The following is a 72,089-nucleotide window of genomic DNA, read 5'->3' on the forward strand; positions in this document are numbered from 1 at the left end:
CTACATATTTTGGTAAAAAAAAAATCCCAACAAGATTTCGACAGGGAATATTGATTGGTTTGCATGAACGTCATAGCATCTACAAACTATGGATACTGGAATTTTTTTACATTTATTTTTGATACTAGTAATAGCGGTGATCAGTGACTTCTAGCGAGACTGTGATAGTATGGAAGTTATGCCCCATACACACGTGCAGATTATCTGCAGACTTACCTTTTCTATGTAGTGCAAGGGCCTGCCGGATTGCATACAAATTGAAAGTGTTTAGGTTTGACCTCATATTATATGGTTTTGGTAAGTCTGCAGACAAAAGTCTGCAGATAATCTGCACGTGTGTATGGGGCATAAGTCTGACACATTGTAGGAAGGACAGTAATAAAGCAAATCTCCTGCGCTCGAGTTGAGTATAACGGAGGAAAAAGGGATACTTCAGACACAAATAGGAAGAAGCCTGTGGTCTTGCTGCCCCCTCAGGATCAAGGGTATCCAGAAAAAACTGGGAAAAAAGACAAAAGAAAAAGGGGCGCACCGACCTAGTGCATCACCACTGGAAGCATTTATTAAAATATTAAAAAGTATACAGTATACTCACAAGACAGGTGTGATAATACACACATCAATATTGCACATAAAATGTCGCCAAGGTAGCCAAAGTCCCACGCAAAGCTGAATGGCATGCAGTGTGTCACATGGGGCTGCTATGGCTGGGCTGACGCGTTTCAGGGGCGAACCTCAGAGCCAGAAAAATTGCTGCTGGGTCACACTCCAGAAAGGCCAGGGATTAAATGGGAGCTGGCCCCTCCCCCTTCATGTTCCGTCCACACCCAAAGGGGGGCGTGGGGGGAAAAAACAGGGGGTGGAAAAAAATGTTTTATTTAAAATTATAATAAATAAATAAATAAATAAAAAAAATAATAAATAAAAATAGAATCAAAAATAATAACTCCACCTGGGCCAGACCCCCATCTTCCTAGGCTGAGCCGGACTGTGTCGGCAGCAATATAAAAATGCAGCTAATAAAACACTTAATTTTGAACACAGAGGAAAAAAATACATAAATAAGAATAAAAAGTCAAAATGACAGTTGCTGATTATACATTGTAAATCGCATTCAATAACATTGATACCTGTAGCTTTAAATAAAAAAGAGAGAAATTGTAAAAGTCCATTCCACTACCTTCCAGACAGCATCAAAATCCACTGATCCCAGATGCCAACACATATGCACACTACCCACACAGCACAAGATGGTCAATGGAGTTTTGCAAATCTGTCAAGGTGGTCCACGCAGATGCATCCACATGCATACAGAGGCATTGGCTAAATCCATCATCTAAGTCTGTGGATGTGACTCTGCACATTCTGGAGGGCATAGGAGGCCTGATGGGCTTGCCGATGTTCACCCCCCGCTGCATGGCAGTGCCGTTCCTTTGGAACGCACGCCAACCCGCACCCGGAAGCCAGAAACCGGAAGTGCGGGTGGGTGCGTTCCAACGCATCCCGCGTCACTTCCGCTCCTCCACTACGGGTCCCTGCATGATCCCACAAGCGTCAGAACCTTGACGCCCTGAGCCAATGGGGAGGACGATACTCTCCGAACACACCCACCTCCCCATACAGGGCTGCAAGAATGCACCCATGTCTATACGGCCAGAACTATGCCCAAGGGACAAGATGGACATGTCGTGCATGGTCCATGAAAGGGCACCAGAACAAAAACAATGAAAAATGTATAAATGCATATATAAAAAAAACACATGTATAAATATATATACACATATGTACATAATAGAACAATTAAAAAAGAAGAATTAAAAAAAGAAGGGGAGAGGTGGGAAACCATGGAGAATATGCATATACATGGATACACATATCCACCTATATATTAATGATTATTCAGCTAAAATAACAATGCCAAGATGGCAAAAAATGGGGAGGGGGGGGGGGAGAGAAGGGGAGAGATGAAGATGAAGCCTATATGACCAACCTATGTGCCCCTGCACATTAGTGCAAAGCTCATGGTGGCTGTGGGAAGTATGTCTCTATAAAATATATGATGAATAGTGATATGGTATGATAAATTAATAGAGGACAATAACGGTCTCCTTCTCTAGAAGGAGAGGGGGGGGGGGGAACTTGGAAGAACCATGTTCGTATGTCCACATGGCAAAAGGTCATGTTGAAAAATGGCAGGTTCGGTATGCACATAATAATTAATATGTACAACCGGTCCACAGTTAAACTGGGGACCTGAAAGGAGCCCCAGCCCCAACGTCGGCATTGGTATCAGGATGGACTAACCTAATGATGCTAGACACGTGACTTTAGATGACCCAAAAAGGCCGACGAACACAGGAAATGGGATCCAGAAAGACACTCCGAGGGGTGATGGAGTCAGCCCCTAAGCATAAACTATGACGCCACAAACAGATGAGGGGAGAGAGAAAGAGCTCACATCACTGTGTGAAGCTCGATCTCCTCGTTCAAACCCTTGGGGACCAAAGACCCCAGGGTGAAGATCCAATAGACCTCCCTGGTGCAGAGCCTTTGGTATTTCAAACCGCCATCCAGATCTTTATTGATGGCCTCAATACCAAAGACTCTCAGACCTTCAGTGCTGCTATTGTGGGCATCCAGAAAATGCCGGGGGACCGAGTATTTATCTTTCTGGAGGGTGATACCGCTCTTATGTTCACCAATCCTTACCCTCAACGGTCTAGTGGTCCGGCCAACATACAACAAGCCACATGGGCACAACATCCCATAGACCACATGGGAGGTGCCGCAATTGATGAACTGGTTTATCTTGTATATTTTGCCGTCAATCGCTGCAACCTCTTTTTTCCTGTGACACATGTAGGCACATGTGCCACAATTAGTAACCCCACACCTATAGCAACCCTTCTGATCAAAAACATGGCCCCAGACACGGTTAAGCCCTTTTTTCTTCTTATCCCTTCTGACCCTACTAGGGGCCACCAAACTTCTAAGGTCCCTAGGTTTCCTAAAGATAAGGTTCGGGTATGAGGGTAAGTGATCTTTCAAAACTGGGTCCTGTTGAAGAATTTTCCAATTCCTCTTCAGGACTTTCTGTATTGCAGGGGCTTTGTTGTTGAACCTAGTGCAGAATCTAACCTGCACTTCCCTTTCGGCAACTGTACCCTTCCCTCCCTTTGCTACGCCCATGTCAGATGGAGAAGTATCATATAGGGACCAGTACTTGTCATAGGCCCCTTTTATATGATCAACCTCGTATCCCTTCTCCTTGAACTTCTTCCTTAATATTGCGCCCTGCTCCTCGTAATCTATCCTCCGCGTACATGTCCGCTTTAGCCTACAGAACTGGCCGAAAGGAACATTCCTAATCCACTTGGGGTGATGATGGCTGCGTGCATGTAGGAAGGAATTCCCGGCGCTGGGCTTAAAGTGTGTTTTCGAATAGATCTGGCCCCCATCATCAACCCGAAGTTCAAGGTCAAGAAATACCAAACTATTTTCGTCCAATACATGAGTAAAGGCGATGCCATAAGGGTTTTCCGAACAGTAGGTCAAGAATTGACCTAACTGTTCGTCAGATCCATCCCAGATCACCAGGATGTCATCTATATAGCGTGCAAAAAGGACCAGGTTCGCCCCAAAGGGATTATTGGCCCAGATAAACTGGCTTTCCCAATATCCCATAAATAGGTTGGCATAACTTGGGGCGAACCTGGCCCCCATGGCTGTGCCCTTAGTTTGTCTATAATGGCTTCCCAAAAAGGAAAAATAGTTGTGCGTGAGCATAAATTCAATGCCATTATACAGAAACTGAATCTGGGCGTGGTGGAAGGATTGATCCTTGGTTAAAAAATGCTGTACAGCCTGCAGGCCGTAGTCATGTCGTATTGACGTGTACAACGATGTTACATCCAAAGATAGCCACCTATAGCCATCTTGTCATTTATATGATGACAGGATATCCAGCATGTGACCAGAATCTTTGACATACGAGGGTAATGTTGCGACTAGGTCCTGTAGGAAATAATCCACATAACACCCCAGGTTGCTAGCTAAGCTGTCAATGCCAGCGATGATGGGTCTACCTGGGGGGTTAAGAGGGTCTTTGTGGATTTTGGGAATGTGATAAAAATGGGGGACCACTGGGTGTTTACGAAACAGAAAAAATGGATTTTTGTAAGATCTTACCGTAAAATCCTTTTCTCTTAAGCTCATTGACAGACGTAGTCTTCTTGATTCTCAAGAGCTGGGTTATGTTGTCTCCGCAGGAGTAGGACTAGGCAGAAAGACAAAACGTTCTGGCTCCACCTTAGGGGCAGTCCCTGAGGGTATATCCTCCCTCTCTCTGCTACAGGGAATCAGTTCTGTTTTAAAGCAGTACAGAGAATTTAACCCAACCCAACTCAATGATAGAGGGGCGGGTACTACGTCTGTCAATGAGCTTAAGAGAAAAGGATTTTACGGTAAGATCTTACAAAAATCCATTTTTCTCTATCGCTCATTGACAGACGTAGTCTTCTTGATTCTCAAGAGCTGGGACATCCAGAAGCAGTGCCACAAATGAGGGGTGGGATTGACAAAATCAAATCCAATCTAGAAAGCCCAACCGGTGCCAAACTAGAAGTTTTAAAGGCTCATTATAAACAAAGAATGAGACTAAAGAAAAATTTTCCAACGGAAAAAACCCTCGAGGTAGACCACTGGTCTCCTCAAATTGCGGCCTGCAAAACCTTGCGGCCAAACGAGGCATCAGACGATGCCATTACATCAACTTTATAATGTTTAGTAATGGTATGCACCGACGACCAGGTAGCCGCCTTGCACACCTGGACCACTGACGCCTGATGGCGAAAGGCCCATGACGCACTAAGTGCCCGAGTGGAGTGCGCCTTAACAGGGAACGGGGGCTCCCGACCCTTAATAGAATAAGCCTGTACTACCGTCTGTCTGATCCATCTGGAAATGGTCGCGGCAGATGCAGGCAACCACTTTTTGGGTCCATCTGGGATCACAAAAAGTGAATCCGTCTTGCGAAACGAGTCTGTCGTTTTCAAGTATACCCTGATCGCCCGGACCACATCCAAGGAGTGTAAAGCAAACTCTCGCGGATGACTGGGCTTAGGACACAGGGAAGGTAACACAATTTCTTCATTCAGATGAAATTCTGAAACCACTTTAGGTAGGAAGGATGGATTCGGACGAAGAACCACCTTATCTCTATGAACCACCAGATATGGGGAACGACAAGATAATGCGGCCAGTTCTGACACCCTGCGTGCAGAAGTAATAGCCACCAAGAAGGCCACCTTCTGGGACAACGTAGGTAGAGGAATCTCCCTAATATCTTCAAAGGGAGGTTTCTGAAGAACCGACAACACTAAATTAAGATCCCAGGGGGGTAACTGCGCGTGCACTGGCGGAGCCAGATGTCGCACCCCCTGGATGAAATTCCGCACCAAGGAATGAGTAGCCAAAGGCTTCTGAAAGAAGATGGCTAATGCTGAGACCTGACCCTTGATAGTACTCAAGGCCAGTTTCTGCTCAACCCCTTGTTGCAGAAAAGCCAATATTCGACTAATCGAATAAGACCGAGGACGGAACCCCAAAGGTTCACACCATGCAATGTAGGACTTCCATGTGCGATGATAAATCTTTCTGGAAGTCGCTTTCCTTGCTTCAACTAGAGTAGGAATAACTGAAGCTGACAAACCTTTGTCCTTCAGCACCTGGGTCTCAATAGCCAGGCCGTTAAAGCCAGCGATCGTAAAGCAGGATGGAAGATCGGTCCCTGAGACAGTAGATCCTCCTTGAGAGGAAGTCTCCACGGGACGTCCGCCACCAGTCTGACCATGTCGGCGTACCAAGCTCGACGAGGCCAGTCCGGAGCTACCAGGATTACTGGAATTCCTTCCTCCTATATCCTGCGAAGAAGTCTTGGCAGTAACGCGAGAGGAGGGAAGGCATATATTAGCTGGTATTGCCCCCACGGGGCGATCAGTGCGTCTGCGGTTTCTGCTAGAGGATCGCGGGAGCGAGCCACGAATCTCTGAACTTTCCTGTTGAATCGTGATGCCAACAGATCCACATCCGGGGTGCCCCACCGTAGGCACAACTGGTGGAAAACGTCTGGATGGAGGGACCATTCCCCCTGATCCAGGGTCTGACGGCTGAGATAATCTGCCTGCCAATTCTCCACCCCCGGAATGAACACCGCAGAGATTGCTGGAACAAATCGTTCCGCCCAGCGAAGAATGCAAGCCACTTCTTTGGCCGCTCGGACACTCTTGGTGCCCCCCTGGTGATTGACATAAGCCACGGCCGTGGCATTGTCCGACTGGATCCGAACCGGGCTGCCCTGGAGCTGCTCGGTCCAGTGAATCAGACAAAGTCTGATCGCTCTCAGTTCCAATACATTTATCGGTAACCTGGATTCTTCCGGGGACCAAAGTCCCTGGACAGATAACTGACCGAGAATTCCTCCCCATCCGGATAGACTGGCATCCGTGGTCACTATCGTCCAATATATTGGCAGAAATGACTTTCCCTGGCTGAGCATCGGAGACCGAAGCCACCAGACCAGAGACTCTCTGGTCTGTTTGCTCAATCGGATCTGATTGTCCAGGGATTCCGGATTCCGATTCCATCTGAGAAGAATCTCTTGCTGAAGAATTCGGGTATGGGACTGGGCAAATGGGACTGCTTCGAACGAAGCCACCATCAACCCCAGAACCCTCATGCAAGTCCGAAGGGAAGACCAGCTGTTGGACAGTAACAACTGGACTGCTGATTGAATCTTTCGGAGTTTCCCTACCGGAAGAAAAACTCTTGTCCTGACTGTGTCTAGAATTAGACCCAGATATTCGAGCCTCTTGGTGGGAACCAGAAATGACTTTTGCTGGTTCACCAGCCACCCGAATTCCTGTAAAGAAATCATAGTAATTTCTATGTTTTGTAGCAAGGTCTGAGGAGACTCTGCATGAAGCAGATGATCGTCTAGGTAACCAAGGATCGATATGCCTCTTTGGCGCAGAAGTGCCAACATTGGGGCCAACACCTTTGTGAAGACCCGCGGAGCCGCGGCGAGACCGAAAGGTAACGCCACAAACTGATAGTGGTTCTCTTCTACGGAAAAGCGTAGAAACCGCTGATGTCCTGCGAAAATGGGAATGTGAAGATAGGCGTCCTTGATGTCTATGGACGCTAGGACATCCCCTGGATGCAGGAAGGCTGCTACTGTGCGAATGGACTCCATTCTGAATCTTCTTATGTTGACAAAAGAATTGAGTGCTCTTAAGTCCAGAATTGGACGCACTTTGCCCTCTTTCCTGGGTATTGTAAATAGGTTTGAATAAAATCCTTGAAACCGTACTGTCCAAGGAACGTGGACTACCACTCCTTGTTGTAGTAAATCTGTGACTGCTCTCCGCAGATCTTCTAAACGATCTGAGGATAGTCGGATATTGGAAGGGAAGAATCGCGCCGGTGGGAGAGATCGAAACTCGATCTTGTACCCTGACCTTATGACTTCGCAAACCCATTTGTCCGGGATTCTGGAAAGCCATGGATCCGGGAACCGGCGAAGACGTCCCCCCCACCCAGTTATGGGTGGGGGCGCACCTTCAGGCTTTGGATGGTTTATCTTCAGGTCTGGAGGGGGCGGGCTTTTGCTTGCCCGACCAACGACCCCTGACGCCTCCTGCAGGAGCTTTGGAGGACTTAGTTTTTTCACCCGCGGGACGAAAAAACCTCTTGTGAGCAGAAAAAGAAGGCCCTCGTCTTTGACGAGTTCCTCTACCTTTAAAATTTTGCGGTAAAAAGGTGCTCTTTCCACCCGTGAGATCTTTAATGATCTCATCTAAGTTGGCTCCAAATAGACGCTCTCCTGAAAAGGGGATATTAGCCAATGCTTTTTTGGAACCTTGGTCGGCTAACCAACCTTTTAGCCACAGTGTACGCCTGAGAACCACTGCTGAGACTGATGCTCGCGCCAATAATGGAGTGGCGTCTAACGCCGCATCACACACAAACTGTAACCCCTGTATCATTTGTTCCAACAAATCTGATACCGCCTGAGGGACCTCTTCTAAGTCCCGGCGTAACCACTTGGTCCATTCAGTTACAGCCTGCGAAACCAGACCAATAGCTATTATAGGTCTGAAAGCTGATCCAATCAAGGATAACATGGTGCGAGACATAGCTTCTATCTTGCGATCCACTGGATCTTTAAAAGACGGAGCGTCTTCTAAAGGAATAACCGTGGCTTTATTCAATCTAGCAATTGGTGAATCCACCACAGGTGGTTCTGTCCATTTCTTAATAAGGGTTTCCTCAAACGGATAACGCCTGTCAATGCGTTTAGAAATAGTAAAAGTGCGTTTTGGCAGACGCCATTCTTCTTCGATTGGATTGCCAAAACATTTGGGCAATGGAAAAACCTTCGCCACTTTGATGAGTTTTTTAGTCCCAAAAGGGATTTCAGTTTCAGCTATTTCCGATGGAATACCCTGTAACCTTAAGGTCTCTTGAACAGATACAATGAGTGCGTTTACCAACGCTTCCTCTCGGGCTATGGCGGATGCCGAAACATCCTCCTCACTGTCTGAAGAGACAGGACCCGAGACACCAATCCCAGATGAAGTACCTGCAACTGCAGAAATGGGCTCAGAGTCTGAATCCGAGGTTTCAGATAATAAGGGGTTAGGCGGGGGTCGCTTTCTTGCGCCCTGTCCCTGACAAGCCACTTCCACCCGGGACACAAAAGTTTCCATAATAGCTGACAATGATTCAATTGTCAATGGGGTGCTGGAGGATCCCGCAGACCCCTCGAGGGGATCCGGAGGAGATACATGAGTGGCGGGGTCCATGTTAATTCAGGACACCTTTGCCAGCAAAACAAAAAAATTTTCTTTTTTTTTTTTTTTTTGTGTGTCTCCCCCTAGCGCAATAGCGCCCCTCAGAGTACCTGCTTCTCGATCCCACAGAGAGAGAGAGGGACCCCCAAGGCTCACCAACCGATGCAGTGCAGTTTCAAACCAACTGCAGTCAGCGTCTGTCTTACACAGACTGGAAGGAGCTGTTTGCTTTTTCCCGGGTAGAAGGACGTGGCTCCGCCCCCTGTGTACGCCTTCCGGCGTTCCCAGCTCTCCACGAGGTAGCTGGGCTCACAAAACATGGCCGCCCCCATAGAAGAGACATAAGACTCCAAAAACATGGCGGCCGGCGTGACCTGAGGACATACATGCATTTGGTCTATGGCAAAATGGCGGCGGACCGCCGAAATCGTTTTCCCAGCACATCCACCTGCATCTCTGCTAAGAGGCGATATATGGATCTACAGGAGATATACTACACATAAGGTAGGATTATACCTCCTATGTCTGCTGTAATGTTACAGTCTGCTGGGTAGAGTGTTAGCTCTTAAACCAAGTCCACTTCCCACAAACACATGCTGTATTACAAGGGGGACTTGTAAGTATCAGATATATACTGACCATATATGGAGGGGCCCATAATACATACTGCCTCATAACGAGGAAAAAAGGGAACGTTTACTCACCATACCGAACCGACAGGCACCCTCTCTTCACAATACCCTCTCCACCGGGGTGGGGGTTTGTGGACCACTCCGGACGCCTCGACTCTCTGGTTCCTGGCGTCCAAGCGAGACTTTTAACTCGCAAGGTCAGTCCCTCCACTGGGACTCCGTCGCGGCCGACCCAGCGCGGAGCTCTGGTCTGCAGGCGCTCGTAGGCAGAAACCGGGGTGACCACTGGATCTCAACATCCAGCCCGTCGCCCGGCCCCGCATACTTACTTGAATGTGTCGCGGCCGACCAAGCGCAATGCCATGGTCTGCGCGCGCTCGTAGGCCGGCTGGGGTGACCACAAGTGTCGCCCAGTCCGGCATTTTTGCTTGAAGATCTCACAGGAAAAAAACACTGGAGAAAACTACCTAAAAAATGTCTTTTTCTTAAAGAAAAAAGTCTTGCCAGGACCAAAAGATCCCAGCAAGGAACTTAGGTCCTTACTCCTGACTAGACAGAAAAAAACTGATTCCCTGTAGCAGAGAGAGGGAGGATATACCCTCAGGGACTGCCCCTAAGGTGGAGCCAGAACGTTTTGTCTTTCTGCCTAGTCCTACTCCTGCGGAGACAACATAACCCAGCTCTTGAGAATCAAGAAGACTACGTCTGTCAATGAGCGATAGAGAAGAGATATTCATCTTTGGTGATCACTCCATTCTTCAAAGCTCTTTCTAGGAGGGCTTGGAGTTCCTGCTTGTATCTCACAGTAGGATCACAAGGGAGCCTTTCATAGGTGGTGGTATCGCTCAGGAGCCTCTCTGCTTCCCTTATATACACATCCCTATCTTGGATGACTAGGCTACCCCCCTTGTCTGCCTGTCTGATGATCACTTCCGTTCTGTCTTTGAGTGCTGTTAAGGGGCCTTTTAGATCATAATTCAATTGTATACCATACTTGGATCTATTTTTGTTGTTGTTCCCACACAGGGACTTAAATTCGCTAAGGACCATCTCATAAAAGGTAGAAATGAAGTTCCCCTTTGTCCAATGTGGATAAAACTTGGACTGGGGTCTAAAGGTGGTCTGTATAATTCCTGCGTTGTCCATAGGGTACGGTAAATCTAAATCATCTAATTCTCCCACAGCACCCTCATCATACAGTGCTTCCAGAACAGTCAGTGCTGTGTGATCACCGGGGACGGGGGAGGGGCGGTGGAGGAGGGCAAAGGGGGAGAAGGTATAGTAGCCTCCTTTCCATCCTTGCCTTTGAGTGCGAAGAAACGTTTGATCGTTATGTTCCTCACAAATCTATTCAAATCGATAAACAATTCGAACAAGTTCGGAGGATTTTCTGGGGCAAAATTAAGACCTTTCCTAAGTAGGTCCAATTCTGTATCTAGAAACACGGATTGTGAAAGATTGAATATTTTAATCGTGGAATGTGTATTCAGTGTTTTTTCCTTCCTTTTGTGTTTCTTCCCACTCCTTCTCCCCCGCCTCGTGTACCCTCCCCTCTTCTTGTTGTACTCCTTGTTGGTATGGTTCTCATCGCTGCGGGTGCACGGCCCCCGCAGCTCCCCTCCCTAAGAAAGGATCAGGAATGGCTGCAGCAGATGCCCCATCACAATCCCGGGCCTCTGCAACCACTGTCCCAGAGCCCACTCCTGTCACATGGTTGGGCACATTCGGAAGGACTGGCAAATTGTCATCCGAAGAGGTAGCCTGAAGGTGGCTAACTATCTGGGAAACTTGGGTGACTTTGGCCCTGGTTGTCTGTCCCTGGCCTCCTCGGGCTCTACTACCACTATTAGTTTCCCCTTTTCGGGACCGCTTATCGTCAGATGGACCATTTTGCCTAGTGTTTGCCTCACTATTTGCCCAACCATCATGATTTGGGGTCTCATAATCATATTTCCCTCGTGTATGTTCCTTATAGGTGGGCTTCCTGGGCCTTGTTCTCTGCATATTCCCTTGGTGATACTGGCCTTTCCTATTCTCACTTTGAGAGTTACATTCACCCAATGGAGGGCCCGACCCTCTTTGCCTCCAATTGAGTTCCCGCCCTTGGGCATAGTCACATTTGTCCCTTTCGAACTTCATGGACTTCTTACTAATAAGATCAGTCTCGTATTCCACCATCTGCTCGTTGACCATGGTGTCCCATTGTAGGAAGGAACCAGTGACCCTAATACAGTGATTAGTGCTAAAAATATACACCGTCGCTGTACTAATGACGCTGGCTGGGAAGGGGTTAACATCTAAGGCGACCAAAGGGTTAAAACGTGTGCCTTAACAGTGCCTGGTGCATTCACTGTGTGCGGTTTTTACTAAGGGATGTGCTGGATTTTATTCCCTGCTTTGCAAGAAAGCATAAACCGGCACATCCCCGCCGACCGGACAGAGCTCTGTATTGTTTACATTCACAGAACTCTGTCCTGTCATCCTCTACTCCGATCAGCGGGTGCCGGGGGTCAATCAGTGGCTGGGACCTGTGTTGTAACTAATCACAGTACAGCGTGTGCGGCCCCTACTCGGAAGTGCTGGATCACATATCTAGCATGTGATCCAGCGCAGTAGATCTGCTCTCCCGCCGTACACGGGCGGCAAGCGGTTAAAACATCACTTTTCCTACAGTTAAAATAGATCTGCCATATGTCAGGAAGTGCTCAATTTCCATTAACTGACAAGCATGTAATCTGCTTTTTTCCAAGTTTATTAACTTTACATATGATTTTTATAACAAGCCTAAAAAACACAAATCAAGACTTTGCAATTGATCTACACAAACACGTTTGAAATATAATAGATGTCCTTGATCTTGACATTTTAGGATGAAAATTCCTATGCTGCGAAAGTGATAATTGAGCAGCAATGCTGTGTGTATATATAAAGTGGTCTGTATGTGCAAATCAACATATCCTAACATCGGCACTTAACAAACCAAAGTTAAGGATGTCCCCGAGAGGTTCGCATGAAACCTGTAACATATAAGTAGTGTGCATAGCAATTGTTGGCCTAGATTATTTTGTCCTTGGTAAAAATGTAAAACATGAGCCCCAAACAGGTTTTCTGTTTAACTGTTCTGCGAGATAAAACAATGCCGTTTTTTTTTTCTTTTTCTTCACAGAACCTTTCTAACCCCAAAAATTATTATTTTTACATTCATCTAGAAGACCTACATAACAAATTTTTAATGTACAAGAACAATTGGAGCTAGCAGAAAAGTCTTTTTAATAGGAGGCAAAAGCAGTGGTGTGCAGTAACCCACAGCAACCAGATATCATCTTCCAGAAGGTAAGTGTATGCAGGTTAAGGAGTTTTTCCAGATATCATCTTCCAGAAGGTAAGTGTATGCAGGTTCAGGAGTTTTTTGTTTTTTTTAAAGAGAACTGTACTGTTGTAGATTACTCACCGTTCCATCTTACTAAGAGATCCATGTTGTAAGGCCAACATAGAGCCACACAGGTGCCACTACACTTTCTATTGCTGGTCCTACCATACTGGGTGAGATGTGCATGGGAAAACCCTATTCATTCCCACGTGGAGGCCATCTATTGCTGGGATGCAAAAATGATGGCCTCTGCACAATAATCAATTACATTTTTCTGCACATACACAGGAGAAGTGAGGGACTAGCTGGAGAGTATTCAGTGGTGAATTTGTGGTTCTTTGTGGGCCCAACAGTAGGGTTGATTTACTAACACTGGAGAGTGCAAAATCTGGTGCAGTTTTGCATAGAAACCAATCAGCTTCCCGGTTTTATTGTCAATGGTTAACTGAACAAGCGCAAGTTAGAAGCGGATTGGCTACCATGCACAGATTCTGCACTCTCCAGTTTTAGTAAATCAACTCCTGTGTCTCTTGGAGGAGAGGAGACAGAGTACAAGACTTTAGAGGGTAACTTAAAGGATAAATATACAAAAGTTTAGTTATCCTTTAGTTATCCTTAGTTATCCTTTCATAATTATTATGGGAAACTGCAGAACACTATTGATGTAGAAACACTCAGACTGAACAGCTGTGTCAGGGTGTCTCTATACAAACTGGAAAATTTCTTCTAAGAAGGATTAAACTAAAACGTCATAAACCTAGCCAAATCAAATTTTGCATAAGCAGAGATTACATTAAGTGAAATCTCATGCCAAAGTGATTAGCAGACCTAGAGATATAGGCAGCTGCAGTTATTTGCAAAGTTTCACTTTTCCTCTAAATGTCGATTTTGGCCCGACCCCTCCTATGGCGTCAATAAGACTTGGGAGAAGTTAGGTGAAAGAAAAAAAAAAGGGTGACCTTTGCAAAGAACTTAAGCAGTTATATCATTGGGTCTGCTGTATGTTTTGACAGATTTCACTGCTTATGTTTTTTTTTTTTTTGGTTATATTCTCAGTTTGAATTGTCCAGATTTTTTAGTAAATACACATTTTTGGTGATTTGTTCTTTGTAAGCTGAATCCTGGCAAATTTGTATCTGGTGCAAAGTATTGTTCATAGTGCAAGTGAACAATGTTCTGTGGACATCAAGAGAGCCAAAAAAGTGGTAAACGTCTGGTTCCTAGAAAATGCCGCCATTCTGTTGAACCAATCCTTCTTTTTGCTCATACACCAAAACAGTCCATTAGTTTTGCTTGTGCAAGTTAAGTTCAAGAGATAAGCTCAGTTTCATGGCGAGCAAGTGCTGGAGGCAATGTTGTTCCACAAGGACCTTGAAAATGGAACCTAGGGGTAAAAAAAAACAAAACACAAGAAAGTTAAGAGGATGTATTTATCGGAAATGTAAAGACATTTGGCAAAACTTGAATATCCCCCAGTTTACCAGTTTTTTTTTAAGTATGTTACAGATTCATGGGCAGCACAGTGGTCAAGTGGTTAGCACCTCTGCATAGCAGCACTAATAATTGCAGGCACTTGTACAGCACCGCCAATTTACACAGTGCTTAACATATATATATATATATATATATATATATATATATATATATATATATATATATATATATATATTGTACATTCACATCAGTCACTGCCCACAAGGAGCTTACAATCGAAGGTCCCCAACTCACATTTCCTTCATCAGCCCATCCCCCACAGTTATTACCTCTTGTATCTCTTGACCCTCCATCTTAGATTGTAAGCTCTAACGAGCAGGGCCCTCTGATTCCTACTGTATTAAAGTATATTGTATTTGTACTGCCTACCCTTAAGTTGTAAAGCGCTGCGTAAACTTTCGGCGCTATATAAATCCTATATAATAATAATATATTAATAATAATAACATTCATATACAGTGGGTACGGAAAGTATTCAGACCCCCTTACATTTTTCACTCTTTGTTATATTGCAGCCATTTGCTAAAATCGTTTAAGTTCATTCTTCTTCCTCATGAATGTACACACAGCTCCCCATATTGATGGAAAAACACAGAATTGTTGACATTGTTGCAGATTTATTAAAAAAGAAAAACTGAAATATCACATGATCCTAAGTATTCAGACCCTTTGCTGTGACACTCATATATTTAACTCCGGTGCTTTCCATTTCTTCTGATCATCCTTGAGATGGTCCTACACCTTCATCTGAGTCCAGCTGTGTTTGATTATACTGATTGGACTTGATTAGGAAAGCCACACACCTGTCTATATTAAGGCCCGTACACACGTACCGATCGCCGGCATACAAACGTCGGCGGACGAAAGATCTGCCGATTGTATGCGTGTTAGTATGGTGCCTCCGACAGATGTCTGCGCACAATCCGCGGACAAAAGTCTTTCTTGCAAACATGAAAATTTTTGTCTGCGGACACCAGAACGGACGATTGTTCGCCTGTCAGTACAGAATTCGGCCGACAGACCGCAGATTTGCAAGACTGGGCATGCTCAGAAAATAAAAAACACAGGGAAAGTTAACCATTACATGACATCACTTCTGCAGTCAGCTGAAGTCTGCAGACAAAATTCTTGTGCTGTCCTTGTGCTGTCTTTGCACTTTTCAACAGACACCGACATCCCGGGGAGAAAAGACGAACATTTGTATGACGACGATCTGTGTGTGTGTACGGGGCTTTAGACCTTCCAGATCACAATGCATGTCAGAGCAAATGAGAATCATGAGGTCAAAGGAACTGCCTGAAGAGCTCAGAGACAGAATTGTGGCAAGGCACAGATCTGGCCAAGGTTACAAAAAGATTTCTGCTGCACTTAAGGTTCCTAAGAGCACAGTGGCCTCCATAATCCTCAAATGGAAGACGTTTGGGACGACCAGAACCCTTCCTAGAGCTGGCCGTCCGGCCAAACTGAGCTATCGGGGGAGAAGAGCCTTGGTGAGAGAGGTAAAGAAGAACCCAAAGATCACTGTGGCTGAGCTCCAGAGATGCAGTCAGGAGATGGGAGAAAGTTGTAGAAAGTCAACCATCACTGCAGCCCTCCACCAGTCAGGGCTTTATGGCAGAGTGGCCCGACGGAAGCCTCTCCTCAGTGTAAGACACATGAAAGCCCGCATGGAGTTTGCTAAAAAACACCTGAAGGACTCCAAGATGGTGAGAAATAAGATTCTCTGGTCTGATGAGACCAAAATAGAACTTTTTGGCCTTAATTCTAAGCGGTATGTGTGGAGAAAACCAGGCACTGCTCATCACCTGTCCAATACAGTCCCAACAGTGAAGCATGGTGGTGGCAGCATCATGCTGTGGGGGTGTTTTTCAGCTGCAGGGACAGGACGACTGGTTGCAATCGAGGGAAAGATGAATGCGGCCAAGTACAGGGATATCCTGGACAAAAACCTTCTCCAGAGTGCTCTGGACCTCAGACTGGGCCGAAGGTTTACCTTCCAACAAGACAATGACCCTAAGCACACAGCTAAGATAACGAAGGAGTGGCTTCACAACAACTCCGTGACTGTTCTTGAATGGCCCAGCCAGAGCCCTGACTTAAACCCAATTGAGCATCTCTGGAGAGACCTAAAAATGGCTGTCCACCAACGTTTACCATCCAACCTGACAGAACTGGAGAGGATCTGCAAGGAGGAATGGCAGAGGATCCCCAAATCCAGGTGTGAAAGACTTGTTGCATCTTTCCCAAAAAGACTCCTGGCTGTATTAGATCAAAAGGGGGCTTCTACTAAATACTGAGCAAAGGGTCTGAATACTTAGGACCATGTGATATTTCAGTTTTTCTTTTTTAATAAATCTGCAACAATGTCAACAATTCTGTGTTTTTCTGTCAGTATGGGGTGCTATGTGTACATTCATGAGGAAGAAGAATGAACTTAAATGATTTTAGCAAATGGCTGCAATATAACAAAGAGTGAAAAATTTAAGGGGGTCTGAATACTTTCCGTACCCACTGTATGTACTAGGGCTAATTTAGACAGGAGCCTATTCACCTACAAGCATATCTTTTTGAAGTCGATCTAGGGAACGTAGGCCGTTAATTTCAATCTCAACCACGGCACTACCTGCACGGAGTCTGCATGTTCTCCCTGTGCCTGCCTGGGTTTCTTCCTACCCTCCAAACACATGCTGGTAGATTAATTGTCTCCTGTCTAAATTGGCTCTAGGATGTGTTTGTATGAATGCGAGTTAGAGACCTTAGATTGTAAGCTCCTTGAGAGCAGGGAATAATATGAATGTATAATAAATATATGTAAAGCACTACGTAAATTGACAGTGCTATAGAAGTACTGGAAATGAATGAAAAAAATAAAAACTCCAGTATATATACACACACACCATAGATTGTAGAGGCTATGACTTTTGCGCAAACCAATCAATAGATGCTTAATGGGATTTTTTTAACCAAAAATATTTTTTTTTTTTTATTGGATAGATTTTATAGCAGAAAGTTATCAAAATTTAGTTTTTTTTTTTTTTTTTTTTTTTTTTCGTTTCTTTGGTTTTCTTTGTTTATAGTGAAAAAAGTTAAAAACACATTAGTGATCAAACACCACCAAAAGAAAGCTCTATTTGAGTAAAGATGAAATTACATAAATTTAATTTGAGTACAGTGTTGCATGACTGCGCAATTGTTAAAGAAACACAGTGGCAAAAAGCAAAAAATGGCCTGGTCATGAAGGGGGTAAAATCTCTGATCAGTTCCCTGATTATCAGTGTGACCAATATCCTAACAGCCTTGCCAGTTAATGGCTCTCCTTTCCTTACACAGACACCGCGTAGGAGGAAAGGACTGCCTATAACCGGAAAGTCTGTTTACATGTGATCAGCTGTGATTGGCCCTTTACCCTGATCTGTGATCAGCTAGACACAGTGGTCACAGAGTACACCCGAGGCGCACAGAGGGTGGGGTTCTGGAAGGATGTTTATTGACGTCTTCCCAAAACTGGACAACCACGCTGTAGCCATCATTTGGCTATAGCATGTTCGGCAAGAGGCTAAACCATGGCCTAATCAACTTAACAGTGACTGCAAGTACTTCTACTTTGAACTAATTACAAAAGGCGCAGCGACATGCCATGCAATATAAGTTTGGGTTCACACTGATGCGATAAGTCCCATTGCATGTGATTTGCACAGGAATCGCACTGCATTCTTGTGCAAATCACGTGCGATTCTGTGCGGTGCGATTTGTACCAATCATTTTGTATTGCTGGAATCACACCACACCTGAACAAAAAGGGTGCAGGCACTGGAATCGGATCGCATGTGTGTTCACACCCATGCAATCTGATACTAGTAAACGTACTGCGTTCTGCGACCTGCTTTTGAGGTGTTCTTAACTTTTAATTGACACCCACAGCAAATCGCATAAACACAGTGTGATTGCTATGCGATGCAGGAAACACAGCAATTCCTGTGCGTTTCCCGCATAGCATCATTGTGACTCGAGCCTAAAGGCTAAACATACAAATTGCAGAATCTAAAATACGCTTACATTCTGATAAGTGAAAATGACTGTCTTTAATGCCAATCTAACAAGAACAGAACAGAAAGTTTAATTCAAGACACTTCTTACGTAAAGCCCATAGTTGCAGGTGTACTTTCCATGTTGAACTCAGCAACAGGCACTCCTCGAGCAGCTACTTGTGGGGCAAACATGGCAGCAGGATAGACAACTGATGAAGTTCCAACCTGCAAGGGAATCAATGGGACAGTATGACTATAACAAATAGGATCACTGCATAATATGATGAAAAAAACATAATATGTATTATATACAGTGCCTTGAAAAAGTATTCACACCCCTTGACATTTTCCACATTTTGTCACATACAACCAAAAACGTAAATGTATTTTATTGGGATTTTATGTGATAGACCAACACAAAGTGGCACATATTTGTGAAGTGGAAGGAAAATGATAAATGGTTTTCAAATTTTTGTACAAATAAATATGTGAAAAGTGTGGCGTGCATTTTTATTCAGCCCCCCTGAGTCAATACTTCGTAGAACCACCTTTCGCTGCAATTACAGCTGCAAGTCTTTTTGGGTATGTCTCTACCAGCTTTACACATCTAGAGAGTGAAATGTTTGCCCATTCTTCTTTGCAAGATAGTTCAAGCTCTGTCAGATTGGATGGAGAGCCTCTGTGAACAGAAATTATAAAGTCTTGCCACAGATTCTCAATTGGATTTAGGTCTGGACTTTGACTGGGCCATTCTAGCACATTAATATGCTTTGATCTAAACCATTCCATTATAGCTCTGGCTGTATGTTTAGGGTCGTTGTCCTGCTGGAAGGTGAGCCTCCGCCTCAATTCCTTTGCAGCCTAACAGGTTTTCTTCTAAGATTGCCCTGTATTTGGCTCCATCCATCTTCCGACCAACTCCAACTTCCCTGTCCCTGCTGAAAAAAAAGCATCCCCACAACATGATGCTGCCACCATGTTTCACCGTGGCGACGGTGTGTTCGAGGTGATGTGCAGTGTTAGTTTTCCGCCACACAGTGTTTTGCTTTTAGACCAAAAAGTTAAATTTTGGTCTAATCAGACCAGAGCACCTTCTTCCACATGTTTGCTGTGTCCCCCACCACATGGCTTCTCACAAACAAGACTTCTTATAGCTTCTATCAACAATGGCTTTCTTGTTGCCACTCTTCCATAAAGGCCAGATTTGTTGACTGCACAACTAATATTTTGTCCTGTGGACAGATTCTCCCATGGCTACCATGGGCCTCTTGGCTGCTTCTCTGATTAATGCTCTACTTGCCTGGCCTGTCAGTTTGGGTGGACGGCCATGTCTTGGTAGGTTTGCAGTTGTGTCATACTTTTTCCATTTTCGGATGATGGGTTGAACAGTGCTCTGTGAAATGTTCAAAGCTTGGAATATTTTTTTTTATAACCTAACCCTGCTTTAAAACTTCTCCACAACTTTATCCCTGACCTGTCTGGTGTGTTCCTTGGCCTTCATGATGCGGTTTGTTCATCAAGTTTCTCTAACAAACCTCTGAGCGCTTCACAGAACAGCTGTATTTATAGTGAGATTAAATTACACACAGGTGCACTCTATTTACTAATTAGGTGACTTCTGAAGGCAATTGATCCACTAGATTTTAGCTAGGGGTTTTAGAGTAAAGGGGGCTGAATACAAATGCAAGTCCACACTTTTCAGATATTTATTTGTAAAAAAAAAAGAAAACCATTTAGCATTTTCACAATTATGTACCACTTTGTGTTGGTCTGTCATATAAAATCCCAATAAATTACATTTACATTTTTGGCACTGTAAATATGATGGATTTTATGAAATGGGATACAAATACTAAGACATAGCTAATATGTGTCGAGCACAACTTGGCTCTGAAGTGGATAAATACAGAGTCAACCTTCATTTTCTTATCTCCATTACCACTTACCACCAAACACAAATCACATGTTTCCAACTCTTTCTCCACTTCTGCAAGAAGACTGGAATCCAGAGTCTCACCAAACCATATAACATTAGGTCGGAGGAGACCGCGGCAGCCATCTTCTTCACATCTGTAAGCAGATACAAGACATCATGGTTAACCTTAGGAACCTTGTTTTACTTCTTACGCTGGATTTATGGGAACTGGCATATATATATATATATATATATATCACACATATACACAGTGGGGATCGAAAGTTTGGGCACCCCAGGTAAAAAATTGTATTAATGTGCATAAAGAAGGAAAGATGGAAAAATCTCCAAAAGGCATCAAATTACAGATTAGACATTCTTATAATGTCAACAAAAGTTAGATTTTATTTCCATCATTGACACTTTCAAAATTTCAGAAAACAAAAAAAAGGGCGTCTGCAAAAGTTTGGGCACCCTGCAGAATTTATAGCATGCTCTGCCCCCTTTGCTAGGCTGAGACCTGCCAGTGTCATGGATTGTTCTCAATCATCGTCTGGGAAGACCAGGTGATGTCAATCTCAAAGGTTTTAAATACCCAGACTCATCTGACCTTGCCCCAACAATCAGCACCATGGGATCTTTTAAGCAGTTGTCTAGAAAACTGAAACTGAAAATAGTTGATGCTCACAAAGCTGGAGAAGGCTATAAGATAGCAAAGCGTTTTCAGATGTCAATATCCTCTGTTCGGAATGTAATTAAGAAATGGCAGTCATCAGGAACAGTGGAAGTTAAAGCAAGATCTGGAAGACCAAGAAAAATATCAGACAGAACAGCTCGCAGGATTGTGAGAAAAGCAATTCAAAACCCACGTTTGACTGCACGATCCCTCCAGAAAGATCTGGCAGACACTGGAGTTGTGGTACACTATTGCATTATAAAGAGATACTTGTACAAATATGGTCTTCATGGAAGAGTCATCAGGAGAAAACCTCTTCTACGTCCTCACCACAAAAATCAGCGTTTGAACTTTGCAAATGAACATATAGACAAGCCTGGTGCATTTTGGAAACAAGTTCTGTGGACCGATGAGGTTCAAATCAAACTTTTTGGGCGGAATGAGCAAAGGTACGTTTGGAGAAGAAGGGGTGCGGAATTTAATGAAAAGAACCTCTGTCCAACTGTTAAGCATGGGGGTGAATCAATCATGCTTTGCGGTTGTATTGCAGCCAGTGGCACAGGGAACATCTCACGAGTAGAAGGAAAAATGGATTCAATAAAATTTCAGCAAATTTTGGATGGTAACTTGATGCCATCTGTGAAAAAGCTGAAGTTAAAGAGAGGATGGCTTCTACAAATGGATAATGATCCTAAATACACCTCAAAATCCACGGGGTATTACATCAAGAGGCCTAAACTGAAGGTTTTGCCATGGCCTTCACAATCTCCTGACCTCAACATAATTGAAAATCTATGGATAGACCTTAAAAGAGCAGTGCGTGACAGACAGCCCAGAAATCTCAAAGAACTGGAAGATTTTTGTAAGGAAAAATGGGCAAAGATTCCTCAAACAGGAATTGAAAGACTCTTGGCTGGCTACAAAAAGCGTTTACAAGCTGTGATACTTGCCACAGGGGGCAGTACAAGATATTAACTCTGCAGGGTGCCCAAACTTTTGCAGACGCCATTTCTTTGTTTTCTGTTATTTTGAAAGCGTAAATGATGGAAATAAAATCTAACTTTTGTTGACATTATAAGAATGTCTAATCTGTAATTTGACGCCTTTTGGAGATTTTTCCATCTTTCCTTGGCACATTAATACAAATTTTTAACTGGGGTGCCCAAACTTTCGATCCCCACTAATATATATATATATATATATATATATATATATATATATATATATATATATATATATAAACTATGTATAACTGATTGTCAGAAAACATATATATATATATATATATATATATATATATATATATATAATGTTTTCTGACAATCAGTTATACATAGTTTTTTTCAGTTTTATAAGAAAAAAAACAAAGAGGTTTGCCTAAAAATATTCACCTTGGTAAATCGTCTACTGGAATAGCAGCATCACTCGCTTCAGGTTCAGGAGCACTAACATAAACATAAAAGGAATAAGACCATGTTATATCCCAATACGTGAGACAATATTTAAAGGAATACAAAAAAAAAAAGAAAACACAACTATCAGCAACTCTCAACTCTGCTCCAAACAAATGTGTCATGGTTAAAAATCCTTCAGGCCTTCTGAGAACTTTGCCTATGGTAAATCTATTACTTGGTCACTTCTAGACTGAGGTGTCATCAGTTCTCAAGCCTATCCTCTATGATTAGTTTATGCAGATACTTCACTCAGAAACAACACTCTCAAATCACAGTACAGCAGTCAGCATTAGACATCTACCGATAACATCTGGGGTTGCATGCCGGAGACAAACAGTGATTTTTGCTGAAAGTAACAGAACTGTACTAAAGCCATTAAGTCTGAATAATTTACCTTAATCATTCCATAAAAATCCAGTGCAGCCACATTTATCAGGCTTCCCACTGGGCTTCCAAATGGTTCTGCATCCTATTTTCACGTGATCTGTACTGTGCAACCTTTCAATGTCTCTCCAATGTAGATGGACAAGGCTGCAGTGGTCTTGAAAAACGGTCAGCGCTCTAGCTAATAAACATTATGCCCTGCACCTTCACAGGCTCAGATTTATAGGCATGTAGAAAATGAGGATAGTGGGAACTATTGGAACCTAGCATTCAAGAAAGCTAGCTGCACAAAATGAGCCATATAGAATCTAGAGCAGTTAGGATCTGTCCTTCGAGTCATAATGTTAAAAGGAGATGTATGGGACACACAAAATAAAACCTTCATACTCACCTCTAGGCTGCAGCATCGGTGTGATGCTGCAGCTATCCTACATTGGCTCTAAGAGAACGAGGTGCTCACATAACTGCTGATCGCTCAAAACAGAGAGCAAAGACTGTCAGTTACCGCTCTGCCCCTCCAGCGCTCACTGGAGCACCGGGCAGCAGAGGGGGTGGGCTAAACTTAGCTTCAGCTTTCAACCATGTGCCAGCTGTCAATCAGGCAGCTGGGTCGATCCCGGCAACATGTTTGGGATCTTTCCAGAGCCAGGAGTGGCTCTGTGACATCAGCTGATAGCAGGTAATAGCCGGCTATAAAGGTGAGTCACAGGAGAGCAAAAAGAAGTGCACTTCTGTAACCCACAAAAGAAGTATGGCCAAAAAAAGCTTTGGCCATACTTCGCTTTTAAAATTCAAATGTGTACCTTTACCATTAGGTGCTCACAAAACTTTTCAGGATGGTTAGACTTTGGCACATACTAATGACACACTACAAGCTACTAGCTCAAGAGAGGGGCTTGGCCACATTAGGGCCTAGCTCAAACCCAACCTGTGAAATTAGATGCAAACAAAGTTCATGTGAAAATCTTACCCTTTTCCTTCGAGAGCAGGACATATAGGGCTCTTGTAATTTTCCTTCACGCTGCCACAAGTGTTACAACGGGTCCTAAATAAGCTACCTAATTCAAAATGAAATGTAGATCATAAATACACTTAGCTATATGCTTTATTACAAGAAGTCAAGGTTTTTCTTTTTTTTTGAAGAATCTACCTAGGTGGATGTAGCATCAGTCCGATTTTAAGTCTGTTTTAAGACTGAGAACTGAGCGATTAAAGACAGCTGATCGCTCAGTTTTTAGAGCTCCATGAGCAAAGAGCTGGTGACTTTCAGTCACTGACACTTTGCTTCGCCCTCCTCACTGGAGCGCTAGGCTGTGGAGGGGGCAGCAGCGGCCAGCTCAGGCCCTCAGCAGTTTGCTGAGAGGCTGAGCTGGGTGCCAGTCTAGGCATGTGGGCGGATCCCAACCATATTGTCGCGATCTTGCCCCAAACTGGACTGGCTCTGTGACGTCAGCCAGCTGTCTGCTGAAAACCGGTTACAGGAGTGCAGAACGAACTTCACTCCTGTGATCCACAGAAGATGTACAAACAACCTATAATATTTTAGTCTAAGTAAAAGAATAAAAAACAAAACAATCCTTTCCCCCATTCACACATGAGTAATTTGTTGCATTTTTCCTGAAGCACAGCAACACTCAACATAAGGATTCCTAGAATATCCAGTGGTACCCATTTACACCGGACGTGCTGTCAGTTGTCACAAATAAGTGAGCTTTTCTCCAACAGAATTTTGCTATTTTGGCTCCATAGACATAAACTGAAGCACATGACATAAGCAATCTAGCGCATTTTTCACACATTTTGTGCCTGGTCTCCATCTCCTAGCAAACACATGCCTGATGATAAAATGGGATATTTAGGAGTGTCCATGGTGGAAGTGGAGGGCCCACTAGAACCTCTACAACCCCAGTGATGCCCATTAAAAAAAAAAGGAGGCATGGCAAGCAGCAGAAGGCCTGGGAAGAAATGGGCATAGCTCAAGAGCTCTTATAGTACAAAAAACCACACAGAAAAAACAGATACAAGAACAAGGGAAACAGATGTCACAGATGATACTACTTTCCATTGGACAAAATAAAAATGCCCAAAGCTTGAAAAACACAAAAAAAAAAAAAAAAAAATTGCTTAAAAAAAAACACAAAAAAAGCTTCAAAACTACATTTAAAATGCTCACGCTCAGGTTTGAATGCGGGCTTACTGTAGAGCAGGGGTCTTCAAACTATGGCCCTCCAGTTGTTCAGGAACTACAATTCCCATCATGCCTAGTCATGTCTGTGAATGTCAGAGTTTTACAATGCCTCATGGGATGTGTAGTTCTGCAACAGCTGGAGGGCCGTAGTTTTAGGATCCCTGCTGTAGAGCAATTCATAAAAATACATTTTTTAGTAGTGCTTATCTGGTTATTGAGGGACAGTCTCAGAATGATGCCTCCAGCCTACCATGTATTTCAAAGAGATTGCGTGTCCCAGCCTTGCGATGCAGTTCATCAATATTCTGTGTTATCACTACCATCTTTCTCCCCTGCTTGCTGAGCCGAGATTCACACTCTGCAATGGCTAGATGTGCTGGGTTTGGATTTTTTGTCAGCATGACTTCTCTACGGTAATGATAAAATTCCCAAACACGAGAGGGATTCCTGGCAAAGGCCTCAGGTGTTGCCAAGTGCTAGAATGATAAAATGGAAGCAGCTTTAATATTACCTAATTATGTCAGGACCATGTGTCCATCTGTATTGATATACGGTATCTCACAAAAGTGAGTACACTCCCACATTTTTGTAAATATTTTATTATATCTTTCCATGTGACAACACTGAAGAAATGATCCTTTGCTACAATGTAAAGTAGTGAGTGTACAGGAGAATTGTATGGAGAGAAATGGTCTATATATAAGCTGGCACCGTCCCCTGGGATAAATGTAGGAAAGCAAATGTGTCCAGGTTGGTAGGCGACTAGTAGGGAGTGGGAAGGGAAGGGGATGGGAAGAGGATGAAGGGGGAATAATTCTACCAACCCTGGAAATGGGGATTTAATTGTGCCTATATTTCACACATTAGAACCCAAAATGAAAGAAGAAATAATAGGAAATATAATTAATTTATTGACAATTACAAATGCATTATGTATACATGTATATTTTCTTCAACAATCATATCCATAAAGCAATGTATGCCTGAAGTATATCACATAAAAACGCTCATGGATCGGCGTGTTTCGCTACAATATCTTCCTGAGGATCCGCACATTATGATTGTCTATTTACACATAATGTGCGGATCCTGAGGAAGATATTGTAGCGAAACACGCCGATCCATGAGCGTTTTTATGTGATATACTTCAGAAATACATTGCTTTATGGATATGATTGTTGAAGAAAATATACATGTATACATAATGCATTTGTAATTGTCAATAAATTAATTATATTTCCTATTATTTCTTCTTTCATTTTGGGTTCGAATGTGTGAAATATAGGCACAATTAAATCCCCATTTCCAGGGTTGGTAGAATTATTCCCCTCTCATCCTCTTCCCATTACCTTCCCTTCCCACTCCCTACTAGTCGCCTACCAACCTGGACACATTTGCTTCCCTAGTGAGTGTACAGCTTGTATAAAAGTGTAAATTTGCTGTCCCCTCAAAATAACACACAGCCATTAATGTCTAAACTTCTGGCAACAAACACGAGTACACCCCTAAGTAAAAATGTCCAAATTGGGCCCAATTAGCCATGTTCCCTCCCCGAAGTGATGTGACTCATTAGTGTTACAAGGTCTCAGGTGTGAATAGGGAACAGGTGCGTTAAATTTGGTGCTATCGCTCTCACTGGTCACTGGAAGTTCAACATGGCACCTCATGGGAAAGAACTCTGAGGATCTGAAAAAAAAAAAAAAATTGTTGCCCTACATAAAGATGGCCTAGGCTATAAGAAGATTGGCAAGACCCTGAAACTGAGCTGCAGCATGGTGGCCAAGACCATACAGCGGTTTAACAGGACAGGTTCCACTCAGAACAAGCCTCGCCATGGTGGACCAAAGAAGCTGAGTGCACGTGCTCAGAATCATATCCAGAGGTTGACTTTGGGAAATAGACGTATGAGTGCTGCCAGCATTGCTGCAGAGGTTGAAGGGGTGGTGGGGGGGGTGTCAGCCTGTCAGTGCTCAGACCATATGCCGCACAATGCATAAAATTGGTCTGCAGGGCTGTCGTCCCAGAAGGAATCCTCTTCTAAAGATGATGCACAAGAAAGCCCGCAAACAGTTTGCTGAAGACAAGCAGACTAAGGGCATGGATTACTGGAACCATGTCCTGTGGTCTGATGATTTGGTTCAGATGGTGTCAAGCGTGTGTGGCAGCAACCAGGTGAGGAGTACAAAGACAAGCGTGTCTTGCCTACAGTCAAGCATGGTGGTGGGAGTGTCATGTTCTGGGGCTGCATGAGTGCTTCCGGCACTGGGGAGCTACAGTTCATGGAGGGAACCATGAATGCCAACATGTACTGTGACATACTGAAGCAGAGCATGATCCCCTCCCTTCGGAGACTAGGCCGCAAGGCAGTATTCCAACATGATCACGACCCCAAACACACCTCCAAGATGACCACAGCCTTGCTAAGGAAGCTGAGGGTAAAGGTGATGGACTGGCCAAGCATGTCTCCAGTCCTAAACCCTATTGAGCATCTGTGGGGCATCCTCAAACAAAAGGTGGAGGAACGCAAGGTCTCTAACATCCACCAGCTTCGTGATGTCCTCATGGAGGAGTGGAAGAGGACTCCAGTGACAACCTGTGAAGCTCTGGTGAACTCCATGCCCAAGAGGGTTAAGGCAGTGCTGGAAAATAATGGTGGCCACACAAAATATTGACACTTTGGGCCCAATTTGGATATTTCGAAGTAGACTTTAGAAGTAGACAATGGACAAACCTGGACATAGCCAACAGCAATTTGCTGAATTCTTGATCTGTACTTTAATCTTTTATAATAAAGCTTAATTTACAATAAATACATTAAACAGAAACTCCACTTTTGTTGAGAAAAAAAATTCCCCTCCATGTGATCTATGTTCAGTGTAGGGATTTTAACAAACTTTGTTGCAGATTTCTTCTTTTTGTTATAGCGGTTTGTTTAGGTCCATTTCCAAAGTGAATGTGAATGATTTTATAAATTATCAAATACTACACTTGCAGGGCTCGAATGGGGAAAGTGTCAGGGTCTGCATCCCTTTAGATGTGATTTCCCATTGGGAGTATCCCACCAGAAATTATATTTTTGTTGCTGGGGATGCCCAAAATCTAACTTGTATCTTAACGAAGACTTGTGGGGAAACCAGTGAGCCAATCACACAAGCAGAAATTACATTTCTAGGGACGTTCTGCACACTGTGTACAGAATTCCTCCAGGTAGCCATATTGCATTTTACAGAAAATTACAGTACTGCAGATTGAAAAAGGAAAGGTAATTTTTAATAACATTTAATTATAATATGACTTATGTAGCAATTGTATAAGCTATATTATTTTTTTAAATGTATTTTTTCCCCCACGAAAGTGGAGTGACCCTATAAAAAGGGGGTCATTTTACCACTGTATTGTTTCTAACCTAGTAAATGCAGATTAATGAAAAGCAGAGAGGCATGATGACCTACAATAATAAGATCTCTTTTTCAATTAAACGGATAAAACATGTAATTTGATTGATTGCAAAGGGTAACATAATCTCTTTTTGCACATAGTTTAGCTTTCTTTCCTTACAACGCTTCAGCTTATACGACCTATCCTTGTAAACAAACTTACAAATCATAACTGATTTACAGCCTATGCTTTTAACAGATCTATCCCTCTGATAGTTATTCCATAAATATAACAGATGAAACGCTATACAGGCGATTCCAATGCTTACCTGAGCTTGCCATTTTCTCCAGTATCCTCCAGCACCCCTGAAAGTAGGAACTCCACTCTCTGCACTAACTCCAGCTCCTGTAATAACTGCTATGTGTTTTGCCTTAGCAAATACTTCTCGAAATTCAGCCAGATCTATTACATGTGAGAAATGATGTAAGGTTAAAAAACAATGCGGTGTTAACATCATTACTATTTAGTGTGCAAAGAACACAATGTCCCTGAAATTCAAAATCTCCCAACTTCTTCTACCTCTTGAAGACTACAGTGGTTTGTGTCTCCTTGTAGCAGTTTATGATTGGGCTCCCTCCTACAGGACTATAAGGGGTCACTTTCTTACAGCTGGGGTCTCCAATAATTTGTTTATTCTACATTATAGAAAATTTACGGGAAAGTGTGACACCATGATTTGGCTTTGTATTGTCCACAGCTGTTGGGTAGAGGTGGGATTCTGGTGAGGATATCTTTATCTTGTAACTGCAATCCTCGTGAGATAAAAGAAGCCAAATGTGTGATTTAGCTTGCATGAAAAACTGAAATGAAAGGCTTGGCCTTTAAAATACACAGGATAATGGTAATATACTAGAACAGCCTTTCTTAACCTTTTTTTTTTCCCCTGAGGAACCCTTGAAATTACTTTTAGGTCTTGGGGGAACCCCTGCTAAAACCAATTTACTAGGAAACATGCCCTTTACATTGATGGCCAGTAGGAAGAAGGTCCCCTTTACAGTAATGGTCTGAATTCTAACCTTAAAGATAGCTAAAAAGATCATTGGTGTCATGCCGCTGACTCTGCCATGTGGCATTGGCCCCGGAACTACGCAGGCAGGTCTAATGGGGAGGGGTCAATTAGCCACAGCTTAACTTCCTTCCCCCTCTCCTGTCTGCCCTTGTTCCCCAACACCCTTCTCATTTACTTCCTTACCCTCCCCCCCTCTTTTTTTCTCTTTCCCTCTTCCCCCAGCTCATCCTCAATGCATCTCCTTGCTCCCTACAACCCACAGTTTCCCAGAACTCTTGATCTCTTTGGTAGAGTCCACCAATGGGGTACCAAACAGCTACTCCCTTTGATTATCGAGACATAAATTGGAGTCTTGAGTTATGCTTATACCCCCCTGCACCATTTCCAATTGTGGGCACTGATAGGCGGCACTGCTGGGCACTGATAGGCGGCATTGATGGGCACTGATAGGTGGCACTGACAGGTGGCACTGATAGGCAGGACTGGTGGGCACTGACGGGCGGCAGTGGTGGACACTGATAGGCGGCACTGGTGGGCGGCACTGATAGATGGCAATGATGAGCACTGGTGGGCAGCACTGATGGGGAGGGCACTGGGGGTGCTCCCTGAGCCCTGATTGCCATCCCTAGTGGCCATAGTGGGCATCCCTGGGGTCATGGGTGGGCATTCCTGGTGGCTCTAATGGTACCCCCACCCCCCCCCCCCCGAGGGTCTGCACTGGTAATAAATGATCTGATTACCAGTGCCGACCCCCCCCCCCCCCCCCGTCAGGGGAGCCGCCGATCGGCGCTCCTTTACTCGTGCAGGTCAGGTACTTAACTGAGGAAAGCCGATCAACGGCTCTTCCTGTTTACTATGTGACCAGCCATGATTGGACACGGCTGGTCACATGGTAAAGAGCCTACGTCAGTAGGCTCTTTACCGAGATTGGAGATGCGGTGAGTCAGACTGACATGTCGCATCACCAATCGCCGCTCTGTGCGCCCCCCGGGGGCGTGCAGAGCGCATTATCCTGCCGACGTCATATGCCCTCCGGTCAGGATAATACAACCACATTCCCGCCGTCAATCTGCTATAGGGTGGGCGGAATGTGGTTAAACTCTGTCCATTCAGCCCGTGAGAGACAGAGAGAAAATATCTGAATAATGACTACATCTGATAGGATGCAGTTGCTGTTCAGGCTAGAAGTTTGCACCCAGGTTAGGCGAGCAGGCTGGAGCTTGCAGAGCCACTCACTCTTTGAATTTCGGACCATTCAACAACCTTTATAAAAATGAATGATGTATGTTGCCTTATCATTGTAAGTACCATGCAAAATTCAAGCTATAATAAAAACATAAAAAGTCTGTTTTTTTTTTCTTTTAAAGAAAAGCTTTAAACAGTTGGATGGAAATAACATCTTATAGCAAATGTACATACTATTTCTACCAACACAGTGATACTTACTAGAGCTTGGACGTGCCATATCAACCACAACGCCCTTATTTCTTCCTGGCTTCAATCCAAAGTAAACCTGGGTTACCAGTCTCCGCGTGTGGAATGGAAGAAAAAGCATTAGGACTAATTAGGCTACCTAAAAGACAAAACATGGAAACAGGCATATCAAATAAAAAAAATGGTAACTGTTCTATCAAAGTTTAGATATCAGAGCACATATAAAAAGTACCAGCAAACATTACCGTTTTTTGAGAAACAAGCTTTGACAATGTCGTAACAAATATGCTCAGCCTTACTTTTTTTGTTGGATATAAAGCGCACTTAGAAGTTTTAGAGTTGCTAAACCTATGTAGTAAACTCATAAAAGGAAGGGAGACAATAATGTGAATTGTCAGGTTGCAGCATTCAAACATCTTACCATGACACAGACAGCAGAGCTTTGCGTTGTAGAGTAGGAGAGGAAGCCCTAAGCACACAGCCTGAGTCACAGCCAACATATAGGAGAGACGTGCAGTTCCAGGCATCACACTCTATAAAGTGCTACGTGAGCAGAGAGCATGGCATCTGAAATTTGCTGACAATAGACCCCCCCTCCTTCGACTGGCCAGCTTCCTCCAGAGCAGCTTGGCATACATACATCACCCCATGTAGTTTTTGACATCTGTCTGAGGTAAAGGAGTGTAAAAAGATGTGTAGACAGCCAAATTCTAGTTCATACAGATTGCTTTCAGAACAGCAGAGTAACAGAGGATGAAGAATTAAAAAGCAAAGAGACAAATCTGTTCTTGCTTACAATACACACACACACACCAAAGAATGATTGATTATTTCATTGAATACTTTGATATAGAATGCAAATGCATTTTAAACAATCAAAAAACATCTCTTAAAGCGGAGATTGTATGGGCAAACTCCTAAAATGGAATTGTCATTAAACGGCTACAAATAATGCAAAAGGTTTCAACCCCCCAGAATCCGCTCCTTTCACTTGTGCAACTTAGGATCCGACTTGTGAGACCCAACGTCGCAGGACATGTAAAATGCCAAGTATCTCTATGACAGCCGTTCCAATTGACACTACTGAAGTCATCGCAACTTCAGAAAAGGTTCCTGTACATGACTTCAATGCCAGAGTGTCAAAAGTTACTTTAAATTCGTTTCAAAGTCAGACTCCAAAGTTTCACTGAAAAACGCAACTGGAGTCGGCTGGTATAAAAGGAGCCTAAAGATCTAAATCCAATCAGTATGAGGCTGATTTATAAAGAATTTGCATAGCTATTCGCTCAGTGAAAGTACATATTTGTTCTGTATGAACGACGCAAAAACAAATTATAGGCTTTATCTTTTTCGGTTTGTATCTAAATCCTTTATTGTTTAAACAGAAAATTAGAATTTTTGCTTTATCCGTAAAATCCTTTTCTTGGAGTACTTACAGGACATGGAGGATTTTTCATACTTGACTACTTGGGTTAGCATTGCACCGATACCAGTGCCGATACTAAGCATTTGCATGAGTACTTTTATTCGTACAAATGCTCTGATACTAAAACCGATACCTTCAGACTCGGTTCACATATGTGCAGATGGGTTTGCAATGCGACTTCAAAGCCCAGTCAAAGCTTGGTTCGGTGCTACTTCGTTCAGCGGTTCAGGTGCAATTTCAATGCAAAGCAGTCGCCGCCCCTTCATATTCGTCACAATAGGGACGTCCCAAAGCAGTGTAGACATGAGGGGTGGGAAAAAAAAGCAGCCGCGCCTAAGGCAACGCAATACCCACATCAGAGAAAAGAACCTTACCAAAGGAAGGAAACCAACTGGGCAACATGAAAAAAAAACTTGCTCAACAGGAGCAACAACCCAGGAAAGAACCAGTAACCTAGGGGTAAAAATACCCCAACAGCCAAGGGCCCAAACAAAAGGACCCTAAGGCACTGCCGCACTAAGAACTTTACGGCCAAAGGAAGCATCTGCCGATGCCTGAACATCCACCTTGTAGAATTTTGAGAAGGTGTGAACGGACGACCAAGTCGCCGCCTTACACACCTGGGCCACAGAAGCCCGATGATGACAGGCCCAAGACGTACTCAGAGATCTTGTAGAGTGCGCCTTCACAGGCATGGGAGGAACTTTCCCCCTCAAAGCATAGGCCTGTTCAATGACCTGCCTGATCCATTTGGCGATGGTAGAGGCCGACGCCGCCATGCCCTTCCGAGGCCCCTCTGGAAGGACAAAGAGAGAATCCGTCTTGCGAAAGGATTCAGTCGATGACAGGTAAACCCTGATCGCCCGAACAACATCCAAGGAATGCAAAGCCACTTCCTTTGGATGTTTAGGCTTAGCGCAAAGCGAAGGCAAGACAATGTCCTCATTGAGGTGAAATTCCGAAATCCTTTTCGGAAGGAAAGACGGGTTAGGACGCAAGACCACCTTATCCAAGTGAACCACTAAATACGGAGATCTGCAGGACAAGGCAGCCAGCTCCGACACCCTACGAGCCGAGGTGATTGCCACCAAAAAGGCAACCTTCTTGGACAACAGAGACAACGAGATCTCCCTGATTTTTTCAAAGGGAGCATGTTGCAACACGGACAGAACAAGATTCAAGTCCCATGGAGGCAAAGGCTCCCTCCTAGGAGGGACCAGATGCCGCACCCCTTGAACAAATGTGCCAACTAAAGAATTAGACGCCACAGGGCGCTGAAAGAGAACGGCCAGAGCAGAAATCTGACCCTTAATCGTGGCCAACGCCAAATGCTGGTCCACGCCCGTTTGAAGAAAAGCCAACACCCTTGATACCGAGTATGAACGAGGGGAATACCCCCTGGACTCACACCAGGCAAAATAGGCCTTCCAAGTACGGTAGTAAACCTTCCCCGAAGAGGACTTTCTAGCCTTAATCAAAGTGTGAATGACCTCAGGGGAGAGACCCCTATCCTTCAGGATCTGGGTTTCAACAGCCAGGCCGTCAAAGCCAGCGACTGTAAAGCAGGATGAAATATCGGTCCTTGAGACAGGAGATCGTCTCGAAGAGGCAGACACCACGTCGACCGCCAGATTCACAAGGTCTGCGCACCAAGACCGGCGAGGCCAGTCTGGTGCCACCAGAATCACCGTTTTCGGTTCCGAGGCCAACCTCCGAAGGAACCTGGACAGCAGCTGAATCGGTGGAAAGGCATACATCAGACGATACTGATGCCAGGGCGCCACCAACGCGTCTGAGGCGTCTGCCCGAGGATCGCGCGTTCTTGCCACGAACCTTTCCACCTTGTTGTTCAGACGAGACGCGAACAGGTCCACATCTGGGGACCCCCACTCCTCGCACAACATCAGAAAGACATCCGGGTGAAGGGACCATTCTCCCTGGTCCAGGGTCTGGCGGCTCAGATAATCCGCCTGCCAGTTTTCCACCCCCGGAATGTGAACAGCAGATATCGCCGGGACGTGCGTCTCGGCCCAAGACAGAATGTCGGCCACTTCCCGAGCCGCTCGGGCACTCCTGGTGCCCCCTTGGTGGTTGATGTAGGCCACCGCTGTGGCATTGTCCGTCTGCACCCGAACCGGACGGCCCTGCAGCCTGTCCGACCAACGCCGAAGGCAGAGATTTATTGCTCGCAATTCCAGAATGTTGATCGGAAGGGAGGACTCCTCCTCCGACCAAGTTCCCTGGGCAGACAGAATGGCCAGAACACCACCCCAGCCCGACAGGCTGGCATCCGTGGTGATCACTGTCCACGAGCAAGGGCGAAAGGACTTGCCCCCCCGACACCGCCGGGGACTGGAGCCACCACAGAAGGTCCCTTCTGGTGCGATGACTCAACGAAATCTGGAGATCCAGAGATTGCGGTCGTCTGTCCCACCTGGCCAGAATCTCCCTTTGGAGACCCCGCGTGTGAAACTGGGCAAAGGGTATCGCCTCGAAAGCCGAGACCATCGGTCCCAGACACCTCATGCACGTCCGGAGGGACGAGCACTGAACGTCCCTGAGGGACCCGACTTCTTCTTGAAGCTTCCGGAGCTTGTCTTCCGGCAGGAAGACCTTCGCCTGAACAGAGTCCAGGATCATTCCCAGGTAAGGGAGACGAACCGACGGACACAGCGTCGACTTTGGAAAATTTATAGTCCAACCGAACTCTTGCAGAGTCTGCATCGTGACGGACAGGTCGTTCACCAGGCCCTGACTGGTCGCAGACCGAACCAGAATGTCGTCCAGATACCCCAGGATCGAGATGCCCTGGGCTCTCAACAAAGCCAGAACCGCGCGCAAGCACCTTGGTGAAAACCCGCGGAGCCGAGGCGAGACCAAAGGGCAACGCCACAAATTGGTAGTGATCCTCCGCAATGGCGAATCGAAGGTACTGCTGGTGACCCTCGAAAATGGAGATGTGAAGGTACGCATCCTTCAAGTCGATGGAGGCCATGAATTCCCCCGGAACCAGGGCAGCCACCACCGAGCGCAGGGATTCCATGCGGAACTTGCGAACCCGCACAAAGCGGTTCAGAGCTTTCAAGTCCAGAATCGGACGTACCTTGCCCTCCTTTCTGGGCACAGTGAACAGATTTGAATAGAATCCCCGAAATCTGTCCCGATGAGGCACCGGAATCACCACTCCCTGAGCCCGCAGGTCCCGCACCGCCAGGTGCAGATCCCGCAAGCGCTCCGGAGACAGCTGAAGATTTGAGGGAAAAAATCTGCCCGCCGGCCGAGAGAGAAACTCTATCTTGTATCCAGATCGAACGATTTCCTGAACCCACCTGTCCCGAACGCGGGCCAGCCAGGGTTGAAGAAAACCGAGCAAACGTCCCCCCACCCCAGAACTGGGTGAGGGCGCCCCTTCAGGCCGCATTGTTATGGGCAGCGGACCCGGACTGGCCGGACTTCTGCTTACCTGCCCACGGCTTTTTCTGGGAGCCTTGTCCCTTGAAGGGCTTACCCTTATAGTGCGACCAAAAGGCACGAAAGGACCCCCGAGAGGGTCTAAACGAGGTATTCTTCTTACCGCGAACAAACTTAGTCTTGTGAGTCTGGGGCAAAAGAGTACTCTTACCCCCAGAAACACCCTTGATCAGAGTATCCAAGGATTCGCCAAAAAGGCGGGAACCCGCGTAAGGCAAATTAGCCAAAGTCTTGCGAGAAGATTGGTCAACAGACCAACATTTCAGCCAGATCAGGCGACGGTTCAACACCGCCACACTCTGCAGACCCGCAGCCAAAGGGACCATATCTAGGTCCGCATCACACAAATACATGACACCCTGATGAATCTGATCCACCATAGCCAATGTCGACGGCGAAGCAGAGTCAGCCACCAGAGTGCGCCTGAGCACCTGCGTCCAATCGGCAATAGCCTGTGCTGCCATAATGGAAGCAAAAATAGGCTTCAGCATAGAGCCCGCAACAGTATAAGAGTGATGGGCCAGAGACTCCAATCTCCTGTCCGTAGGGTCCCGGAACACCGGGGTATCCTCAGCAGGAATCGCAGTGGATTTATTCAAAATCGCCACCGCGTGATCCACCTGAGGCGGCACACACCAACGCTCATCAGTAGCTGGTGTAAAAGGATAATGCAGCTTGAACCTACTCGGCACAGCAAAAGGCTTCTTTATGTTGCGCCATTGCTCCTCAACAGCGCGCTGAAATTCCGTAGAGCAAGGAAAAACCTGCGACATTTTGCGTTTTCTCTGCGTCCCATAAGAGGACATCAAAGCAGGAGGACATGGTTCATCCTCCAAATGCAGCGTTTGTTTGATAGAAGCAACCAACTCATCCATGAGTGCAAGCTCTTCAGACGAGCCAGGGGGAGAATTATCAACCCCTTCCACCTCAGCCTCCCCTTCAGACCCCGCAAGGTCTAGAGAAGAACGAGACCCTGAGAAGGGCACTCCAGCCATAGCATCCCCATCGCCCTCTGAATCAGAGGAAATGGACACCCTGGGCCTTTTTGTGGATCGATCAGCCATCAGCATCTGCACCTGAGCAGCAAGGTTAGCCACAATAGTAGCCAGATCAGCCCCCTCGGGGGAAGCAGCAGCAGCCCCCTGGCCCCCTACCAAGGAGGGAGGAAACTTGCTTTCCTGAGAATCCATGCCCCAGTAACTTAGGAAAAAAAGGAGTACTGCCCCTTTAAGGTCGCGGCGATCGTAGCCCACCGCACTCACAAAACACACTGACCCACCGGGCTAGGAATACAAAGGCAAGGAATACAGGAATGGAAGGTAAAACCTGCAGAGGTCACACAGGCTGCTGCTTCATCGATCGCTGTCCTCAGAGCAAAAGGAAGTGATGCGAGACTGACCGCCCCCATAAAGCCTATGTAAGGCTACACAAACATGGCCGCCGGCCGAGGCTGTAGAGGCAGAAACCCTGACCTGCGGCCCGCGCGATCGCTGCCAAAATGGCGGCATTTGGCGCCAAAACGGCACTCTCACCACACAGGATCGGCCACCACAAAACTGTCACAAAAAAATGGCGGACCGCAGCAGCGGTCGCCGCACAGTATGCCCACAACATGTCTCACAATCATGTCCTTCACAGCACACAGCATGTCACACAGCCTGTTACACAGAGCAGAGCAGGAGAGCCCCCCCCCTTGCAGCCCACAGAGAGCAGCTATACTGACAGGGAGCTCAACATAATGCACAGACATGCAGGATCCCACAGTCCCAGACTGACACCCAAGACAGACAGGTCCCCACACAGAAATACACTTACCATCCGGATGGCGCGGGGAGCCCGCACAAGCGATCAAACCGCTGCACTAAGGACAGGGAGAGTCGCAGCCAGGACGCAGTGGAATTACGGTGCGAAACCGCATGGCGTCCAGTGAGGTAGCCACCTCACCGCAGCATCCCTGCAGCGGACAGGGATGGGTCGTTCATATTTGCCAGGGAAACCTAGCTGAACACTCGATGGCAGGCTGGGAAGCCACTGGCCCTGAACCCCGGATAACCAGGGAGGCCAGCCCGAGACCCAGCAACGCACGATCATCTTCATCAGAAGATCTAACTAGAGCTGAAAATGAACAGCTAAGTAAAGAAAGAGAAAAAAAAAAAAAAACTCCAAATAAAATCAAAAAGAGAAAAGAAGCTGAGACTGAAAAGCCCCAGCACAGGAAACGCCTAACCTACTCCTGAGCTAGACAAATGAAACTGAGGTAGGAATGCAGGAAGCAGGAGTGTATTGACTGAGGGGACCACCCCCTGGGGGTGGGGTATGCTAAAAGCTTTGATATTAACATATTCTGTTGTCTAGCCACTCCTACGGAGCAAAGGTCAATAACCCTATTGTGACGAATATGAAGGGGCGGCGACTGTCGGAGGACGTAAGAGAAAGCTCTATTTGTGGGGAAAAAATGGACGTAAATTTAATTTGGGTAAAGCATCGCACGACTGCGCAATTGTCCGTTAAAGTAATGCAGTGCCGAATCGCAAAATATGGCCTGGTCAGGAAGGGAGCAAAATCTTCCGGTCTTAAAGTGGATAAAAATACTCTCATTGAGAATTTTTTTGTCAAAGACATGTAGCTAAATACATTTTGGCCTAAATATATGACAAAAATTGAATATATTGGATATTTTTTAACAGTCAAAGTAGAAAATGTAAATTTTTCGCAAAATTTTTGCTCTTTTTTTATTAATATCGCAAAAAAAAAAAAAAGCGCAGAGGTGATCAAATACCACCAAAATAAAGCTCTGTTTGTGGGAAAAAAAGGACGTAAATTTTGTTTGGGTACAGCATTGCATGACCGCGTAATTGTCAGTTAAATTCGCACATTGCCAAGTTGAAAAAAGTGGCCTGGTCGTTGAGCAGCCAAATCTTACGGGGCTAAAGTGGTTAAGTACTCCTCTCCACCCTTCCCTGCCACTTTTGGCATGTTTCTTTTTTCGTGGGGGAGCGGGTACCTACTTTTTACAGGTACCCTCTCCCACTTTCGTTCGGATCGCCTAGGCAATCCAAAATCCAAGCGGAAATTCTTCTCACCCCCTCCTTCCCTGCAGTCACCTGAGACACATCACAGGTCCCAGAGGACTGCCAGGCAATTCAGGACATGCATTGCGCACCCGGCAGTAAAGCTGCAAGCTGTCACAGCTGGTTGCCCACAGTGGAAATACCGGCACAGGAGAGAGAAGCGATGGCTAAGGTGAGCACATTGCTGGATCTAGGGTTTAGCCAGGGATGTGGGACTTGAAGTGCTGGATGTAAACAAACCCCAGGTGCTGCAGCCCTCAGCTCAAGATATGTATCCATCAGTGGAAGTGGAGGCTGGGTTAGTTTATGTCACAGCAAAGGCTATCTATGGACCATTTACAAGCCATGAAGAGGAAATTCCACCCATCCTGGTCACAAACACAGATCCACCAGATCTGCTGCCACTTTCACTCCCAATCAGGGCAATATGTGTTGGCAAGCAGGCAGCCAAAGGACTAATCCTTTCTCTGTAGAGAAATAAAAATGATCCTCATTCAATGACAGATATTTTTGACATACTGGAAGTTTTTGATAATGTCCACTTCTACCATGTGAGCTCTTCATCACACAGCGTTACCACTGCAATGCCCAGTTGTAATGGGCGAAGCTTGGAATGTTAGCATCACTTGAAAAATGTGGGCAATGGAATAGGGCCCCATTTATAAAACATCTGTATGGCTTTACCACAGACATTAAAAAAAAAAAAAAACACAACACAACAGCACTTTTGTTAAAGCGGAACTTTACTCCCACTTTATTACCCTCCCCCTGCTGCTCTTCTGCACTTTTTTAAAATGCAGTGTGTACACACACCTGTGCATGCACCAGGGATTCTATCTAGCACATCGATGCCACTAATTTCTGGTATCTGGGACATGCAAAAGACCTGCTGCATCTGCGCAAGTATCCTTAAAACACTCATCCGGATTTGACAGTTATACAGAGGTGGGCGAGTGGCTCCAAATGTAGACAGTGTGTGGACAGCCGCTGTGTCCCCATAGAGTAACATAGGCTGCCGGCGTGCTTTCCGATCAGCCACAGACAAGAAGCCTGAACAAATCAACAACAGGCTGACAGTCTGCATATAGTCAGTCATACATGGAGAGATTACCTACTATAAAGGCGGTCTGACACTGCCGCAATGTAGCTTGGCCGCAGTGTGAGTGCGGCATAGTATACCCGCAATTTTCCAGCAGGTTATATGCGGTTTCCCATAAACTTCTATTAGATCATGCGTTTTCTAAAAGTGCACCAAAGATGCAGCACTTTTGTGCGCTTACAGGAAACACATGATAAACATGCAATCTAATAGAAGTGTATTGGAAACCCATGGGTATACTACACTGCACCCTTTTCGTATGAAACAGCCCTTAGGGACAAATGTGTGCCCCTGGATGCCGGCAGTTGTACATCCATCCCTAACTGTAGTAATCACTACCCGTGTCACTACATGCTAATAGCTGTGAACACTGTCAGTCTGTCATTGTTTCCTCTGTAATCAGTAAGACCCTAAAAAAAAAAAAAAAAAAACTGCAGGGCAAAAAAAAAAAAAAATCTCCATGTTTATACTATAACTTGCAATTAATTATTATTATATTACAGGATTTACATAGCGCCCAACAGTTTGCGCAGTGCTTTTCAACTTGAGGGTAGACGGTACAGTTACAATACACTTTAATACAGCAGGAATCAGAGGGCCCTGTTCGTTACAGCTTACAATCTGGAGGGTTAAGAGATACAAGAGGTAATAACTGTGGGGGATGGACTGATAGAGAAAATAAAAGTACAGTTGTTAGGTGGGTGCCAGATAGGCTTCTCTGAAGAAAATGTGTTTTCAGGGATCGTCTGAAAGCGGACAAAGTAGGAAATAGTCAGACAGATTGGGGTAGAGCATTACAGAAGATGGAGAGGCTCGGGAGAAGTCCTGGAGGCGAGCATGGGAAGAGGTTACAAGGGACCTAGAGAGCAGGAGGTCCTGGGAGGAACAAAGAGAAGGATTTGGTTGGTATTTTGAGACCAGGTTAGTGATAGAGCTGTGTGCCAAGTTATGGATGGCTTTGTAAGTTATGGTTAGTAACTTTAATTTAATTTGTAGGTTGAGTGGCAGCCAATGGAGGGATTGGCAAAGAGGGGTAGTAGACACAGAGCAGTTAGTAAATTGGAGGAGCCTGGCAGCAGCATTCATGATGGACTGAAGGGGGGATAGCCAATTTAAAGGTAAACCAACGAGAAGGGAGTTGTGTTAATCGAGACGAGAGATGACCAGGGAGTGGATTAGAAGCTTTGAAGGGGGGAAAGCCTATTTAAAGGTAAACCAATGAGAAGGGAGTTGCAGTAATCGAGAGGAGAGATGATCAGGGAGTGGATTAGAAGCTTTGTGGTGTCGTTGGTTAGGAAGAGGTGTATCTTGGATATATTGCAGAGGTTGAGGCAGCAAGCTTTGGACAGCGACTGGATGTGTGGCCAAAAGGATAGTTCAGAGTCCAGGATTACACCTAGGACCTTGGCATGGGGGGACGGTTTGATAGTGGAGCCTATGATTTTGACAGAGAAATCAGGGGAAGTGGAACGTGGGGGAGGAAATATCATGAGCTCGGTTTTGGATAGGTTGAGTTTGAGGAAGTGATGTGACATCCAGGCTGATATGTCTGTTAGTAAGTTGGTGATGAGTGAGGAGACTGACAGAGTGAGCTGAGGGTTGAAGAGATAGATTTGGGGGTCTTCAGCGTAGAGATATTGAAAGCCATGGGAGGCAATCAACTGACCCAGTGAGGAGGTGTAGATTGAGAAAAGTAGCGGACCAAGAACAGAACCTTGGGGGACCCCGACAGAGAAAGCAAGAGGAGGTAGTAGAGTTGTAAGTTGCGTTGGGATAGGTAGGATGAGAACCATTGAAGAGTAAAGTCACAGAGACCAAGGGAGTGGAGTTTTTTGAGGAGGAGGGGGTGGTCCACTGTGTTAAAGGCAGCAGAGAGGTCCAGGAGGAGTAGTACAGACTAGTGTCCATCGGTCTTAGCTGTTAGTAGGTCGTTTGTGAGTTTAAGGAGAGTAGTTTCTGTGGAAAGTTGAGGGGGAAATCCGGACTGAAGGGGATCAAGAAGTTTGTTCTTAGTCAGATGGTCACTCAATTAGTTATAGACCAGTCGTTCAAGGAGTTTGGAGAAGAAGGGGAGTAAGGAGATGGGGGTGTAGATTTTGAAGATTGGTGGGGTCCAGCGGAAGTGGCAACTAACCACTAGTGATATTAGTCTACGTGAGCGCTCCCAAGTTAAGGGACCAGTCACACCAACAGGAACGCGCTATGCTCTGTATAACACGCACCCGATGGCGTGTGCTGTGAGGGAGTGGTGCAATGCATTGTTACTTTGTCTACCTTTATTGAAATGTAAAGAATTACATTTAGGTGTCCATATATCAAGCAGCGGTAAATTACTGCTGCCGAGTTCTCAGGCATTCTTAGAGGCAACCACTCTCCATAACTCACACTACACTGCATAATATGAAATAAAACAATATATATTTATACACACACATGCTGTGCATACATTAACCACTTGCCGACCGCCGCAAGTACATATACTGCGGCGGTCAGCCCCTCACAGGCAAAGCGACGTATGGGTACGTCACTTGCCTGTGAGGCTCTGGGAAGCGAGCGTGCACCGCCAGAGGCGCGCTCCCGCTCGGTCACGGACCCCCCCCCCGCGTGTGTGCCGCCAGGCACTCGCGATCGTCCGTGACAGCGGGAGAAAGGCAGGCGGCTGATGTAAACAATCCGCCTGTCATTCTCCCCTGTGTATGAATAGTGATCATACGGTTCTACTACAGTGGGTACGGAAAGTATTCAGACCCCCTTAAATTTTTCACTCTTTGTTATATTGCAGTCATTTGCTAAAATCATTTAGGTTCATTCTTCTTCCTCATGAATGTACACATAGCACCCCATACTGACAGAAAAACACAAAATTGTTGACATTGTTGCAGATTTTTAAAAAATAAAAAACTGAAATATCACATGGTCCTAAGTATTCAGACCCTTTGCTGTGACACTCATTTAACTCAGGTGCTTTCCATTTCTTCTGATCATCCTTGAGATGGTTCTATACCTTCATTTGAGTCCAGCTGTGTTTGATTATACTGATTGGACTTGATTAGGAAAGCCACAAACCTGTCTATATAAGACCTTCCAGATCACAATGCATGTCAGAGCAAATGAGAATGATGAGGTCAAAGGAACTGCCTGAAGAGCTCAGAGACAGAATTGTGGCAAGGCACAGATCTGGCCAAGGTTACAAAAAGATTTCTGCTGCACTTAAGGTTCCTAAGAGCACAGTAGCCTCCATAATCATCAAATGGAAGACGTTTGGGACGACCAGAACCCTTCCTAGAGCTGGCCGTCCGGCCAAATTGAGCTATCGGGGGAGAAGAGCCTTGGTGAGAGAGGTAAAGAAGAACCCAAAGATCACTGTGGCTGAGCTCCAGAGATGCAGTCAGGAGATGGGAGAAAGTTGTAGAAAGTCAACCATCACTGCAGCCCTCCACCAGTCGGGGCTTTATGGCAGAGTGGCCCGACGGAAGCCTCTCCTCAGTGTAAGACACATGAAAGCCCGCATGGAGTTTGCTAAAAAAACAGCTGAAGGACTCCAAGTTGGTGAGAAATAAGATTCTCTGGTCTGATGAGACCAAAATAGAACTTTTTGGCCTTAATTCTAAGCGGTATGTGTGGAGAAAACCAGGCACTGCTCATCACCTGTCCAATACAGTCCCAACAGTGAAGCATGGTGGTGGCAGCATCATGCTGTGGGGGTGTTTTTCAGCTGCAGGGACAGGACGACTGGTTGCAATCGAGGGAAAGACGAATGCGGCCAAGTACAGGGATATCCTGGACAAAAACCTTCTCCAGAGTGCTCTGGACCTCAGACTGGGCCAAAGGTTTACCTTCCAACAAGACAATGACCCTAAGCACACAGCTAAAATAATGAAGGAGTGGCTTCACAACAACTCCGTGACTGTTCTTGAATGGCCCAGCCAGAGCCCTGACTTAAACCCAATTGAGCATCTCTGGAGAGACCTAAAAATGTCTGTCCACCAACGTTTACCATCCAACCTGACAGAACTGGAGAGGATCTGCAAGGAGGAATGGCAGAGGATCCCCAAATCCAGGTGTGAAAGACTTGTTGCATCTTTCCCAAAAAGACTCCTGGCTGTATTAGATCAAAAGGGGGCTTCTACTAAATACTGAGCAAAGGGTCTGAATATTTAGGACCATGTGATATTTCAGTTTTTCTTTTTTAATAAATCTGCAACAATGTCAACAATTCTGTGTTTTTCGGTCAGTATGGGGTGCTATGTGTACATTCATGAGGAAGAAGAATGAACTTAAATGATTTTAGCAAATGGCTGCAATATAACAAAGAGTGAAAAATTTAAGGGGGTCTGAATACTTTCCGTACCCACTGTATGTAGGACCGTTGATCACTGTTCCTACACCTCAAGCCACAGCCAATCACAGTAAGAATCATGCCCCTAGGGACACACACCACCCCTCCCTCTCAAATAAAGTTAACCCCTTCACTACCAGTGTCATTTTACAGTAACAGTGCATATGTATAGCACTGATTACTGTAGTAATGTCACTGGTAACCCCAAAAGTGTCAAAAATGTCAGTCAAGGGCCCAATCTGTCCGCGCAATGTCGCAGTCCCTCAAAAAAAAGAAAAAAAAAAAAAATCGCAGATCGCCGCCATTACGCATTAAAAAAGAAAACAACAAAAATTACAAAAATCTTTCCCTTAGTTAGTAAACGCAATAACTTTTGCGCAAACCAATCAAAATACGCTTTTTGCGATTTTTTTTACCAAACACATGTAGCAGAAAACAAATTGGCCTAAAATGTTAAAAAAAAATAAGATTTTTACATTTTTTTGGGGGAATTTCATATAAAATAAATGTGAAAAATATTGTTATTTTTGCAAAATTGACGCTCTTTTTTTGTTTATAGCGCTTGATCAAAAAAAATAAAAAATCGCACAGGTGAGTGATCAAATACCACCAAAAGAAAGCTCTGTTTGTGGGAAAAAAAGGACGTCAAATTTGTTTAGGTGCAGCGTCGCACGACTGCGCAATTGTCCGTTAAAGTCACGCAGTGCCGAATCGCAAAATACCCCCTGGTCAGGAAGGGGGTAAAATCTTCCGGGGCTTAAGTGGTTAATATCTTTTGCCCTCAGAACGGCCTTAATTCTTTGTGCCATCGATTTAACAAGGTGTTGGAAGCATTCTCTGGGATTTTGGTCCATATTGACATGATAGTATCACGCAGTTGCTGCAGATTTGTCTGCTGCACATCCATGATACAAATCTCCTGTTCCATCACATCACAAAGGTACTCTATTGGACTGAGATCTGGTGACTGTGGAGTCCATTGGGAGTACAGTGAACTCATTGTCATGTTCAAGAAACCAGTTTGAAATGATTTGAGCTTTGTGAAATGGTGCATTATCCTGCTGGAAGTTGCCATCAGAAGATGGGTACACTGTAGTCATAGACGGATGGACATGGTCAGCAACAATACTCTGGTAGGCCGTGGTGTTTAAACGATGCTCAATACCCCAGACCCCAGATGTTCCATGTCATTGTGCCTGCCAGGATTTTTATTGCGATCACATACTACTTCCTTACTCTAACTGTCTGACTTCAGATTTGATGTAAGTGTTCTACTTTTTAATAAAACTCCTTTGAGAAAGTTTTACTATTGAGGAGCCTTTTGTTTTTTTATGGTTATCTGAGTCTATGATCCACTAGAAGTGAGCTGATTTAAAAGACAAGGAGGATGTCAGTCTGCCAGTGATTATTACCACCATCCACATCCCAGTTGTATGCTCGGTTGGCTTGATGCCGCTGGCAATTGAGTCCACTATATCCAGTAATGGCGCTTTTCCACTGCATGGAACCGAACGGTTCGGCTCGCTTTTGTGCTTTTCCACTGCTGGTACCGCATGGTACGGTGTAGGAACGGTTCGGTACGGTACGGCGGCGCTTTTCCACTGCATGGAACCGAACGGTTCGGCTCGCTTTTGTGCTTTTCCACTGCTGGTACCGCATGGTATGGTGTAGGAACGGTTCGGTACGGTGGCGCTTTTCCACTGCATGGAACCGAACGGTACGGCTCTCAAAAACAGTACCACCTCGATTGTGGTTCCAAGAGGTACCATACCCGGTACCATATCCCACAATCCTTTGCATGCAGTCACTACTAGCCACTGATTGGTCAGAGAATCCCACCCAGAGAATCCCACCCACCCCGTTGTTATCCCACCCACCTAACTTTAGTGGAAAAGCAAACCATACCGTACCGTACCGAACCGTTCCAACACCATACCATGCGGTACCAGCAGTGGAAAAGCAAACCGGGCCAAGCAGGGCCGAGTAGAGCCGAGCCGGTACTTGCAGTGGAAAAGTGCCATAAGAGTACTTACCCTCCCGAGTGGTGGATGTACGCGTCCTAGTGATCCCTTCTTTGGATAAGGACACCTTTGGTTGAAGAGGACTCGATCTTTAAAAACGGTATGATGTTTTGTTATACAGACAGCTTTTCATTCACATTCTCAGTGAACTGTTACTTTATGCACTTTATCTAAAAAAATTTCAAACATGTTTATGATACCCTTCTTTTCACATTGATGAATTTATGTCATTTCACATTCACATATATCATTAATTTATGTTATTGCACTCTATTGCATTAATTTTCACTGACACAGTCTTTTTGAGCTTATGCTAATTTACGCTCATTTGTGTTGTTTTGATCATGTTTTTGCACATTGCACTTTATTTCATGGTATTAGATCTTGCGATTTTAATTTGTCTAACTAATATACTTGGTTACACAGATATTACCTGTCCTGACATGACAGGCACACTTTTTCACTGAGCATTGCATCTTTTATCTTTCTCGAAGCTCAATTATACTAAGGGGCCCAAAGTGTGCCAAGAAAATACCCCCCACACCATTACACCTCCACCACCAGCCTTAATCTGTTGATACAAGCCAGAATGGATCCATGCTTTCATGTTGTTTACGCCAAATTCTTACCCTACCATCTGAATACGAGCCTCATAAGACCAGGCAATGTTTTTCCAATCTTTTATTGTCCGATTTACCTTGGCTGGAACGAGTGGTTATTGGATTTACTGTTGCCTTTCCATCATCGCGAACCAGTCTGCCCATTCTCCTCTGACATCAACAAGGCATTTTCATCCACACAACTGTCACTCACTGGATATTTTCTCTTTTTTCGGACCATTCTCTGTAAACCCTAGAGATGGTTGTGCCTTAAAATCCCAGTAGATCCGCAGGGATTAGTTCCCCTGTACCCCCATCTACTGGGGAGGAGACCCCCCCCCCCACTCCACAGTCCAGAAATCCAATCATTCCTCCTGTCTACACATCATCTCTCCGGGAGAGTGTCACTTCCTCCTCCAAACAGGTCTACATACAGGAAAGGCTCTGAAGAAGAGGGTAACCTCGAAACGCGTTAGCCGATGTGTCTATGAGCATTGTGAATTTACGTATATGGACTTAAGCAGATGATGTCATGTCTAAGCTATGATGCAAGCATTGGTTTGTGATTAAATTCACCTCCGTTTTATACCATGTAGTAAAATATGTTTTGAGGATAATGCGCTAGGCCTCACGCGTCTTCTTTGTTTCCTAAACTTACAGTCATATCGGACGTCCCCAATCTTTTGAGGGCAGTGAGGAGCACATTATCCATAAGCAGTAATATGTCAAGATAGGAGTTTGACACCACGTTGAGGCTTATCGCACAGCACAGGAGAGTAAATATAGCGACATTTTCAGAAATGCAGAATACCATCTCTGAATGCACAACACATTGAGCCTTGAAGCAGATGGGCTACAGCAGCAGAAGACCAGACCAGGTGCGACTTCTGTCAGTTAACAACAGGAAATTGAGGCTACAGTTCGCACAGGCTCACCAAAATTGGACAATAGAAGATTTGAAAATCGTTGCCTGATCTGAGGAGTCTTGATTTCAGCTGCCACATTCAGATGGTAGGGTCAGAATGCAGCGTAAACAACATGAAAGCATGGATCCATCCTACCTTGTATCAATGGTTCAGGCTGGTGATGGTGGAGGTGTAATGGTGTGGGGGATATTTTCTTGGCACACTTTGGGCCCCTTGGAACCAATTAAGCATTGTTAAAACGCCATGATCTACCCGAGTGCTGTTGCTGACCGTGTCCATCCCTTTATGACTACAGTATACCCATCTTCTGATGGCTACTTCTAGCAGGATAATGCACCATGCACAAAGCTCAAATTATCTCACCACTGGGTTCTTGAACATGACAATGAGGTCACTGTACTCCAATGGCCCCCACAGTCACCAGATCTCAATCCAATACAGCACCTTTTGGATGTGGGGGATTGGGAGATTTGCATCATGGATGTGCAGCCGACAAATCTGCAGCAACTGTGTGATGCTCTCATGTCAATATGGAGCAGGATCTCTGAGGAATGTTTCCAACACCTCGTTAAATCTATGACACAAAGAATTAGGCAGCTCTAAAGGCAAAAGGGGGTCCAACCCAGTACTAAGCAAGGTGTACTTAAAAAAGCCACCAGTGAGTGTATATCAGTAGATAATATCAGCGATATCATATATTAGTAGTATGCTACCCTATTTCTTCTGCTGGTCAGCCTTTTGAGACCCAACTGTTATGGTGGAACACTCAAGGCATTGTCCTTTAAAGAACTGACCACTTTATTCCTTGCAGACAACACTGTCTCTCTTTTATCAAGGTGTGGTCTGACTGACGAAGAAGGAAGTCCCCTTCCTCCTTCCTTATCAGTTCACTGGCGTTTCTCCACCTCTGGGATGGAGAATTCTAAGGCCCCTTTCACACATGCGGACCGTTCAGATGCGCCTGTCAGTTTTTCAGGTGAATCTAAACGGATGCCCCATGCATCTCTATGGGGCAGCGGATGTCAGCGGAGACATGTCCGCTGACATCCGATCCGATCCTGTCCGTCAAATCCGGACGGATGGAAACCCTATTTTCCATCCATCTGGCGGATCGGATCAGATGAAACCGGACAGGCGGTCCCTTCTCATCCAATTCCCCAATAGGGGACAGCGGGGATCTGACACCTCCGTCTCCGCACACAGAGCGGAGACTGAGCTGTCATCCGCCTGTTCAGCGGGGATCGGCGGATCGATCCCTCGCTGAGCAGAAAGGGGCTCTTACAAAAGATCGCCAGCAAGGTGCCGAGATCGCACCTTTATAAACTGCCCGTTTCTGTCAATGACATATTCTCTGTGTGCTGGGATGCTCAGTGTATGACTGATCATCTCAGTTTCCTAAACCGCTAATGATCTGAGAAGAGCTGCGATCCTGATGATCGGTTTCATGAACAGACACCTTTATTCAAATCTATAAACCGCAGCACATGGGGATGCGGTGTAGCACATTGCACAATGCTGTGTTTTGTAAAAACGCATCTGCTTTTTTTTTTTCTTACGCAAGTGCAGTGTTGTCCATGGAACAACACACACAGCTGTGTAAAGAACAGGAATACAGAGCCATAAAACGATATTAGGAAATGTGTGACATTTGGGTGCAATATGGGCATACGCATGTCTACCTGCAGATATTTCAATGCTGGCAGGAGGAGGAACATTTTTACACTTGCACAAGGAACATTTTAATCACTTTCTGTCAACAAGATCCTGAGTATGAACATCAGTAAATTATGTGTGCAACCATTGGGGTTCACAGATATAAGGCAAAGTGCCTTGCGTATACGTTTAGATTGGTCAACGCTGGCCTGTACGTAGGGTGTGAATGAGCCCTATAGATTTAGCCTGCTGTTTAAGCCCAGTTAGACAGCAAGTAATCAGCATGCTTCCAGTACAAGGCCATATTTGTAATGCTGGGGTGACTGGGATCAGAACTGGCAGCACGTGTATATATGCCCCATGCAGGGGAGAAGGGTACAGTCACCTCTAATAACATTGATCTGCAGATCGCACCCCGGAAGCAGATTTAGAAATCAATGTGTAAACAAACACAGACTTGCACATGGGGAATGTAACAATCTACAAGGCCGATCTGTAGTGCAGAAAGCCACCATTGCAGTAACTCATCATCGCCCATATGCAGCGTCCCCCCTTCCTCTATCCGGTACAGCGACCCTCCCATACAGCCCCCCAGATCACAGATCTTTCCTATTACCTGCCGAGCAGCCAGGCCTGCAACTACTCCAATAAACAAGTGTGACAGCAGCCACAAGCAGCCCACAGCACCACCTATCGGCCACTGCTAGTAACACGGTGACCTCTTCCACAGGGAACTGAGCAACTGCTTCCACATGGAGCTGACTGAGTACAGCACAGTTCTTATAACCTACTGCTCCTATGATCCCTGACAGGCTGGGCTCAAGTCACAAGTCATAAACTACATTGTCATTAAAACTTTGCACTTTGTTTCTAAATGAAAAAGTAATAAAACAAAATGGTCTGAAAACAAATGGAAGGGCCCATTCAAATCTTGGCATCCTGGTGTGGTAAAGCAGTTCTTCAGTCTTAACATAAAAAAGAAATGAATAGAGGGGCGTGGTCTGGACATGGCCGGCTGAGGACGTCTTTCTGCTGAGCTCCGTGCCTTTCCTCCCCAGCCCGACTAAAATCAGCCTTGGCAGTGAGATATGCGGACGTCCAAGAAGAGGAAAACCAAGGGGACCTCTGGAGGAGCCGGGACATTGACGAAGTCACGTCCCTCGGGGGAGATACAGCGCTTTTTTGTGGCTTCCCAACCCTCTTCTCCCGTGGGCAATATGGCGGCGGTGGAGAGCCCTGGGCCATCTGGCGGGAACGACATGGCGGCCTCCCCTGCGTCCTCAGCAGATACAGCTCTGACCACTCCTGCAGCCTTCCGCCCGTTGCCGACCGGCATGGTTCCGTCGCTGGGCATGGACGAGGAATTGCGGACTATTTTACGTTCCCTGCCTAGCACGCGGGACATTGAATCTATTGTCGGCCGCCTGGAGGCCGCGCACCGGCGGGAGGTGCAACAAGTGCGGAAGGAGGTGCAACAGGTGGCGGACAGGGTGTCCTCCGGAGAAGCGGCGTTGTCCGCTATGGACGCTCGCCTTCTGGCTGTGGAGCGGACCCAGGCGGCACACAGGGACACTGCTATGGCCATGCAACTTCACATGGAGGACATGGAAGACCGCAGTCGGCGGAACAATGTCCGCCTTAAAGGGATTCCTGAAGCTACAGGACTGGAGGACTTGGCGGCATCCGTGACGGCGATCCTTGGCATTCTGTTGGGTGACTCTCTCCCCCCAAACCTGGAGTTCGATCGAATCCACCGGGCCCTGGGCCCCCGGTCACCGGATCCGGAACGCCCACGGGACGTTGTGTGCCGTTTCCACCGTTATTCGCACCGGGAGCTGGTGATACGGAAGGCCTGGGAGGCGCGCACAGTGGACTTTGATGGAGCACAGATCCGGATCCTCCCGGACCTCTCGAGGGCCACATTGTACCGGAGGGCGCTGCTTCGCCCTGTCCTGGACCTGACTCGCAGGGAGGGAGCCACCTACCGATGGGGATACCCGCTAGCCCTGACTGTCCGGAAGTCTAACACCTCATTCACTTTACGTTCCCCCTCGGACTTACCAGCCCTCTTTGCCTTCCTGGGGGTGCAGCCGGTGCAGGTCCCGGACTGGCTGGTACTCCTCCCGCGCCCGTCGGATCGCCGGGGCAGGAGCCCCGTTGGCGGTGCTGCACCTCTTCCTCCTCGACCACAGCGACAGCGGCAGCGCTCGAGTGCCTCGGAGGCTCCCAGGGAGGACTGAGCTTCTTCCACTACGGAACTGTGAGCTGTGTGAGTACTTATCCCCCCCCCCGGTTTGGCCCCTGCCCCCTCCATCCCTTCCACGGGCTGATGGTGCCCGACCTGCATTGACTTCCCACTACCCCACTGGTGCTGTTTACCCGCCCCCCTCTTCGGTTTATCCACGAGGCGTTTTTTGCCCGGGCGCCCGCGCTGACCCCACCGCCTCAGGATGGCCTCCCCTGCCATGAACTGCCGGAGCCCCGTGGCGTGAGGTGCGCTCCGCGAACCGGTTGTAGCGGGAGCCTGGGGGTATCCCATCCCCCTCATCTGGACTGTTATATCGCTGCCTGCTCTGGCCCTCCCGCCGCCTCGTGACCCTGGGCTGAAGACCTCTGTGGGGGGGTTCCCGTGGGATCCCGGGACCCCTCCACCTGCAATGGCTAATGTCTCTGATGGACGGGGGGGGGGGGTGGCGGTTGGGGGAGCTGGGTGCTGGGATGGGGTCCGGGGTCCGCGTGGCGGCCGCGGGCTGCGCAGTATTACTCAGGGTTCCTGGTTGTGGGGGGACTGTGGACGTATGCTTTACTCGGCTAGGCGGGGTGGGGTGTGTGGGGAGGGCGGGGGGAGATGGTGGACTTTGGTGGACGCTGGGTCTTTACGTGTCTGTGGATTGTGGGGGGGGGGGGAGGGGGGATGCTATTGTTACTGTTCCTTATACTGCAATTTAGAGTTTACATTTAAGTTTTGGTTTTTTGCTGCCGATTTGAATGTCTGTGGTCCTGGAGCGGCCCTCTGGGATGCCTTGTCTCGGGGCGGTCTCCGGGGTCTCTCCATGTGCCGCTTATCAGAGGCCTCCATGACGGCCCCCTTGACTGTTTTACTGCCTCTGTCTCTCTCTCCACGCTGCCATCTCCTGGTAATGGGCTGGGTGGGGGCCGGAGGCAGCGGTTCGAACCGTGCCTGATCTACCCACTTCCCCACGTAGGCCTGCACTTGTGTACCCCTACGGGTCTCTGAGTGCCTGGTGGCTTAGCTGCCTTTAGCTAGAGGGGGGTGGTACTTACCCCGACCCCTCTCTCTTTTCGTTTCCTCTTTTTCTCTTATCTGTCTGTCTCTCGTTGTCTTTTCCTATTGTCGGACCCATCTCCTCCCTGACCCCCCCCCCGCTCCCTTGGTGTTGTTCCCTCTTTCTCTTTCCCCTTGCCATGGACGAGCTCACTGTGGTCTCCCTTAATGCCAAGGGGCTCAATGTCCCGGAGAAGCGCAAGGTCCTTCTGAACGACCTGCATCGCCGGCGGGCTGATATCGCGTTTCTCCAGGAGACGCACTTTCGTACAGACCGTATTCAGAGACTGACTAATAGATTCTACCCTAATTCATATCACTCCACGCATGCGGCTGCCAAGTCGAGGGGGGTGTCCATTCTTGTGGCTGCCAGGGTGCCCTGGACCTGCCAGGACTCCCTGCTGGACCCCAATGGTCGTTACGTGTTCTTACGAGGTACTGTTGGGGAGACTGTGGTGACGCTCGCGAGCGTCTATGCACCGAACGACGGACAGGACGTGTTCATCGCCCGGGTCCTCAAACGACTGGCCTCCTTCCAGATGGGACAGTTGATCTTGGGCGGCGACTTCAACGTCCCGCTGTCCCCGGGGTTGGATACCTCCTCCGGCAGCTCTTCGGTGTCCCACGCTGCCCGGAAGCGGATTCTTCGTGCTCTTCATGATTCGCAACTTGTCGACGTATGGAGGATGCAGCACAGTGGGGAGCGGGACTACTCCTTCTTCTCGCCACCCCACAGGCTGTACTCCAGAATCGACTATTTCCTGATCCCGCATGGACAGCTTCACGCGGTGCTAAACTCCACGATCGACACGATGACCTTCTCCGACCACGCACCAATCTCACTTGTATATAAACTGTCTGAAGGGACACGGGGTAGGACGCGCTTCTGGCGTCTAAGTGACTCCCTCCTCAACAACGAGGAAGTCCGGACGGACGTCCTGAAGGAACTTACTGAGTTCTTTCGCACCAACACAGCGGAAGACTGCGACAGGGGGATTATATGGGAGGCCCATAAAGCGGTCATTCGCGGGGTGTTTATGAAGCATGGGGCTCGGCTCAAGAAGCAGAGATCGCAACAGTTACAGCGCCTCTTGGAGGCGATCCACAAATTGGAAACCTCCCATAAGCAACGTCTAGACAGGACGGAGGAACAGGAACTATTTGTACTACGTCGTCAGGCGCAGGACCTTATGTTTTCCAGGGCCAGGGCGGATCTCCAGAGGGCGCGCCATGCCTTTTACATGGAGGGGAACAAATGCGGGAGGCTGCTGGCAGCCTCGGTCAAGGCGCAAAGACTTGCGTCCTACGTACCCCGTATTCAGCCTCCGTCGGGGGGTGCGGCTACGTTGCCCGAGCAGATCGCGGGCGAATTTCGGAACTTCTATGCCTCCCTGTACAACCTCCCGGACCGTGGGGGAGCCTCGCCCGTTGTGGAGGACTACCTGGCCTCGGTGGACCTCCCGTCCCTGGGGGCTGAGGCCAGAGAGGAGCTGGAGGCCCCTATTACCTTGATGGAGCTTCAGGCGGCGGTGGGCGCGTTGCAGGCTGGGAAGGCCCCGGGTCCTGATGGCTTTACCCTGCCTTACTACTCCACTTACATGGACGTACTTGGGCCTCACTGGGTGACTTGGCTCAATTCGCTGGGCAGAGGGGAGTCGTCCTTCCCCCCCGACACGCTTAGAGCTCATATTTCAGTCTTGCCCAAGGACGGAAAGGACCCCTCTTGCTGTGGCAGCTACAGGCCCATTTCTCTGCTGAATGTGGATCTGAAGGTGTTTACAAAAATTCTGGCCAATCGCCTCAGCCAACATATGCCGCATTTGGTCCATTTGGATCAAGTGGGCTTTATTCCCTCTCGGGAGGCAAGGGACAACACCTCCAAGGTCCTGAGCCTTATCCACGCAGCCCGGACGTCAGGCACACCCTGCGTTCTACTTAATACGGACGCGGAGAAAGCCTTTGACCGCGTCAACTGGCGGTTCATGCTTTCCACATTGAGGGCAATGGGCTTCGGTGACAAGTTGATGTCTTGGATAGGGCACATTTACTCCTGTCCATCGGCCCAAGTGAAGTGCAACGGGATACTCTCTAGCCCTTTCCACATTACAAATGGCACCCGGCAGGGATGTCCCCTGTCCCCGCTGCTGTTCGCGCTCTCTCTAGAGCCGCTCTTGGGCAGAGTACGGGCCAATCCGGACATCTCGGGCATTCGGATTGGGGACTTGGAGTGTAAGGTGTCGGCCTACGCCGACGATATGCTCTTCTCCATTTCAAACCCGGCGATCTCGGCACCCAACCTAATGAGGGAACTGGACCTGTACGGCCAGTGCTCCAATATGAAGGTGAACTTTCATAAATCCGAGGCTTTGGGGGTGGGCGTCCCGGCCCCCCTCATGACGCACTTGTCCTCTACGCTGCCCTTCAAGTGGACTCGGGGTGCCCTGACATACCTTGGGACCCAGATTTCATCGGATTTGTCCAAGATATACGAGTTGAATTTCCCTCCCCTCCTGGCCCGTATTCGTGGCCTGCTCCAGACCTGGAATGTCGGTCTTCATTCCTGGTTCGGACGGTGCAATTTAATAAAAATGATGATTCTCCCTAAGATCTTGTACCTACTGCACGCTTTGCCGGTGCGGATCCCGACCTCTTTCTTTACTCAAACCCACAGTGTATTTTTGAAATTCATCTGGGCTCAGGGGAGGCCTAGGCTATCTCGTGCCCAGCTGACTTTACCGAAACACTCGGGGGGCCTGGCCCTTCCGGACGTTGCTAAATATCATCTTGCGGTCCACCTAGGCCGGCTGATTGACTGGAGGAGACATAGCGAAGGCAAATTGTGGGTGCAGTTGGAGCGGGGGCAGTCGGTCGCTTCCCTGGAGGGTCTGCCATGGATCAGGGGGGACCTGCCACGGGACCTTCGAGAACACCCGACGATAGGCGTGACGCTTGCGACAGTTCGTCGCGCTTTATCCCACCCCTCCATTTCCACACAGACGTCCCCGCTTTACCCAGTTCTGGGGAACCCGGAGTTCTCCCCGGGGCTGAAGGAAGCGGCATTTCGCGGACTGATGTCCCGGGGCGTTTCCCAAGCCACTCACTTCCTCAGGGGGTCTCGGTGGCCAACGATAGAGGAGCTGATGTCGCCTAGCGGCCCCTTCGTGCTGGGGTTCTGGCATGCAGCCCAAGTACACCACTATCTTCGCTCCCTGCCGGATCCATCTTCTTTCTCCAGAGATCTCACTCCGTTTGAGGAATACTGCGTGGGGAGCGGGAACCTACCGGGCACGCTGTCTAAATCGTACAGCCTGCTGATCTCCCCGGGGGAAGACTATGTCCTGCCGGGGCTGGTCAAGTGGGAACGGGATCTACGGCTGCACCTTACTCCGGCGCAGCGCCTCAAGGTGTATACCCTGGCTTTGAAGACTCCGACCTGCGCGAAATTGCAGGAGTTAAATTATAAAATTCTCACCCGGTGGTATCGGGTTCCCTCTCTTTTGGGCAAATTCTACCCCGGCACGTCGAACCTCTGCTGGCGGTGCCAGGGTGAAGTAGGCACCATGCTCCATGTCTTTTGGTCCTGTCCTCGAATACGCCCCTTCTGGCGGGACGTCCGGGCCCTTTTGGGGGAATTGTCGGATCGGGAGATCCCGGATACCCCGGAATTCTTCCTGCTCCAGGTTTCCCCTATGCCTATCTCGAAGTGCAAAAAATCAATTATCCCTCATGTTCTGAGCGCCGCGAAGGCTTGCATTCCGGTACTTTGGAAGACGACAGGAGTGCCGACTATTGGGGACTGTATGCGCAGGATGGAGGATATAAACAGGATGGAGGACCTCACCCTCACGAGGCAGCATCGCAGGGAACGATATACTCAGATTTGGGGTTTCTGGAATGCCTTTGTGCTATCCGACAAGGGCAGGTCTCTGATTTGCGGTTGATTACTGCTCCGGGTGTGCCCGTGGGTTCGTCCATGCGGGGAGTTTCCCCATCTGGCCCTCTCACCCCCCTTCCCCCCCCCTTGTCCTTTCTCTCGTCCTCTTTCCTCCATTATCCCTTCTTGTGGTATTTGTTTGTGGTCCCGTCTGGGACCCCGTTCTCTTTCTCTTTTTCCTTTTCTTTCTCTTAGAAAAAAGTAGGGAGCGGCGGTTGGGAACGGTTCTTCCTTTCTCATATAATACGGTTTTCTCGCATAGTTGTGTGGGGCCTGGTCATTCATGACTTAGGGTGGAGGTGCCCGCACCTTCCCCGAATCTAGGGTTGGTTATTGGATTATATCGGGTCATCCTGTGTATCTCGATGTGATGTTATTGTTCACCTATCTGTGTTATGCAATTTCAGTTACAAATATCTGTATGGAACGTGTTTCAGCTTGTTTCTCAACTGTGGTTCCTTTTCTAAAATAAAATATTTGAAAAAAAAAAAAAAAAGAAATGAATAAAAGTCACCAGTTACAAATACTGAAGGACACCTGTCCAAGGATCCAGCGCCGTCTTGACCTATGCTGGTTCTTCGCCAGTCTTCGGGTCCCCGGCGCTGGCATGTTAACCACTTAAGCCGCAGAAGATTTTACCCCCTTCCTGACCAGGGGTTTTTTTGCGATTTTTTACTGTGTGACTTTAACGGACAATTGCGCGGTCGTGCGACGCTGTACCTAAACGAATTTTACGTGCTTTTTTTCTCACAAACAGAGCTTTCTTTTGGTGGTATTTGATCACCTGTGCGATTTTTACTTTTTGCGCTATAAACAAAAGAAGAGCATAAATTTTGCAAAAATAACAATATTTTTCACATTTTTTATATGAAATTCCCTCAAAAAAATGTAAAAATCAAAATTTTTTAACATTTTTGGCCAATTTGTTTTCTGCTACATGTGTTTGGTAAAAAAAATCGCAAAAAGCGTATTTTGATTGGTTTGCGCAAAAGTTATTGCGTTTACTAACTAAGAGAAAGATTTCTGTCATTTTTGGTGGGTTTTTTTTAACGTGTAATGGCGGCGATCTGCGATTTCTTTTGCGGTACTGCGACATTGCGGCGGACAGACCGGAACCTTTACTGACATTTTTGACACTTTTGGGGTTACCAGTGACATTACTGCAGTAATCAGTGCTATACATATGCACTGTTACTGCAAAATGACACTGGCAGGGAAGGGGTTAACTTTATTGGGGAAGGAGGGGGTTAAGTGTGTCCCTAGGGGCATGCTTTTTACAGTGATTGGACATGGCTACTAGTGTAGGAACAGTGATCAACGGTCCTACATAGTAGAACCGTATGATCACCATTCCTACACAGGGGAGAATGACAGGCGGCTTGTTTACATTAGCCGCCTGCCTTTCTCCCTCTCCTCCGACGATCGCCGAGTGACCGGCGGACATCGGGTCCGCCGGTCACACTCACGGACTTCCTAGGGAACGAGCCATGGCGGGCGCGCGCCTCCGCGGGCGCGTGCTTGCCCGCTATTGGCTCACAAGGAAGTGACAGGCTAGTGAAGTATATATACGTCACTTTGCCTGGCCGGGGCTGACCGCCGCTGTATATAGTCGTGCGGCGGTCGGCAACTGGTTAAGTAAGGGCAGCCAGCTGTGACTCCTAGCAGCTTTCCACTGTGCATGAGCAAGTCATACTGCGCTTTGTAATTGAACTCACAGCCTCCTGGGACCTGTGACATGTCCCAGAAGGTTGTTGTGGGTGGTGAGAGGGGAGCAAAGTGGGACCTGTGACGTGTCCCAGAAGGTTGTGGGTGGTGAGAGGGGAGCAAAATGGGACCTGTCACATGTCCCAGAAGGTTGCAGGTGGCGAGAGGGGAGCAAAGTGGGACCTGTGACGTGTCCCAGAAGGTTTCAGATGGTGAGAGGGGAGCAAAGTGGGACCTGTGACATGTCCCAGAAGATTGTGGGTGGTGAGAGAGGAGCAAAACGGGACCTGTGACATGTCCCAGAAGGTTGTGGGTGGGGAGAGGGGAGCAAAGTGGGACCTTTGACATGTCCCAGAGGGTTGTGGGTCATGAGAGGAGAGCAAAGTGGGACCTGTGACATGTCCCAGAAGCTTGCAGGTCATGAGAGGGGAGCAAAGTGGGACCTGTGACGTGTCCCAGAAGGTTTCAGGAGGTGAGAGGGGAGCTAAGTGGGACCTGTGGCATGTCTCAGAAGGTTGCAGGTGGGGGTTGGAGTGGGTACCTGCTAAAACTAGTTACCCACATCCTTCCCCCCCCCCCCCGAAATAAAACTTCCAAATGTGGGAACGGAGGGAGAAGAAAGTGTTAAAGTGGAACTTACTTTTTAGGGTGAAGTTCCGCTTTAACAAAAAACATTTAGACCTGGTGTTTACTGGCACCAAGGGAGCCACCATAGTCACCATACAGTCATCAATTCAGCTGAATGCATATGTATGCATGTGTAGCTCCCTCTAGTGTGTATGCTACTAGAGTGGAGATTAGGTAACAGCGTTTATGGCCAGGAATAAACCTGAGACACTGAATTGAGTCAAGGTTACTAGAGGCCAGGGCTGGATGATTAATCCTGGCAGCTCTCTGGTGCCTCCCCCTGGTATCTGGAATATTGGAGAATGTTCTAGAACTAGGAGGTGGAGGTGAGGAGGAGTTGCCATGAATATTTGTGGAACCTCAGCCAATCCCCAGAAGTGGGCTGACAGTGGGAATGAGAAAACCCCATAAATAGACATGGACCATGCCAGCAGTCAGGTGGAAGATGGTTAGGAGGTGCTGAGGAGAGGCTGTTGGTGGCCTTTGAGGCACACCCCCAAGTCTGCAGAGGGGTGCTCTGCCTTAAGTATGAGGCTCGGGATAGCTGGCCTGGAAGGATCCCACCATAGGAGGCAAACGGAGTGAACTGAAACATGCTGGGGGCATGGCTTGGCTGGAGCCAGGGCTTAGGCTGTCAGGTGGACATTGTGGTTGACTACTTGACCTTTGAAAGATTTTACTTCCTTATGACCAGGGCATTTCTTGTTGTTCAGCACTGTGCTACTTTAGCTGGAAATATTTTGGATATGCAACACTACGCAAATAGAATTTATACCATTTTTTGTCACACAAATAGAGCTTTATTTTGGTGGTATTTGATCACCACAGTTTTTGTTATTTTTTTATTATGCAAATAAAAAAAGACCAACATTTAAAAAAAAAAACAATATTTTCTACTTTCTTTTTTTTTTTTTCAAAACAAATTCTATTTGAATAAACATAGAGTATACAGAATATATAAACAATATCCATATAGTATATTACAAAAACCTTTTGGAGGAACAGCATGTGAATGCAGGTTGGTCCTGTTCACAATATAACAGAAACAGGAAATCACATCTCCATCATCGGTTTTCTTACTTTCTACTAAAACATATCCAATAAAATAATATTTCCTTATAAATTTAGGCCAAAATGTATTCTGCTACATCTTTGGTAAAAATCAAACTGCGTTTTTGGAGACACTATACTATTGGAGGACACTAGTATAGTTCTAATTGTTATGAAGATACTGATCCATACAGACACTACACTGGTAATAGCGGTGATCAGGGACCAGTGTGACTGCGATAGGGTGGCGGGAAATCTGGTATGGGCTGGGAGGAACATTACTTAACTTACACTGACGTTGCTAGTGACACAAATACAGTGATAATACTGTACACTGACACTGTAATAATGGCACTGGCTGGGTGACAGGGGTGATCAGGAGGACAATCAAGGGGTCACCTCTGTGCCTAACAAGTGTATGCAAATGTATATGTGCTGCTTGTACTCACTCCTTCTGCTGTGTTTCTCTCCTTCCTTTCATTTCTGAATGGCAGAGAGACATCCAGCCAGAGCCTGTGTTTATAAACATACAGATCTGTGCTGTGATTTGCCACAGCTGATCAGCAGGTATACAGCCAAAATGATTGCCTGTAACCAAGGCTGGTGCAAGGATTTTAGTCTACACTTGTGTACTAAAGCCAATGCCTACCCTGTTTAGACGTGCCTTCCCCTCTGAATCCCCAGCAAGCAGCTGGGGATTCAGATTTGTACTGCCTCTCGTACCCCTGCACCCTAAGGCAGCTGCCTAAGCCACTGTCACATACCTGGTTAGTGAGTCTGACATGCAGAGGAAGGCCTGTCGTACAGCTTTAGCTCAGGCGCCACTGATAGTGGGACAGTAACCAGGAAAGCATGGCTGGGTATAAGTGCCTATGATCAGTTCAGTAGTCTGTGTTGGTAGTAGCCGATACTTCACTGGAAGGATGCCAGGAGATGGAGCAGCTGACAGCAGGCGGATGTGACAGCAGGACAGGCTGGTAGCAGAGACAGGCTGGCACAGGGCTTGGCTGGCAACAGACAGTGGATGCACTGGAAGAAGCATAAGCCAGAAGATGATGTGCTGGACTGAAGAAGCTGTAGAAGGCTGGAAGAGCTGGATGCAAAGTCTGACAAGCCGGGTCAGTAACAGGCGAGCAGATCAGGCATTGACTGCAGACAGCAGGGTAGTCAGGCCACAGGCAATGTCAGTCATGGAGAATGGATCAAACAAGAACAGAAGGCAGAAGCAGAATCTGGGGACAAGCCAGGGTCAGAACATAGCAGACAAGAATGGTCAGGAGCAAGCCAGGTCAAGATCAGAGGTCAGGCAGAGTAATCAGAAACACACTCACAGAATGCTGTAAGCCAAGCAGCAATTAGCCAGTGCAGTAGCCCCGTTTAAATAGGCAGTTTCTAGTGCCTAGCATTGGTGACAGGTGCGCACCTGTGAATGCACATGCGTGCATCTGCAGATGTCTGTGCACATCTGCTTGGCCCGTTCCCAGCTGGCACATGTGCACACATGTGCACCTCAGAACTCTATCTGTACTGTATGGCAAACCCTTTCCTGACAGTTACCTTATGCTGACGCCTGCCCTGGCTTTAACTTGCTGACAAACTCATGTTGTGTCCAATTGCAGCTCAGGTTAGCAGGGCTTGTGCCTCTAAACCAGGAAGTACACTGTAATGTACTGGTACGTGGCAGTGCCTGGCTGTGCCACCCACTAGCAGTAAATGTACCATTAGCGGGCGGCAGGTGGTTAAAGAATTTATTAAACTGGTATATACAGCTTGAGTCTTTGTGACTGAGCTTTGATGTTTTATATTTATTTCAAAATAATTTTTGGCTTGTTTATGGTTATAAAGTTTAAAGGAAGAAAGTTTAACGATTTTAAAATTATGCTTTTAATGCCAATAAATTGCCACGGCCTAATATTTTCCAAGATGTTTGTCTTTTGTTGTTTCATTTACGGTATTTAACTTTGAAAGGGGTGCTTGTGGGGTCTACAATCCCCTGTGCCCACAGCGCCACACACTCCTGGGTGGGGAATGCTTATTGTCGGTAGCTGTATATACAGTATATATATCTCAAAGTTTTAGGATACATAGACACCAGGAATGACACAGCAACTGGTTATAAGTAATAGGAAGAAATATACTGCAAGACCTTAAACAAAGAAAAATATACCATAATGATAAAAATGGTAAGAGAGTTATACTGCAATAGTTAAAGAGGTTCTTCAAAAATACTGTAGCTGCTGGCTTTAAATGAAAGAACACTTACTTGTTCAGGGATCCAGCGCTGAACTCACCCGGGACGGTTCTTTGCAAGTCTTTGGGTCCCTGGCGCCGGCATGGTAACTATGGAAAGCTGGCTTTGACTCCTTGCGGCTTCACAGCCGGCATGCACACGCTTTGTGCATGGTCTTGCATCCTTCTGGCACCTGTAACGTATCCCTAAAGGTTGTGGGTGGAGGGGGGATGCAAACTTTCAGTGGAATCGCCTAGGTAATCCGACGGGAAGTGGGAGCGGGTAAACTGCTGAGTTTTATTGGAGAGTTGAGCTGTCTGTGGATGGCTCTTATTTAACAGGTGATCGTATTGGCCCGAATTGACTGCAGTCTAACAAAGGCACATCAATCAAATAAGTGGTGAAACAGAACAAGTAATAAGCTACAGTGTAACGGAACCGTCGACCCACACCGTACTTGTGGTCTTCCGTCAGTATGTGGCTTCCTCCAGTCTGGACATAGATGGAGATATTCCAGCTGCCCTACATACAAAAACTAGCCTGAACTTAGCTTGTATGTCTCTGAAAGCAACTCACTCTTTAATGAACACAGGCACAAAAGATCACAACTCAGGGGACAATCCCCCCTCCTCCTCTTTGCATAACAACAACACACTGGGCGGGGAACAACATTCTGTAACATGACACACAGGTGTATTCAACTTTCCAACAGACAGTCTAGGAAGGGCTGCTGGAGAAATCCCCTCCTTCCCTCTAGAAGCTAATACACATGTACATACCATATTAGGTTTAAGGCAGACAGAACAACAATATAACAAAGAAATGCAGGAACTTAACCATAACAAACCCCACCCCATCTCAACCTATCTAGCAGAGGTCTATGGGACACCATTTCCAATATTATAACAGTCTGAAATTGTTCATCTTTATATATTTCTTTGAGGAATATTGTTCTTAAATATTGCTGTCATAGGTTCAACACAAACCACACATACAGAACCCAGGATAGCCGGGATAACACCAAATGCTGAGTCCGCTGTGGTTCTACAGTGAGTCTGGTTAGTGCAGACCCAACTGGGGTTCTTGGTCACCCTGTGCCCCTAATAGACACAGGGGACTTACACATAAGAGGAGACTAGGGGGCAGAGAGAGGGTTTTCCCAACCCCTCTAAGGTAAGCTGAGTTCCACAGGACCTCCAACCAAAGTGACTACCGTCACATCTCTCCCCTTTCCAAAGGAGACTAACGCAGGAGGAGACCCAAAACGGGTTGACTTCGAAGTTAGTCCATAGCTCCCATCCCCCAATGTCTGTCCCCACACAGTACCCCAAACAAATTGTCCGGAACACAGCGTTACTCACCCAGCCAACCTCTGCCTCTCGTGTAAAACATACCCGCCGCTGGGGAGAAGCGTGGACTGGCCCTTCTCCCAGGAGTCCTTTCAGCTGCTGGAGAGAAGACAGGGTGGCTGGGCTCACTTTGTCAGGTTGTTGGGGATCTGGGCCGACTATCCAGCATCCCTGGGGTATGCAAGTAAAGACCGTAGTCCCATCCACTTTCTCAGGAAACCCATCCTTTGTTAGTTGAGGGCAGAGGCCAGCCGCACTCTGCCCTTTTGCCAGCTCTTCTGCTGGGTTGGTGTCATCATTCTGGGAAGCCGTCTGCTGCTGGGGAGTGACCACCACCTTCTCACCCTGGGCCTCCGGGACTGCCTCAGGTGTGGGGAAGATATCTAGGACCCTCTGTCCAGTTGTCAGCTCTTCTGCCGTAGAAGCTTCTTGTAACTCCACAGATGCTGCTGTTGGTGTTGGGCAGAGCTCAGTAATATTAGGCCCTGATGTCCGTTGTTCCGCAGGGAAGTAAGCTGAAAAGTCAGTGGCCTTGCACACATCTTCCTGGGCCACCAATTGTTGCAGGCAGAGGTTAGCAGCGCTATGCCTGGATGCCCGCTCTTCTGCTGTAAGCTCACTGAGATGTTCCTCCTCAGCAGGAAAGACTATTAAATCCTCAGTCTCTGGAATTGCTGAAAGTCCAGGGCACAGGCTGGTGGCACTCAGGCCCAGTGCCAACACTTTGGCAGGTGATTTATCACCCATATCATCCTTCGATGAAAAGTCAGGTAAATCTGTAATCCACGGCTGGTGCTGAGTAGTGGGATCGACCATCTCCACCCCCAGTGCTGTTTGCTGCTGCTGGGACAAGGGTCCTGCAATCTCCTCTCCAGGTAACACTGGCTGGAGCTGGGTAGTTGGACTTACTGTCTCCACTACCAGTGCTGTTTGCTGCTGCTGGGACAAGGGACCTACAATCTCCTCTCCCGGTAACGCTGGCTGGTGCTGAGCAGAGTCTATCAGCCGTCTGTAGGCGATCTCCAGCTCCCATTCCTGAATGGCCAGAAACTCCATATCCTCCAGTGCCCAGAGCACTTCCGAGATGTTCAGGATCTTTTCTCTGGAATCCATAATTTCCTCTAATCGCCACTCCAAATCGCTCCCAAAGTTAGGGTCCTCTGACCACTTCTCTAATGACAGTCCCAGGCCGCCATAGCCAAAGCCTTCTGTTGGGCTGTCGTCCGCGGTCCATGGGCACACTTGGCTTACATACCAGCGGAGAGCTCTGTACCTCTCATCCAATCGCATCTCCTCCTGGACAAGCCTGCTTAATTCAGCTTTCCATTCCTTGTGCGGTTTATCTCCCAAAACCAGCACCCACAATCCATACTGCGACCAGTACCTTTCCTGGAAGGAGGAGAGGATTTTTCCCTGGTGTCGCTGCTCACAAGCTAGCGTTTCCTTCCAGAGTTCAAAGCGGATTGAATCATAAAATCCTAGCAGGACCTTCTCTGACACCGGTCCCCTGTGCTGTATCCGCATCTCTCGCAACCTCCTTCCGAATTCCTCTTCCATGGCAGCTGATATCTGTACCTCTCCTCTTCTGTTATCCGGACCTTGGATCCCGGTGGAGGTTTGGATGTCCCAGACTGCAGGAAGCATCCCGCCGCTGCCAACCAGTGTAACGGAACCATCGACCCACACCGTACTTGTGGTCTTCCGTCAGTATGTGGCTTCCTCCAGTCTGGACATAGATGGAGATATTCCAGCTGCCCTACATACAAAAACTAGCCTGAACTTAGCTTGTATGAAAGCAACTCACTCTTTAATGAACACAGGCACAAAAGATCACAACTCAGGGGACAATCCCCCCTCCTCCTCTTTGCATAACAACAACACACTGGGCGGGGAACAACATTCTGTAACATGACACACAGGTGTATTCAACTTTCCAACAGACAGTCTAGGAAGGGCTGCTGGAGAAATCCCCTCCTCCCCTCTAGAAGCTAATACACATGTACATACCATAATAGGTTTAAGGCAGACAGAACAACAATATAACAAAGAAATGCAGGAACTTAACCATAACAAACCCCACCCCATCTCAACCTATCTAGCAGAGGTCTATGGGACACCATTTCCAATATTATAACAGTCTGAAATTGTTCATCTTTGTTCATCTTTATATATTTCTTTGAGGAATATTGTTCTTAAATATTGCTGTCATAGGTTCAACACAAACCACACATACAGAACCCAGGATAGCCGGGATAACACCAAATGCTGAGTCCGCTGTGGTTCTACAGTGAGTCTGGTTAGTGCAGACCCAACTGGGGTTCTTGGTCACCCTGTGCCCCTAATAGACACAGGGGACTTACACATAAGAGGAGACTAGGGGGCAGAGAGAGGGTTTTCCCAACCCCTCTAAGGTAAGCTGAGTTCCACAGGACCTCCAACCAAAGTGACTACCGTCACATACAGAAACAATAAATAATTGTTATAAAACACAACAACTCCTGACCAATGTATGGGCATCCTCAACAAGCGATATACTGTATACATTCACCAGCCACTTTAACACCTATTCAATTGCTTGGTAACACAAATCGCTAATCAGCCAATCAAATAGCAGCAACTCAATGCATTTAGGCATCTAGACATGGTCAAGATGAAATTGCTGAAGTTCAAACCAAGCATCAGAATGGGGATTTGAGTGACGTTGAACATGGCATAGTTGTGGGTTCCAGATGGGCTGGTCTGAGTATTTCAAAAACTGCTGATCTACTGGGATTTTCATGCACAACCATCTCTAGAGTTAACAAAGAATGGTCCGAAAAAGAGAAAATATCCAGTGAGCGGCAGTTGTGTGGCTGAAAATGCCTTGTTGATGTCAGAGGTCAGAGGAGAATGGGCAGACTGGTTCAAGATGATAGAAAGGCAACAGTAACTCAAATATCCACTCGTTACAACCAAGGTATACAGAATATGATTTCTGAACGCACAACACATCAAACCTTGCAGCAGATGGGCTATGGCAGCAGAAGACCGCACTGGGTGCCACTTCTGTTGGCTAAGAACAGGATACTGAGGCTACAATTCACACAGAAAAGGTTATAAATATACCTGCACTATGGTTGTACATTATGAGTACCTATTGTTTGTGTAAATACGTGAACCATATAAAATATGTCAACCATATCAAAATTTGGATTAAAAAATAGATGTGTTTGGAGCTGCTGCTATAGTGAAAGGTGAAATAACCTCATAAACTAACAACAAAAATTCAACTTAGCACTGCTTCCACATATTAATCACATATACTAAATCATATATAAAGTGCCAGTGCATCAAACATATAAATAGCCAATCAGATGTGTCAGAATATTTATACTGCTCTGAATATAACAGTGTCTATTTATGTCAATAAGCAAAGATCTGTGAGGAAGGAGAATCTCAGCTTATTTCCACAAATCAATATGTAGCGAATTCTTTTTAATTGATTAATTTCTTTTTAAAAGCATATACCAATCTTAGTGAGTACAGTCTACAGTATGAAATATATAAAAATATTTATTCACAAGACATGTATTCACAATATATGATCAAAATGGAAATGACACAAAAAATAACTTTACATAAAATACAAACTTCAAACAAGGAATGCAATGTGATGTTTAACTCAATAATGAAAGTGAAAGTGAAAGCAAGATTACCATTTCCCCAGGTATAGCATAAACCATAGGTAAGTATTCTATATAAACAGACCACAATTGTCTGCGAATCGCACAGCCGAAAGTCATTCCACTGCAGATGGAGCGAGAATAAGCCATGCAAAACGGAAGACTAAATTCGCAATAATGCGCTAAATCTGATATTAATAAAAATGTATAAAAACAAAAATCAGCTTTTTAGAGAAAAATCTGCTATGGTTTATACGGCTGGGATTGTAATCTTATTACCCTTAAATATGCAATATAAAACATATAAGGAAGGAAATAAACAATTGAATAATATCAAATAACATAGCAAGGAATATTTACCACACTTAAGATGGCTGCTAGCTTCAAATGGTCATTACCAGAGTCCTTAAGATGGCTGCCTTCTTAAAATGGTGGCTTCCCTCCAAGTTTCAGATAAATGATGGAGCAAGATGGAGTATGTCTGGATGAATATATAAATGGACATAGTAGTGTGTATGTTGCAAGTGTAAGGGGTGTTGTCAGTATATGTAATGTGTCCTGTCTCACATCTGGGTTCTCCTTTTTATATGGTATTGAACAAAGGACTATTAAAATTACCATAAGTTAAACCCAGAGGGACTAACATTATGCCCATTGGTTGGTATATTCTATCCATTAACTGGTGAGGTCATAGTCACACCTCTCTAATAATTAACCCAATACTTCGGATAATAAAGTTAAAGGATGATTTCTCTATATTTAAGAGTAATCATAAAAGCAACATAAAAACTTGTCCATACTCTCAGTACATACATAAATGTCCATCTAATCTCCATCATTCATCTTGGCAATTAATGCCATTTCAATAATAATTATTTTTAATACTATATATATACTTATATTGAAAAATACTAAATTATCCCAAGACTGCATTTATTACTATGTCCAAAGGAGGCAGTATTGTACTGTTCATTAAATTCAGTGTTTAAAATACGTCATAACATACAATAGCCCACTATTTAAAGATAACCTTTGACCTGTCTGGCTAGTGAAGATCCATTAATTATTTCCTCATTATTTTTTCTTTGAGTGCGAAAAAATGGGTCCTAGCTAGGACATCTCGTGGATAGCCTGCCCCCATACTCCGCGGGGCCCTTACTCTATGGACCCTATCTATCTCAATTGGCTCCAGTTGAGGTCTATCCAGAAGCCCATTGAAAATGCCGGTTATCTTGACTGACAATTCCGACCCTTTTATCATCTCAGGCAACCCCCTAAGACGTATATTGTTGCGCCGATTCCTATTCTCTCCGTCATCTTGCTGCAGCTGGATCATGATTAACTGTTTGGATAGTAATTTCTGATGCGCCCCTATACTTTCAACTTTTTCTACGATCTGGGTCTGCTCCTTTTCCACCCCCTCTATTCTACTGTCCATTTTCTGCATTTGGCCCTTCAAGGAGTTAATTTCAATGGTAAGTGAGCTTACTATGGAGGCTGCAATAGCTGTCAAATCTTGTTTTGTGGGCATAATGGCTAGTAGCTCCTTCCATTCCAGAGTCTGTGTAGGCGTGCTTTGCTGGGGGGAGTCTTGTGAGGTTAACTGCTCATCACTTGGTGCTACAGTCTGCTCAGATATATCTTCCATTTGCTGGTCATGTGTCTCTTTACTATTATTACTGCTTTTACTGTCCTTCTTTGCTCCTGTGTTTCCAGATGCACCTGGCCTTATTGGTGTCATCCTAGACTGTTCCTCCACCCTCCCGCTTTGTGCACCCCTAAGAAAATACGCGGAAATGTCCGCCCTCCTTCCTGGTCTTCTTATGTTCTGGGGTTCATTTTTCTGCATGGGGGGTAGGGGGGATGGGGACTTGGTAGCTTATTGGTGTTATGACTTCTTCACCTCTAGCCCACCAACGTCTAGTTAGGTGTGTCCATATTTCGGTCCCACACTCTCTATCCCCCTTGGGTAACGTGGAACTCAGCCCCCCCGAGTGTAACAGCAGGTCAACCAGTCTCTGCACTCACCAGGGCCGTCGCTGCACTTTCTCCACGCTCAGCTGCAATCCCTGTACTCCCGTAGTGTCGGCTGGCTGTTTCCGTTGCCTCCACGCTAGTATGGGTGCAGGAAGTTCCGTCTTATTTGGTGAGTATACTTCTTGGGACCGGGCGGGGCCCCTATGTTTGGGAGTCTCGGTGTTACTCTGTCCTCCCCGGGTCCGAGTCCCAGTATGTGGGCGTCTCGGCATTGCTTTGTCCTCCCCGGGTCCGGGTCCCTATGTGAGGGAGTCTCAGCGTTACCCTGTTCTCCCTCTCTGGGGTCGGCGCCGGTCTCCCGTGCTACCACGCTCGGCGGTATCCGTTTCAGCCTCGTGTGCTCTCTTCCGGCGTCTGAAGGGGGAGGATGCCGCTGCTTGTTGCTATGGGCGGATGCCTGCCTACGGGTGCCGGACCTCTGCTGTGAGCCTCCTCACGGCGTCATCCTCTTGCCACACCCCTCACCTCACAGAGATTGAAGCAGTAGGCTACGGTTCCTGCTGGTTTACTAGATCCATTAATTATTTGACCATGCCATATGCTGTCAGACATTGCGTCTGGCTTGTAGTATTTATGATTACCTTAAAAACTTAAACACAAACTTACATAAAGTGAGGTAATTAGTTACAGGATACACATGTCCTTACACTTAATAGAAAAGTATTCTAAGTAAGATTTGTTATTTAGCAAGAATATAAACCCAACATATGTTAGACAGATAATTTCTAAATATGTATATGCCTTACATAATATAATGACATAATTATTGCTAATATCTTCTCACACATGATAATGTATCTTTAAAACTTATATATATTTTAAATGTCTGATAGAGTATACTGGGCTATTGTCCATTGTTGCAATATTTACATACAGGCTGGCACTACCATTATGTCTTATCTGAAGAGATGTCTAAAGGCCTCTTATTTATGACTACATAGATACAGAGATCTTCTATTGCAATTCTAGACTCTTTTGTAAGAGACATCTTGCAACAGAACATATATGAACTTTCATTCACCTCCAAACAAAATGGAAGCTGCACTGTTCCAAATCCCTATACATAAGATGGAATATACATGGCTTTTCAAATCCATTTTTTTTTCTATTATTTAATCCCCAATAATCCCGACAGATGGGTATCAGTGTAGAGCCCCAGAGCAGTGAGCTGTCAAACAGGCACTGGGAGTGAGCAATGTGGTGGCCTCATCAGTATGTTGCTCTTTCCATCGCTATCCATCCAGGAGCCTGGAGGTGAGACAGTGTCTAAAGGCCCGTACACACGATAAGAAAATCTGTAGCGAAAATTCGTCCGACAACCGATCTGCTGATTTTCGGATTGTTAGTATGGTGCTTTCGACAGCCAACTCCGACTTTTCGGCTGACAAAATCTTGATGTGCAGGCTATATAATTTTTGTCGTCCGTAATACGTCTGATTTTCGTCTCATTAGTACAAATTTTGACGGAAAAAATCTTAAGAGAAAGACTAGGCATGCTCAGAGACGAAAGAACACATACAAAGCAATCCAACACATGGCATCACTTCTGAAGTAGAATTCTGTTGTACGGGAAAATTCGTATGAAAATAACCTCTTCACTTTCCACATCAGACTAGCATGCCACAAAAAACGGACCACAGATCGTTCGATAATCTGATCATGTGTACGGGGCTTAAGATTTACTTATTAACTGCAGAGGAGAAAAGTGAGGTCAAGGGCATGGCTACGCTATCTGCCAGTGGTGCCTAGGTCACAATTTTGGCTTAATGGAATTATTAAATCTTTGATAGGTACTAGAGCTGCACGATCTCTATTCAACCCCCCTGACTATCATAATATGGCATTTCCACGATTCATGTATATATAGAGTCGTTCCATGCTCACAGCTGTCAAAAAAAAAAAAATAAAAGCAGCTGGAAAAGTTTATCGACAACATGCATTGAAAGAGATAAAAAGAAACATTGTATCTTCTATTCTTTTAGGGATTAAGTGCCGGTTCACATTGGTGCGATGCGAGAACCCTGCAAACCCACTGCGGGTTCCCGCATCGCATCCGACTCGCAGGCAGTTCACACTGCCATATGCGAACTACTGGGAGTGTCAATACAAAGTTAACGACACCCCCAGATTAGTTTGCATATCGCAGTGCGAACTGTCAGTTCGGACAGGAATCGGATAGCATAGGTGTGTTCTGGTGTGGACCATAAAAAGGGCCCTGTGCGACTTTGGTTCAAATGCGATGCAAATTTAGCCTTGCAATCTGTATGGCTGAATTTGCATCGCATAGACATCGCATATGTGTGAGCCGGCACTAAAAGGATGAACTTCGGTCTGCAAATGAGGTCAGTTTAACCACCTAAAGACCAGGCCTTTTTCTGACACTTGTAGATTACAAGTTAAAATCAGTATTTTTTGCTAGAAAATTACTTAGGACTCCCAAACATTATATATATTTTTTAAGCAGAGAAACATTATATATATTTTTTAAGCAGAGACCCTAGAGAATAAAATGGCGTTGCAATAATTTATGTCACAGTGTATTTGCGCAGCGATCTTGCAAACGCATTTTTTTGGGAAAAAAATACACTTCAAAGAATTTAAAAAAACGAAACAGTGAAGTTAGCCTAATTTTTTTGTATAAAGTGAAAGATGATGTTACGCCAAGAATCGTGATCTTTATTCTAAGCAAAAAACTGTGATTCTCATTTTATCCAGAATCATGCAGCTCTAG

General features: G+C 46.2%; 1 protein-coding gene across 2 annotated transcripts; it reads right to left on the reverse strand.

Annotated features, from left to right (window-relative positions):
• Positions 1-13,915: 13,915 nt before the first annotated feature.
• Positions 13,916-50,212, reverse strand: SIRT5 (sirtuin 5). 2 transcript variants are annotated; one of them, XM_082259389.1, is made up of 9 exons: positions 50,096-50,212; positions 30,887-31,013; positions 28,700-28,833; positions 25,244-25,469; positions 23,776-23,863; positions 22,359-22,412; positions 20,323-20,446; positions 18,486-18,601; positions 13,916-14,238 (listed from the first exon to the last, which is right to left on the reverse strand). In XM_082259389.1, exons 2-9 carry the CDS (start codon positions 30,993-30,995, stop codon positions 14,163-14,165), a joined length of 927 nt encoding a protein of 308 aa, XP_082115515.1. In that variant the 5' UTR covers positions 30,996-31,013; positions 50,096-50,212; the 3' UTR covers positions 13,916-14,162. The 2 variants fall into 2 exon arrangements, with proteins under 2 accessions (XP_082115515.1, XP_082115516.1); XM_082259390.1 differs by lacking the exon at positions 50,096-50,212 and adding an exon at positions 31,296-31,448.
• Positions 50,213-72,089: the final 21,877 nt, after the last annotated feature.

This window comes from Pelophylax lessonae (genome assembly GCF_965119305.1).
Source record: "Pelophylax lessonae genome assembly, chromosome: 5".
Taxonomy (NCBI): Eukaryota; Metazoa; Chordata; class Amphibia; order Anura; family Ranidae; genus Pelophylax; species Pelophylax lessonae.

Coding starts and splice junctions, on each gene's coding strand:
- SIRT5 (XM_082259389.1), bottom strand. CDS start 30,995: ATGCTTTTTCTTCCATTCCACACGCGGAGACTGGTAACCCAGGTTTAC. Junction 20,447..22,358: donor CCAGTAGACGATTTACCAAG/GTGAATATTTTT, acceptor ATCTGCTTACAG/ATGTGAAGAAGATGGCTGCC. Junction 14,239..18,485: donor CCTGCAACTATGGGCTTTAC/GTAAGAAGTGTC, acceptor TTTTACCCCTAG/GTTCCATTTTCAAGGTCCTT.